The 60,063-nt window shown below is 40.0% G+C and overlaps 2 protein-coding genes across 2 annotated transcripts; both read left to right on the top strand.

Moving 5' to 3' along the window:
* Positions 1-7,469: 7,469 nt before the first annotated feature.
* Positions 7,470-22,904, top strand: IL10RB (interleukin 10 receptor subunit beta). Its single transcript, XM_063305422.1, is given in 7 exon segments — positions 7,470-7,887; positions 9,699-9,831; positions 11,258-11,412; positions 16,996-17,168; positions 19,431-19,581; positions 20,206-20,348; positions 22,378-22,904. Coding segments are annotated over 7 exon segments (1,029 nt in total). The 5' UTR covers positions 7,470-7,835; the 3' UTR covers positions 22,600-22,904.
* A 14,377-nt stretch (positions 22,905-37,281) lies between these two features.
* On the top strand, positions 37,282-59,777 carry IFNAR1 (interferon alpha and beta receptor subunit 1). Its single transcript, XM_063305421.1, has 11 exons — positions 37,282-37,417; positions 45,279-45,402; positions 45,933-46,105; positions 50,475-50,626; positions 53,200-53,338; positions 54,072-54,189; positions 54,553-54,752; positions 55,592-55,746; positions 56,720-56,870; positions 58,021-58,154; positions 58,925-59,777. The coding sequence occupies exons 1-11, from the start codon at positions 37,354-37,356 to the stop codon at positions 59,156-59,158; spliced, it is 1,644 nt and encodes a 547-aa protein (XP_063161491.1). The 5' UTR covers positions 37,282-37,353; the 3' UTR covers positions 59,159-59,777.
* Positions 59,778-60,063: the final 286 nt, after the last annotated feature.

The raw sequence follows: 60,063 nt of genomic DNA, 5'->3' as shown, positions 1-60,063 counted from the left end.
CCCCCTAGAGTCGGACACGACTGGACTTAATGTCAAGGGAAACCTTTACCTTTACCTTTTATATGATACAACAGTTTATTCCCACATAAAAAACTGAGGAGCATATGTTCTCTAACCTTGCCAAATACAGTGTTAACTCCAAAAGCACACAGTATCACTATACGGTTGGTTATTCACTTTTTAAAATACGATCTTTAGGCTAATACAAGTATTTCTGAGTAGCAATAACTTTTCCTGAAAACTGGAAAAATGATTCCAGCCTTCTGTATAGTTGAATAGATTTAATTAAAATACATGAGTCCTGCTAGACTGGTGGGTTTTGCCATCTGTCAAAACTCAGGATTTTGCCAGTAGATGATGGGCACTATGTGGGTGTGCATGATGAACTGGGAGGGGGTGGAGAGAATTGTCCCACTGGATCAGATACTGTAATCTCTCCATCTTCACCTGTTACCTGTTGGACTGTTTTCAAAAGAGTGGTGAACCAGTGTTCAGATGTGGTCAGACTACAGGCAAACACAGAGAGCTTGTGCCATGAAGCAGCAAAAAAAAAAAAAAAAAATCCAGCTTGTGCTCTCCTGTCTAACCCCCAGGCAGCTGGCTGGCAGGTAACACACAGTCTTGTGTGAAAGAACCCTATCCAAAGCAGAATGATCCTGGGGGACAGTGCCCAGGGGCTGGGTGAGAGGGGCCATATCCACACAAGGCTAAAGTGGCCAGTATGTGCTAGGTTGATCAGCCCTGAGGGTAACCTGAGCCTGCCACCCATAGAGTGTTAGATGAGGCACATCAAATTGTTCTCATGGTGAGGCTGCTGTGGTTTGTTGGTCATTTAAATGGGAAAGCATCAGGAAAGCTTGGAACAACTAGGACTATCTCAGGTATGGGAAGAGATGAGATCAAGGCAAACTTCATGAGGACGTGGCAGAGAAACAGTTGCCAGGGCATGCTCATACCATGGCTAGGTGCATGTTAGCCCTGTTGGTAGAGTGCTAGGAAAGCATTTGGCCCAGGAGAGATCAGAAAAGTCACACACCAGGCATTTCTATAAAAATAATTTTATTTACAGAAAACAAACATATTTAAAGGCTGTTTGCTGAGAGGAGAGATTTCTCTCAGCTGCATATTCTCTGCAAGCCTACAGAGAAGGGAAACTGAAAACTAAAGTCCATGCAAGTTCTTCCCTTAGGCAATGCAACCATTAACACATGAAAAGGGGACAATTAAATTCAACCTCTTCACCCGTCCAAAATGATTAGTTACCATAGTAACCTTAATCTGTAGTAGAAAACATATTAACAAACCCTACATGGTAGACCAGACTAAGAAACCAATGTCATATAGGTCAGGACTACTTTTACTGTAACAGCTGTAGTAATTGAATCTTGCAAGTCACTCACTTTATCTTTGTGTGAACCAGGGAAGGCCTGGCTGAGACATTTACTTAAATTAGTTTATTGGAATAGGCTCAAACCCCACTTACCTGACTGTTGCCTTGGTAGTGACTCTTCCTCCTGTCCTTCAAGGTCATTCCCTATTTTTTTAAAAATTATTTTCCTACCTTTATTATTTTTACAAATAACTCAGGGCAGGGAACATACCTACTACTCCTTCCTCCTCCAATTTTCCCCACAACAACAACCCTGTGAGGTGAGTTGGACTGAGGGAGAGTGACTGGCCCAACGTCACCCAGCCGGCTTTCATGCCTAAGGCGGGACTAGAACGCTCAGTTCCTTCTACAGTGCAGGCGGGAAAGGCTCAGTGACAGCTTCCTCCCTCCCTTTGAAAGGCACTTTAGGAGCAGTAATTTAGAACAGAGAAACATTTAACTTCTATTTCTTCATTTCAAATTGTCCCTGAAATGATCATGAGATTCATGATAAGGAACAGTGTTGGCACTCTATTATCTGCATTTATACTGAATGTGGAAATTGGTTCCTATGGATATCATTTTATTTAAAAATATATTTTTTAAAAATATAATGTAATTACGTAAGTTGTAAGGAACTGGAGCTACAGTTTATAAAGACATTGTGACTAGCAAACTTTTTTTTCTATACTTGTGTGGATATTCTTTGTCCTGTCATCTCCAAATTAATGCCCTCGTGATCTGTTCTAGCTGAAAATTCTAGAATCTGCAGCCCCAGCACATCAAGAGGAAGCCATCAGGTCTAGACTTTTCTTCTCTTTCATGCAGCTAATGCAGATATTTGTCATGCTGTTTTAGAGATAATTCTAAAAATTAGCTGCTTTCTCTAATACTAGGGTTCTAGATGGGCTCTCTACAGTAGCTAGTATTAGACTTATATTGAGGTATTACACTGTCTAGAGTTTTTGTTTCATATTTATTCTTTCGTTTTTAACAACTTTAAACTTCTTAGTACATGACTTTATTAATACCCTGTGATGTTTTGTGTGTGATCCCTGATGAAACGTTTTGAGAACAATTGTCTACTTCTTTTAGAGCAGACCTGCTGCCAGCAGGGCTTCCAACTTGCTGTTTCAAATAATCCTTCCTGAACAGTATACAAAATGTTTGTCCATACATTTCCAGGATATGTAATGGTAGAAAATTCCAGCCACCCTTACACAATAGATTTTTTTTTTTAAAGTATATTTCTTAAAATATAATAGCTGTACTACTTATTCATTATATTGCAACCTTTTCAAGATATACTACTAACAAAATAAGTATCTGAAGTTTAGGCACTTTCCTATAGATTTTTGTCCACTTTCCAATAGAATTTTTAACACAGAAAAATTAATTATGTACAAATGAATTAAAGGAGTAGTTGAATCAAACAGTTTAAGAACCACTGTACTATTTAAAGCAAACTTCCTTCATATACTATGGCTTGAAATTTCGCTATCAAGCTCAGTAAAGCAAATTACTGAGTGGGGTTTACGTGTCATAAAGTTCTGATTAATCTAAAAAGGTGAAAGCTCCTGAACTCCTCAGTTATGTTGAGTAGGAAGGAAGAACAGCAGTCCCTAAGCTGTTCCTCCTGAGCCCTTTATAGTATTTGTACCTCCTAACCTACCTCATTAACCTCATGTATGATGGTATCAGCAAAGGATCGTTACCTTGTCGTGGTGCTGGAGCTTGAGCACCTCAATGATGCCATGAGCCAAACCATGAAGGGCCACCCAAGACGGGAAGGTCATGACAGAGAGGTCAGACTAAATGCGATCCCTGGGGAAGGTAATGGCAATCCACCCCAGGATTCTTGCCGTGAAAACTAAATGGATCAGTACAACCAGAGATATGTCGGTATACCATCGGAAGATGAGATTCCCAGGTCAGAAGACGGTCAAAATGCTACTGGGGAGGAACAGAGGATGAGAACTAGCCCCAGACGTGATGACACAGCTAGCTCAAAGCTGAAAGGATGGCTAGCGGCCGACGGTGCTGGTGGTGAACGGCGAATTCGATGTTCTAAGGATCAACACACTGTTGGAACCTGGAATGTAAGATCTATGAGCCAGGGCAAATTGGATGTGGTTATTGGTGAGATGTCAAGATTAAAGATAGACATTTTGGGCATCAGTGAACTGAAATGGACTGGAACGGGCCACTTTACATCAAATGACCACCAGATCTACTACTGTGGACAAGACCACAGAAGAAATGGAGCAGCCTTCATAATAGTAAAGTGGCTCAAATCTCAATAAAATAGTTAAGAGCAGAGACATCACACTGACAACAAAGGTCCGCATAGTTAAAGCAATGGTGTTCCCTGTAGTAACATGGCTGCGAGAGCTGGACCATAAGGAAGGCTGAGAGAAGGAAGATAGATGCTTTGGAGCTGTGGTGTTGGAGGAAAATTCTGAGAGTGCCTTGGACTGCAAGAAGATCAAACCAGTCCATCCTCCAGGAAATAAAGCCAGACTGCTCACTTGAGGGAATGATATTAAAGGCAAAACTGAAATACTTTGGCCACCTAATGAGAAGGCAGGACACCCTGGAGAAGATGCTGATGCTAGGGAGAGTGGAGGGCAAAAGGAAGAGGGGCCGACCAAGGGCAAGGTGGATGGATGATATTCTAGAGGTGACGGACTCGTCCCTGGGGGAGCTGGGGGTGTTGACAACCGACAGGAAGCTCTGGCATGAGCTGGTCCATGAAGTCACGAAGAGTCGGAAGCGACTAAACAAATCAACAACAACATAATGGTATATCCTATTCCATCCCGGTATAAAATTAAGACTTTGTTTCAAGCAGTAAAATGTCTTGCATCAGCTACTCTTTGAGCCTTGCTATAGTGTCATGCAATATTAAGCATTAAAAGACATTGAAATGGCAAATTGCTGGTAATCTTGGATTTTCCAGCGGGGAATTTTTCATCTTAAATTTTCCACCTTTGGTAATTTATGAGCCTGGCATATTTGCATCTCATGAGGGAATTTCCAACCACACCCCTCAGCTGCTCACTTCTTGCATTTCTGACTTTCTGTTGCAATACTAGTTCTATTTCTGTCTACTTTTGAACTATCTCAAGTGAGAAAAAATGTTCAGATCTCATCTGTCCCTTCTGTTTTAAGAAAATAAAAAGATACAGAATTAAGATAAATCAAGGAACAATTAAATCAGTTTTATTTATGCTGTTATACGGGGCCTCTGCCATAATGTAAGACAACTACCCTAACAATAATCATATTCCTCATATGCATGTTTTCAGAGAAAGCTCTCTGATACCAAGCACATTTTACCTTTAGACCTGTTTCCTCATATTTAAAGCAAGCAATGTGTTACATTTGTTAGATGCAGAATTGTTTACACAGGTTAGATCAGGAAGATCCAAGTTCAAATCCCTATTCGTGTCAGGCCCAGCCCAAGAATGACAAAGAATCAGTCCAGCTCAACTTCAGTTCTTTATTTGCTAACGCCATACAGACAGAATCTTGCCTGACTAAAGCAACTCTACCTAACCTAAGGAGAAATAACCTGAGAAAACTCTAGGGTGGGGCTATTCTGAACCTTTTAGTTTTCCCACAACTGCCCCCTGGACTATGTTTCCGCTTATCTCCTTCCCCTTCTTGGAACGTGCTCCCTCCTTCCTGAGAACCAGCGGCACTGCAGAAATCCACCACATCACCTCCCCCTTCAGAGATACATTCCATAACAATTCAATTATGAACCTCAGCAAATATTCTATCAAGCATTCTCTCTCAGTTTAATATTGTGCGCAAGATGGGCGGCAAAGAAATGTAATTAATATCCTTTATACTAAAGCCACATAAACCCTTTTTTGTGTGCATGCGTGCACACCTTTGAGTAGATGTTGACTCCTGGAGTCTGCCTGGAGAAGTCCCTGCAGTTTTCTTGGCAAGACTTTGGAAGTGGTTTGCCATTTATCTTCTTCCTAGGGCTGAGTGAAAGTGACTGGCCTAAGGTCACCCAGCTGGCTTTGTGCCTAAGGCAGAACTAGAACTCTCAGTCTTCCAGTTTCTAGCCTGGTGCCTTAACCAATTAGATGCTTTCAATAAGGTGAGTTAATAACGTATTTAGTGCAAGCATACATTGAGCTGCCTAAACAATTGTCCCCTCCTGCACAACCATTTTCTCTTGCTTATTTTGTCAGAGAGCCAAAACATCTACATTTTCTTCCAATTGCTCCTCTTCTGGAGATGAGTTCATGTAACCAACCCAGCCTCAATCAGTGATAGACTCCCAGGGGAGATACCTGGTCTTAGGAGGGAGAGCAGCATCCTCAAAATATTCTCACCACTACTGTCAGTGAGGTCAATCCATTTTGTTAGCCATCCAGGACAGCCTTTGTTAGGCCAGGAAATGGTGATAGAGTAATGGCTGAGCTATGCAAAAGACTCCTAGGAAAGAAAGGCTCTAAGGTACGCTGAACATATTTTCTTGGAAAAAAATAAAGGACAAATCTGAAAAGGGGCAATTCTGAAAGAGGCTCATACGGGGAAAAAAATGTTGGGTTATAATTTTGCTCTACAAAGGAAAATTCAAGAGCAAAACCAAGAAAAGCTTTACAAAAATGCATATTCTAATAAAAAAAATCAAACGATATGTAAATTTATTTTTTAAAAGACAATTCACTTTCCATATTTTTCACATGAATGTGAAAGACTGTGCGTTAAGTGGTACCATTTGTACAGTAGAAGTTAAATGACCAATAAAGAACAAAAGTTAAGTTTTTGAAAAATAAATCTAAAAGGACAGCTTTTTGAAATAAAGGGCTGTCCTTTATAAGAAAGGATGTATGGTCACTGTACTCTACGGGCTCCCTCACCCACTGAGTTGAAATGTCCTCCACCCTCAACTTGGCAGGAGACTACGCCAGCGTGAAATTTCTTGTCCTGATTGTATCTGCCTACCCTGCCTTTTTTGCCTCTATTTCCCAGTCACTGCAAGTCACCAGGACAAGGTAATGGTAACCATTTCCAGTATAGTATCTTCTTTGTATCACTCAGCCATTACAGTGATACCAAGTTTGTTCTCATTGTTATCTTGGCAGAAAGATGGTTGGATGACTCTAGAAGATGTAATAAATTGCTAGAGGGCAAATGACCTGAAACCGGAATATCTTATTTACTTTGAGGCTGCCCCTGGACAGTGGTGGAATAATCTTGCAAGGCTGGTGCAGCTAAAGATGAGTTAAACCTGTCTCATGAGCTGGGGATGAGAGGACAGCACTGTCCTGGGGCGTGGCAGAGAAGAGAAGTTTTGTTGCAGCATGTTTGGGTTGCTGTTGCAGCAAAGGAGAAAAGGCTTTAAAAGACTACACTTTTTTTTTCAAATAGTGATTACATATGCAGATGCTTGTTCCATCTTGCTGTAATATTGAAACTAGGAACAAAAACTTAGTTAATATACTTCCTCTTTATAGAAATTGGGTTGGAATAAGGTAAATTAATACCCTTTCTCTTCATGAAGGAGTATTAGGTATGTTTGCCACCTTGAGTTATTTATAAAAATAATAAAAGGCAGGATAAAAATTAAATAATGTTTTGCTTTTTTAAAACAAGGACTTGTCTGAAAGGAAAGGCAGTGACCTCAAGGAGAGACACTGCTAAGTCAGCGGAAGAAAAAATCCAAATACAGCAACAGCGAGAAAGATTGAGCTCACTCTAGATTTGCCAGCATTAAAACGCTTTTGCACCTACACGCTTTCTTCAAGCGAAGCTGCGATTTAGTTTCTGCGGGGGGAAGGACGTCGCAAGCCACAGTCCCTTTGCCTCTTCCCTATAATTCACAAGACACACAGCCTCGCCGCTTGCAGCTCCAACCTCTTCCCCATAATTTACACTTCGCTTTATTTGCCTTCAACACGCAGGAAGACGCGGACGGAGCCAAGGAGTAACAGTCAGTTGCTAGAGGCGGCTGCTACCGAGCCAAGTTCCTTCGCATTCGCTGTGGAAAGACGCCGGTAGGTAGCACCTAGAGAGACGGCTGCTCCGGCGACGAAGGCGGAGCTTTGCTCTGCGCTGCTGGTTCGACGCGTTGCTATTCCTCTTTCTAGAGCCACCGAAAGCGGGACTTCCCGGTTTCGTTACCACGCCGGCGCGGCCGGCTCAGTTATTCAGGGACCAAGGTTCACCTGGATCTCGAGAAAAGGGAAGGAGAAAGCGCTGGGAGAAAAAGGGCGCTGAGTTTCGGGGAAGGAGGGGAACAACGCGCAGCAAGGCGAAGGGAGCCCGCGGAGGCGCCACAGGCTGACGAAACGTTGCCACGAGTGGGCTCCCCAGCGCATTCCTGAAGAATTCGCCGCGGCTGGACTCGGAGGGGTTGCGTGCGCGTGGCCTGGAGACCTCTTTATTCTGACAGCGGCGCGGCGGAACCAGTGCGGCGATTGGCGATGGTAGCCGGAGGATGGCCTCGAGAAGCTGGCAGGGTCTAATCTGCGGCTGCGTCTTCTGGTCGAGTAAGGAGGGTAAAGGCGGAGCGGAGGGGAAGTGGCTCAGGTTGGACAGCGCGCTTTCCTCGCAGCTATTGGGAGTAGGCAGAGGGACTCTGGAAGAGTTCGGTGGCCTTTCTCTGGCCGAAAGTGGCGGCAGCGTTTGCTCCTCCTCCCGTGCTTGATTGCTGTGCTTGATCGTGATAAAGGGGGAGAGGAGGGAAGAGGAGAGGATATGACCTTAGGTGGCTAAGGTGAAAGTGCTGTTGGTAAACATACCGTTTTCACCCTAATACAGTGTTTCTCAACCTTAACAACTTTAAGACCTGTGGACTTCAACTCCCAGAATTCCCCAGCCAGCATGGCTGGCTGGGGAATTCTGAGAGTTTGTTTGTTTGTTTGTTTGTTTGTTTATCAAATTTTATCACTGCCCATCTCTCCCCAAAGGAGGGACTCTGGGAGGTTTACAATAAAAATAAAATTTAAAATTCCATACAATTATAAATACAATAAATATAAATATAGATAGACAATAAAAATATAAAATGTGATAAAATACATATGGCTGAAGATTCTACACCAATCCATGAGTATAAAAGGGCCATTCTAGGGTGCTAGCCATCCCCACGAATAACTATTCCCCTTCCCGCTCCAGGCGTGCTGGCAAAACCAGGTCTTCAGCTTTTTTATGGAAGTCCAGGAGCGAGGGGGCCTGCCTCACCTCTGGGGGCAGAATTCTCCAAAGGGCGGGCTCTACTGCAGAGAAGGCCTGCCTCCTGGACCCACCAGATGGATTTATCTTAGAGACGGTGTCCACAATATGCCCTCTCTGCATGACCGGGTGGGACGGGTCAATGTGATGGGGATGAGACAGTCCCTCAGGTAGCCTGGCCCCATGCCATGTAGGGCTTTAAAGGTGATAACCAACACCTTGAATTGGACCCAGAAGCAGACTGGAACCCAATGCAGCTCACCCAGCAAAGGTGTTACGTGTGCCGATCTTGGGGAACCTAAAATTGCTTGCGCGGCTGCATTCTGGACTAGCTGTAGCTTCCAGATATTCTTCAAGGATAGCCTCATGTAGAGCGCATTGCAATAGTCTATATGGGAGATGACCAGGGCATGAGTGACCGTTCAAAGGGCCTCTCGATCCAGGAAAGGGTGTAACTGGTGCACAACATGAAGTTGAGCAGAGGCCCTCCTGGCCACAACTGCCACCTGCTCTTCAAGCTGGAGCTGTGAGTCCAGGAGGACCCCCAAGTTCTGTACCAGGTCTATCTGGGGCAGTGCGACCCCATCCAGAACTAAAGATGGTAAATTCCCAGATACTGAAGAGCTGTAGTCCACACATCTTAAACTCACCAAGATAGAGAAACACTGCTCTAATAGGTAAGTAATACATCAGTTCAGACCAGGGAGAAAAGTCTTCTGTGTGGGTGTCAGCCCTTCCAGGTAAACCAGACAGGAAGCATGACTAGATGAACTAATTCTACTTTATTGTAAGGCTACATTAACAGAATCTTGCAAGTCTGAAAATACAAATCTCCCGCCCTCCCTATTTATTACTTGAGTGATCATGGCTGGTCTTTCCTAAGTTTCTTCTTTAGACCATTACTCTCCCATGGATTTCCTTTCCTTTTATCTAATCGTTCCCTAGGCAGCATCTCTTTCCCCTGTTCTCCAAGGTCACATTAACATAAGTAATTAACTATATTTATACATTGAAAGTTGTATGTGTGTGTGTGAGTGTGTGTGTGTATACTGTATGTATATATTCCTATCAGTGAAAGAATGTCAAGATCATGCACTGAACAATATTTCTTCTTTGAATATTATAGTACATGCAATTATACAAGAGCCTCAAAATATACGATTTAATTCAGTTATGTTTGATAGTGTTCTCCAGTGGGATCCATCAAATTTTTCTGAAGGAAATGTAACTTATACAGTTCAGCATAAAACGTAAGTGTGGTAAGAATGTATAATTTTAAAAATATACATGAAAAATTGTAATTTGTACCATTGTGTTTTTTTTTATATTATTCACAAGTTCTTGTACAGCTGAAAACGTATTCTAGTTTATTCTCTCACTTAATTGATTTTCCCATCCATTTGTGTGGGAAGAAAATTTCTTTGGATAACAACTTGTAATATGAAATTTGAATTTTATCGTGCATGTATTCCAAAAGTTCTTTTACCTTTTAAAAAGAATCCAGTGAAAATATAATGGTTTACCACAAACATTAATTTTAGGATAATCCATATTCCAGAATTGGATGAATTTTACTTGGACATGCACTTTAAAGAACAAAATAACATCATGTATATGAACTAGTGAGGTGGCTCCCTTATTTTTAACATCGTCTTTTATTCTTTGTTTTAGTTGGTTTTTTAATATTTTTAATGTATTTATTGATTGTTTTTAGTTCTTTGGACGTAGATGGGTGCTTGTTTGTGAGATGGGTGGTTGTATAAACTATATACATATATATATATATATATATAATCATATCAGGTTTTCCCCAAAATTCACTGAATTTTATGGACATATGATTATTTATTTATTTATCAAATTTGTCACCGCCCATCTCCTTCCCCCAGAGGGACACTGGGCGGTTTACAACAAAAGTAGTCAATTAAAACAATAAAGATAAAAACAATACAATATATAAATTATGCTGTCCTCACGTGCAACCTGTGTCTTCCCATTGATCCTTTTACGTCTTTTTCTTAACAGATATTCTGTTAAGAAAGGATGAAACAACAGAGGAAGTATAAAATGCCTTGTAACTGAAAATGAACTGTGTATGGAACTACTCTGCCTCATCTTTTTTGATGTTACAAAATTAATTTAATATTTCTACCCAATCTATCTTAATATATTAAAAGTAGCTGGTAGTGGTAAAGCATCAAGAAAGTATAGAGTAAGAGCCAGTTTGGAGTAGTGGTTAAGACTTCAGGCTGGAAACCTTAGGCACAAAGCCAGCTGTGTGGCCTTGGGCCATTCTCTCTCTCTCAGCCCTAGGAAGGAGGCCATGGCAAACCACTTCTGAAAAATCTGCCAAGAAAACTGCAAGGACTTGTCCAGGCAGTCTCCGGATTAAAAAAGAAAGAAAGAAAGAAAGAAGGAAACACTTTTCTATGTAATGTTCTATATCACAAGTAAACTATCAAATTAAATGGTTAAAACTCAGCCCTAATTTTTATCAAAAATTCAGCCTGATTAAAGAGAACTGGACTTCTTAATAGACATGCATAGAAGTATTGATTCTAATAGGTATGAGATGCTTCAGATAATGTGTGATAAGCCTGAAAATGAATACTGTTGTTCAGCATATGAGAGAAAGCTGTTTGTTCTCATAACTGATTTTGTTTCCTTTTTTTGAAACAGGTTTAGGTCAGAATTCACTGACTTGTGCCAAAGAATATACTTCACAGAGTGCAATATTTCAAGTATATCTAAATATGCTCTTTCTCATTTAAGAATTAGAGCTGAATTTGAGAATAAACATTCTCACTGGATAAATCTTAACTTCACACCATACAAGGACAGTAAGTTATTTTTCTAGTTCCCTATTGTAATGCATCTGGCTTTGAAGTATTATACCACAGAACAATTTTTACAACTGTCATAATGAGGAGATGCTATTTTTAAAAAATATCAGGTTTGAATATCTTGTTGGAACTTCCTATTGTAGTAAGGTATAAAGATAAATGATGATAAACTTGCCACTGATAGTTTTTAATAGAAAATTGTCAGTGTTAGTAAAGATCACCCACTGTCCTAATATTGGGGCCAATGAATAGCTTTAACAAGGTTTTTGAATGAAAGGTTTATAAGCCCTGCATCCATCCTCTCCAGAAAAGGTTAAAGTAAGAAAATAATAATGTTAATATTTCACAGAAGCTGTTTCCTTACTCGCAATTTACATCAGCATATTTTTCCTGAGGAATTTGAATATCCTACTTAGTTAAACACCACTGGTCTTACTTAATTCTCAGTCCAAAATGCAACTAGTCTTCTATATCACTTCATATTCTAGATTAAACTAATTTTTCTTGTTTCAAGTAGCAGAGTTTCCCATAGAAACAAGCTGTGTAAAACTGATTTCACAGCTTCTCTTGGGGGCAACCAGGTCAAGTTACCTGGGAGGGAATTAGCAAGGCTATCATAAAAAAAATTAGGATAAAACCCTAACCCTAACCCTCTCATAAAGCAAGCATATTGTTACCTATCTGAATCTCAGCTGGGCTGCAAAAATGCTTTAAAAATCAGCTGTTCTTTCCCTTTCTAACCATAGCAACAACCTCAGTTTTCAAGAGACCACAGAAGTGAGAAGTGCTGAACAGGGGAAGGGACAAGTTGAGTAATGAGCAGGGTGTCTGCAGGGCATGGTTGAAAAAATCAAGACGCCATGGCATTGTGATCAGTGTTGCAAGCTTTGTTGTCATGGCTGTCTTCTTAACTTTTTTTAATCACACCCTGCGGATACCCCTGGTAATGGATATGCTGAATTGTTGCAATAGTCAGATCTTACATTACTGCCCCTTCCAGGCATCCCATTCAGGAAATTTCAAGGCATTTAACAAACTGTGGCAATCATGACAATGTCTATTGCAATCCTGGGAGTCAAGGTTTTTTATTTTACCACTGACTACTAAACCCGATAATACCATTTCACCAAGTTTACCATTAAAGGCAAATTTTAAAGGTGCCTTAAAATATAAATGGGAAAAGAGAGTTCCCTCCTGATTTTTTCAATAACAGTTAATGTCAAAGATCTCTCAACTCCCTGAAGTAGCTAAATATACTTACAAAAATATAGAAAACTTGGTTTCAAGAACATTGTTTACAAGAAATCCATAGAGAACTGATTACCAACCTCAAATATCAGGGATGAAATTAGTAATAGAAAGACTTCAATAAAAATATGGCAGTATACTTTTTCTGAGGCCACATTTGTGTATTGAGACAACAGCAGTAACACTGATAATACTGAGATATAAAAATGAAAACTTGCTCATCTCATCTTATGAATTTTCCAATACAATCTTGGATTTCAGTGAAATAGTGACATGGAAAAATATAAGTTCCAAATTTTAGTTGGAGATTTTAACACCCATAATGATAAATGGAGACAAGAGATGGTGAGTTTGTGGAAACCTGGGCAGAAATAAATTAAATGAACCCTAAACTCCCCAAGATGTTAACAGTATTTTGAAGGGTGGGTAAAGCTAAGAACTGCTTTAGGCACAGGTGATGCTGAGAGAACAATCAGTTTCATTTATTCTGTTTACAACAGATTACAATCAAGATGTGGTACAGTTTTGTGTATCTAAGTGAACTATAGTGCAAAAGTGAATACCTAAAGAAAATCTTAACAACAATGACTGGGACATACTTATATAGCACCTGTTGATGATTTCCTTAACATTTCTTTGCTTGCACATGGCTTTTGCCTTTTCTCACAATCACTTACCTTATCTGCTGGCATTGGAATGCTAATCTCCCTCCTTCTCTCCTGCTGGAAAGGGAGAAAGCCTAACCAACAAAAGGAAAAAAGAAAAAGACAATATTTGCTTTCTTTTTTAACCCAAACTTTCTCTCACCAGCACCTGAGCCACAAGACTGACTTGTCCAGCATTGCTTTGGTTCCTTTCTTCTCTGCTTCTTCTTCTTCTTAGATGCCTCCTCAGTCTGCTGCAGGCATCCCTTGATTGCCCTCTGTTCCACAACTGTGGTTCATCTGGGCTCCCCGCACGTCCAGTTACTGCTTCTTCTCAGTCCGCTTCTGATATGGTCACCTCCCTCACTGGTAGCGTTCCCTGCAAAACCTGAAAGAAACCCACCTTCTCTCTAGCTTTCAACCCCGTTCTCATATATTTTATCTCCCAAAGCTTACATGCCAGCTTGCTAGTGCTCCCAAGGAGTTTAGTTGGTTTTTTTACCCATTTGCCCATGTGCCTGGGGCCTTGGACTCAGCTATTAGACCTCCTGGGGAAGTGGGAGAGGAATTATCCTCGACATTTACAATGCTGCAATGTTCTCAAGCATGGCAGCTCACCCTGCCAAAGGAAATGGAGGATACAATATGGCTTTGGGCAGTAATATTGCCTCTGTAAACAACTTGATGGTTTTAGATTCAATTCTGTACTTCTGATACTGCTGTTTCTGTGTACACGTTTCTTATACCAAATGTCTCTTCTCTGGGGTTCAGCTATTAAAATGTTCAGCGGCGGGATTGCAAGGCCGGTCATAGTGTTGGCAGATATTAAACTCGAGAAAACTAACTTTGTTAAAGGTGCAAGTGCATTTACCAAGTAGCTATAGAAAAAGATATATGCCTGGACTTATACTTCACATATCACATATTATCTATGATATTTATGTCCAAATGTGCAGTAGCAACTCCTAGGTAGAAAGTATCTCTATAAGAGAAGAATGAGCAGTTATGCTGGTTAAAGAACAATGTAGAACATGGCAGGACATGACTGAGGGTTCAGGCCCAAACCACAACATCAAGAAAGCTTGGGAGTGCTGTGATAAAGTTGAAGAATGATCCAAGGAGGATGGAATAGCGCTACAATGTAACAACCAACCAAGTAATGCACCAACTGCTCCTTAATGGTAAATCTCCAGAAGTTACAGAAAAGAAAAATGGAATAGCAAGAACTTAAGATAATGAATATATTAAATATCCTTTTACCATAGAAAATGGCATGAAGAGTATCAAACCTGGCAAAGCTGTTGGCCTCAGTGATATTTGAACTAAGCAACTAAATCAGTTTAGACAGCACAGAAAAAGGCTCCTGGAACTGTTTGTTTAAAGTGTAAAGACAGAATACCAAAATATGGAGATAGAATTATGTATTGTTACATTGTTGAAAGATCCTTCAAAGTCATTGATTTCCAGCCAGTCTCCCCCAATGCCATACAAGTTCTGTAAGTGCATAATTCTAAACCAACTCACATCTATAATGTATGAATCACTCTTACAGAGAAAACTGGATTTTGAATAGGAAAGGCATGCACAGGCCAAATACTGAACTGAGTACATTGAAGGTGCCAGATCACAGCCATAGTGTTTAGCAAACTCTTGGTAGCAAAAAAAAAAAAAGTTAATAAACACATTTTGCTATGGAAGCTATTTAACCTGATACAGGATTTCAAGCAAAATGATTGTCCAGCTTGGAGGCAAATGCAGTTGATGGCATGCATATTCAGTGGAATGTCGTCTTATGAAGATGTGCTGGGACTATTCTTCTTCAATCAGTCCATCCAAACACAAGAAGCCTTGTAGAAGACAGCAAGAATACAAGTGCAAAACATAAGTGTGTTGTTGAAATAGGAAACAAATCAATCACTTGGAAGGTTCTAAATTGCCGTTACATCTAGGTTGTAGCTCAACAGAGGTCAGATGGCAATACTCTACTGGACTAGAGATTTGCAGCTGTGACAAGTGGCAGAAAAGGCAACATCTATTTTGTCCTATTTTGTAGGCGGACTGTTATACACCATAGGGCTTTGCTTTTGCTCAGAAGTACTGAAATATGCCTAGAGAGGGGACAAAAAGTGCATGCATAAAAGCCAGTTTCTTTGCTTTTGTAGTTTGATGCTGCTATTATCTTAGTATAATTTTGGATATATACTCACAGTTGCTTTACTTCCTGGTATATAAATAAATGTACATGCTACACAGAAATAAATGTGCCATAGTGAAGGAAAGATACAGTAATGTGTCTCTTCACTCTGCTGCTTGGGTTACCATCTCATGAATTAGATCTCGACCTTTGTCCCTGGTTTTGTGAACTTCTGCCCTCTCCTCTAAAATGAACACTTGGGACTGCAAGAACTGTTCTGTTGCTATGGAGCACATTGCATGTTCCATTGACCAATAATATAAAGTATTACTTTATTAAGCTGTCAAATATTGACTGTCATCAAAGATTTCAAACTTCATGTCAGATACTGTATGTTTAAATTTCAGTATTTCTTATCTAGTCAAAGACTCTTAATTATAAGTAGTAAATTGGGGAAGGCAATTATATTTGGGCACAAAGGATAAAAAGGTTTTTTTTTCCATATAAACAAATTGTTTTGGAAACTGGGCATCTGTTGCTTATTAGTAAAATGTCAGTGTTTATTTACTTTGATAGTAGGTTGCTAGAATTCTACTTTTTGCTTGCATTGCTTTCAGAATTGCTTTTGGCTATTGTGTACTTTGGCATGCTGGATTTTTTAAAAGTTTGTTTTAAACTGGGATCAAAAAACACTGTGCAGCTATTTTTATCTTTCTTTTCATTTAATCCTTTTTCTAATAATAAAAAAAGATGCAGGAAGCAGTGAAAACAAGATTATCCATATCTCCATAACCTTAGTGAATGAGGCAGAGTGGCCATATGATTAAAAAACACCTTCTGTAGAAGTCAATTTCCTTAGCAAATACTACTTAGCAACTTGCTTTTTGAGCTCCCATGTATACATCCCAAAGCAGATTTATAATTTTGTTCCACATTTTGACAGTATTTTTGCTCTTACCTTGTTTTGAGATAATAGGCATAAACCCTTTCTACGCATCTTTCTCACAGTGTTTTGAGAAGCTATGGGAGATGGTAGGTTTGCTCTGATAGCCATTTGCTGATTATTTTTCTAAAGCTACTATTAATAATTGCATTTGAGGAATGTTCTGATTGGGTGGGACCAAATCAGTCCACATCAGAGTTGCATGTGTTCACTTACTTTTTAAATGCACTTTTCTTCACATATACAGCAGAATCCAGTCACCAAGCAGGGGAACCCCAAACCTTCTGCAATGGAAAATATTAATACATGCACAGACCAGTGAACCTCAAAATTCAGGGCCATTACTTAGCATCTTTAGGAAGTGAAACAGGGATCAGTTCAAAAATGGCAGGCAGATACAGGAAGTAAGATGTAAAGGAAAGCACATTGTGTGCTTCTTCCCAGTAATATTAATTTGTTGAGTAATTGATGCTGGGTAGGTATGAAAAATATACAACTGCATTTTAAATTTTTCAATGAGTAGATAGGAAAAATTATATGTCATGAGGTATATTTAAATGGAATATAGAAGAGAGTAAAATTGAATCTTTTCTTTTCTTCAACTCATTTAGCAACCATTATACCTCCTACTGTACAAATTGTACCCACAAAACCTGGAGTCTTGAATGTGCATCTCCAAAGCCCTTCTGTTTTACTTAATGGTATCAGATATTCCTTGAAAGAATTTTATGGTTCGGTAGTTTACAAGATGAAAATTTGGATGAAAGACTACGGTAGTGAACAGGTAATGCTTGGTGACATGTGTGGAAGTGCGTTTCTTTGATGCTTAAATATACTTCTCTACATAAACAAATACAAGAAAACTCTGAAAAACTTTTTTTTTTAATAAACAGCAAAAGGGTGATTAAAATGTTGATTTTAGAAAGTTATAAATGGACTAAGGTAACTTTTTGGAATTAATTATAAAGAATCCTTCCTGTGGGAAAATGCTGTTTTTAATTTAAAAAATAATAATAAGATAAGACTTTAAAAATTGGACACTAGAGGGATCTAGAGGGAACTAAAGATTACAATTAAAGGAGAAGAACACTTAAACTCAACTTACAGAATGAAGCAAAATGTTTTTACATTAGACATATTGAAGAATATTTTTGAACAATGGACCCAGAAGTTAATTTTAATAGTGTCTGCCTCTATAGATAGATTGTGTCTAAAAGAACAAGTTCTACCTGACAAGATCAAGACTGACTTGAAAGTGAATTTTAAAATGACAGGCTAGAAGAATGGCATGGTAAAAGATGGACATATAAAAGAAACTGGATGATGTCTTAATAATTAAAAGGGATATACAAACAACAAATCAAGAGAGTGACCTGGATAATTTTCCTATACTGGATTTACAAAAGAGACTTGTTAAAGTTTTGAAGAATTCTGTGAGAAGGGACAAAGAACAAAATGAAAAGAAATCAAGTTCTGAGACATTATTTGAAAGGACTGATGAGCAAGATTGTTAGAATTAAAAGGAAAGAATATAAAGTTGGGTTTTTTGAACAAGGTTAAAATAGATATGTTGTTATCTCTGGTAACCGTTAATGGACTTTTGCTGACATCAGGGCTGAAATGATGAGGCGTTATGGATTTGTTTATAGATAAGATATAGGATATGGGAAGAAGAGATTATTTGCTGTATTTTAAAAGAAGGTGATAAGTTGCTAAAATTGTTTATACTTGTGATGAAGGTGGGAAGTCACTTCTTTATATATTTCTTTTTCTTTACTATATTATTTTTTCTTTCTTTTCTTCACCTTCTACTTTTTATTTTTATTCTTTTATTTTTTCAGTTTGTATTAGTTTTTACTGTTGTAATTATAATCTTTAATGAAATTGCTATTTTAAAAAAAGATAAAAGGTGTAAACTGATTTCCACCGCAGTCTGATAATCACATTACTGTAATTTTCAGCAAGGAAATCTATTCTCCCTATTATGCTCCATAACAATGTAAAGCAGTTCCAGTGGGAATAATCACTTGTACAAAAAAGTGTAAGGTATTTTAGAATCTCTCTCTCAAATCAGTGTTCTCCAAGCTAAGAATCTACCTTGGGTGAGTCGGTGGGAGCATGTTGTGTGTAAGTGTGTGGACCACATGCCTGTTATGAAATGCCTTTATTAACTTTGGGCTGTGGTCATTCCCATTGGAGGTAAATGGCCTCTGTGATACTTTCCCAAGTTAACTGATTTTTGAACCAAAATAGGTTCCCCTGTCTTGATCTAGTATCTTGCTTCTGTGCTTGAAAGGGGACAAGATTCTTTTCCTTTTCTATCTCAGGCTGTGACTAAAACAAAGTTCATTTGGAGCAGGGCAGAACCCATCAAGCTTCCAGGCATAGGACTGTGAATTAGGTGAAGAAAAAAAAAACTGCTAACAGACAGTTATCAATGATTGATTTTAAGGAAAGTTAAAACATTTAACTCACGGAGCAGCATAGTTGAATTACTGATGATCATGGAGAAAAATAGAAGAAACACTCTCTGAAAAAAATGCAAAAATAATTTGTCTCAGAAAACATTTTTTTAAATAATCTGCACATAAGTTAGCATCTGAAGCCATATCCCTGACTTGGCTCATTCTTTTTCCTTGCAGCAGTATTATTTATTTATTTATTAATTATTCAAATTTCTATCACCACCCATCTCCCCCTCAAAAAGGGGGACTCTGGGCAGTTGACAGTATTATGACAATTATTATGACAATATTATGGTTACACTAGCATGCTTTTTCAGTGTTTCATCATATTAACATGAGTTAACGTATTTTTGGAACAGCCTTTCTAACTTGAGTATCCTCCAGATATGAGTAGTCCAAGTTGCAGAATTTCTCAACCAACATGGCCATTTCTGAGAAAGTAGAAATTGATCCAGACATCTAGAAGATAACTGGTTTGGGAAAGACCGCTGTGAATTCGAGCAATAGAAATTTATGGAGATTGTCAATTGAAAATAAAACTTGTCAGTTTCATGTTGTGACTTTCTATTCTTTCCAATTAGGTTATCAATGAGAACGCACCACACACTTTCCATGTAATATCTGGCCTGTATCCTGGAATAACATATTGCCTTAAGGCTCAAGCATTTATTGAAAAACTGAATAAAACTGGAGAGTGGAGTAAAGTCTATTGTACCCAAACAACTAACAGTGGTAATATTTAATTAATTATATGCCAAAAAATGTGATACACATTTTTGTTTGAATAAAACTAAAGAATCTTAAAATCAAGCAGAAAAGATAAGGCAGGATTCAGATGGCCCCAACCTTGCCAGCCTTTAAGAAGGCCCTGAAGACCTTTTAGCACTGGGCCAGGATGATATAGAAGTTCATTGTAATATGAGGTCTGTGTTTTGTCCCTGGTGCAGTACATTTTATTAATTTATTGTCTTTTTTCAGACTGTGATCCTTTAACCCTTGTTAGTGCCCAGAGCCATTAATTGAGTGGGCTACCATATAAACTGAACAAATGAATAAGATTTAACCCATTGTAACTATCCTTTTTAAACTGTTAGCTATCTTGAGTACTCTATGGATAGAAATTTGAATCACAAATTGTAACAATAAATAATAAATATTTAAATCTTGAGTTTTGCAATAGGGCAAGGCAAGCATACAACGGGCTGTTGCTAACATTAAATATAATGCTGTCATAGTTATAATTATGAGATGAAATATTTTATGACTGGAAGATTATGTGCTTCTATTTAAAAGATATATCCATCATATGCTCCATAACAAATAAATAGAGCAGGTTTCTTTCTTCCTTCTTTACAGGCACAGATCCAGTAGCAATGACGGTTATCTTCCTAACAGTAGTGGCATTCATTTCTCTCTGCTGTTGTACGATTGTTTGTATTTATCAGCGGATCAAATGTTCCTTTTTCCCTTCATATTCTTTGCCACAACATTTCATACAGGTATTGCACACTTTCTCCTTGTTTGTTTGTTTGTTTGTTTATTTGATATAATTTACCAAACAGAACGTGATACACATTGAAGCAAAATGAGCCATGAATGTTGTTCTGAAGTGTCACAGCTAACAAACCTTGAATGAACAACTCTGTTTTCCATGGTCAAAGATGTGAACATAACCTAGTAAAACTCTCTGTGGTTTTGCTTAATTTAAGTCCACTTAAGCTGTGGTCCTGGGTAATTTTTATGTAGTTTAGCATAGCAGTCTTCAGGTGGTAAGGCAAAATTGTTAATATGTTTTCTACTACAGATTAAGGTTACTATGGTAACTAATCATTTTGGCCGGGTGAAGAGGTTGAATTTAATTGTCCCCTTTTCATGTGTTAATGGTTGCACTGCCTAAGGGAGGAACTTGTTTTAGTTTCAGTTTCCCTCCTGTGTAGGCTTGCAGAGAATATGCGGCTGAGAGAAATCTCTCCTCTCAGCAAACAGCCTTTAAATGTGTTTGTTTTCTGTAAATAAAATTATTTTTATAGAAATGCCTGGTGTGTGACTTTTCTGATCTCTCCTGGGCCAAATGCTTTCTAGCACTCTGCCAACAAAAATAATCCACTGATATATTGCACAGTGACTAAGCTAAGAGTGAGCAATGTTTGAGGTTCATGAGCTGTACTTCAGCTTCCTGACCTTCTAGAGCAGTGTTTCTCAAGCTTGGCAACTTTAAGATGTGTGGACTTCAACTCTCAGAATCCTACAGCCAGACATGCTTTTTAAAAATTTAGCCATGCTGGCTGGGGAATTCTGGGAGTCAAAGTCCACACATCTTAGAGTTGCCAAGCTTGAGAAACAGGGTTCTAGAGGGCTACGGAATGCATCCAGGAACACTGTGGTATCACTGGAAGGGAGGTACCTGGTTTTTTTGGCTAGCAGGAGACCTCCTAGAACAGTCTTTCTCGACCTTGACAGCTTTAAGATGTGTGGACTTCAACTCCCAAAATTTCTGGCTGGGGAATTCTGGGAGTTGAAGTCCACACATCTTAAAGTTGCCAAGGTTGAGAAACACTGTTCTAGAGGCAGCGAAAATGGCAGGTATTGATTTTTCTTTTTTGAAGTGAAAATCTTGCACTAGTTTCATGTTCCCAGGCAAGGTCTCACAAGATCTTCATTTGAGATTGTTCACAAGATTTGGGGAGGGTTATACCATATAAGATTGTGCGGGAGTTTTTGTGACCTGAAAAGATTGCTAATTCTTGCCATAATAAATGGAGAGTGTGCTTGCTTTTCCTTCCACTGAGAAGTACAGCTCAAAACAATGCAGCACAAACAGACTTCCTGGTTTCAAATGGTAACTGCTGCATGCATAACATCATCCTTTAGAGCAGCCTTTCTCAGCCGGGGTTCTGAGTCAGTGGTCACTAGGGGTTCCATGAGAGATCATGACTGAAAAGAAAATGAACGTTGTTTTTTAGCTTCACACACTGCCAATGCTAGCACTTGCAGTGGTGGGAATTTTTACGTACCACCTCTCAGCTGCTGGCTGCTACTTTGCTGCTGTTGTAAATGTAAAGCATGGATTGTATGGGTTAGAAGCGAATGGTATTGCAAAGTTTTTGGGTTTTTTGCCATTTTTATGCAGGGGTTCCTTGAGATATGAAAATTATTTCAAGTGTTCCTCCAAGGTAAAAAGGTTGAAAAAAGCTGCACTAGAGGCTCAGTGAGAGTAGAATTTAAAAGGATTGCCCTGAGTCCTTCTTCTATGGATGATTAACTGTCATTTGTTTTCCTTGCTTGGCAACATTCATGATGATGCAGTTTGAGAATTTTTGCAGGTGTGCTGACATATGGAAAAAGGGGCTTGTGTGATCTCCAATATATGATGTTTAAATATATGTGTTTCTTTTTAAATGAAATAAAAAATATTGGATTCTAACTGGCTGAAACCTCTGGGATGAGATTTTGGGGGATTTGTATATTCTGATTTAACATGTCCCTTAATAGAAGATGTTATAGATTATTCTTGTTCTTCGTCCACAGTTTTTCAGCCAACCTCCTTACAGTTCACAATTTCTTGCATCCCAGCTAGAAGGAGAAGATCATAACTATGACACAATTATTGTTCTTTCGGAGGAGTCAAAACAGTGCAACAGTGAACTGGAAAATAAAATGAGCAACATAATACAGGAGCGGCAAGGGTCTCAAGAAGACACCTTTAGGCCTAAAGAAATTTCGAATTGTACAACTTTGCTTCATGCTTAAAGCTTGGGAATAGTACACTGCACTTTGAGGAACTTACTGGAACTTACAAAATGGCACTTAACATTTTGCACATTATAAAGTCGTGAATGGTGGAGTTTTTACTTGATAAAAACTTTTATATGATTTTCTGTTCTGGAAGTTTATACTAAAGCAATTTTAGAATACAATGTAGCCATAACTAAGCAAGTTCAACTTATGAAAAGAGCATAACATTTAAAATATTGTGAACATACTTTATTCAGAATAGTTGGCTTTATTATTTTGAAGAGCATTTTGACAAAAATAAAAGTATTCTTCTAGACTCATTTGCTTTTAATTTTTTTTTTTTACTGTATTTATCTAATTTCAAGGCTGCCCAACTCCTTGACAATTCTGGGCAGCTTACAGAAGGGAGGGGAGGGGAGAGGAATCATGGTGGATGCGGAGAACAAAACACCCAACCATAAACCAGCATAATAAAAGGTCCTCTACAACTACCTTATCCCAAGGCCTGGGAGAATAATCAGGTTTCCTGAAAGTTGCAAGCTGGAAGCCTCATGAATCTCTGGATTTGTTTATATGTTTAATAAAACATACATTCAAGATCGTAGTACTTTGTAGGGTCGTATATTCTGAAGTAGGTAAAGGTATTGGTCCATGTCAGGCAAAATTGGTCCATATATATATTGTTTGACAGATTAGGAACGATTAGTGTAAAGGAAAGACACACAGGTATCTATATGCACAGCTAGAGTTATCTAAACGCTTTCTAAAACAGTTGGATTAGAATGGCAGTTTTAATAACATGATCTTACAAAATAGATCTACTATGGATCTACTTCTATTAGAAGTCCCCATGCTTCAATTTTTAATTAAATAATAATCACAACAAACAACCTTTATGTTGTGCACAAGCTTTTCCAAACTAGTAAGAGACTAATAGGAGTATTGGTTGCATCCAGTGATTGCTATTCCCTCCCAGTTTGCCTGAACTGATGTTGTCTGCTATTTCTGCTGAATGGTGAAGGACCAGCTCCAGGATTGGGCATTTCATCCTGCTGAAATTCAGACAACCCATTGTTGAGAGCCAACAGACACCCTTGGGAAATAAAAATGGTGGGTGACTACCATTCAGAGTGTGGGAAAAGTCCCTTCCGGAATAAATTTGACAAAGTCTTGAGAATCAGCAAAAGGTTTTATTAACGTTCTTGCAAGGACGGGTGCCCAGCCAAAATAGGCACACCCCTTCACACAAAGCATACAGTTTTATTCCCTACCCCTGGCTGGTGGAATCCCTCTTCCTGTTCCCCATTGGATAGGTACTTGGGAGTTCATAGCCTATCCGAAATGCCTTAGATTCTGCAGGAAGTCCCGCCTTTGTTTATATCTCCCATTCCTCACTTTTTACCTCCCCCAGTCCTCTATTTATTCTTTTCCTTATAAGGCAGCTAGCCCCCTTGGAGTAAGTAGGTCAGGGTCCACAAAGTTTGCTAGAACTGGTTTTGAGCATTGGTTAGGCAGCTGATTTCCTTTATACCTGCCCTTATGGAGATACAGTCTCCTGTTTCCCCTAAGCACATATCCCACATCCTCAATATACTGACAAGCAAGCCTAGCTACTAGAAAGCAAGCTTCAGCTGGCAAGTTACTGAAAAAGCAAGTTCTGTTCTATTGTAGGCCTTGCAAAAACAACATCGTCATCCCCCCTTTCTCACAATTCCCCCCTTTTCTTTTTAACATCCTGTTGCTTTTTGCAGCTTTACAATTCGGTCTCATCTGAATTTTCTAATTGTTGGAGTAAGTCCTCACAATTCCTGTCATATTCCTCTTTGCCACCTAGACCACTCTCACCTTCTTCCATTAACATCAGAGTTTCACTGTAAGGAGGAGGTTTTAAAGGCGTCTGTTTAGACATTGCAGTTTCTATTAGTCTTTGCATTAATCCCCTAACACAAGGGATTTCACAGCATCCCAGAGCCACCAATACTCCCAGTGAGGTGAGGAGAGATATTATTACCCCTTTCCATTTACCAGACCAAGAATCCAGCAATCCTGTAAGGGAGGTGTCTACTCCTGAATTTTCAGCCAACTCCTCAGACAGCGCGGTTAGACCTTGTCAGGCCTGAGTAACAGTTCCATCGGGGGCTGTGTTGTTTGGAATAAAGGTACAACAGCTCCCTCCTAGCATTACACAGACTCCCCCTTTCTCTGCCAACAGCATATCCAATGCCATCCTATTTTCCCAGGCTACCCTACTAGTGGCATCTAATGGTTCTGCAATACCTTTTTCAGCATCTCTGGTATAGTTTATGAACCTTCGTTGGTTATAATAGATGTAGTTGATGCAATCCACATTTTTGTTGATTGTTACCCACTAAAATAGAAAGGATTCAAATCCCGCTAAAATTTGGTTTCTAGCTTTGAATTCATCCGGCACTCCCCTAGGTACTCCTATTTCGTTTATATACACTTCATTGTCAAATGATCCTCCTGGCGCATCCCTCTTATTACTTCTGGGTTTTAAAGTACCTTTTTCAAATGCCAGGGTAAATGGAATGGCTAGTTGCACTAAGGCACAAGTACCAGCCCACAGGGAAGGAAGTGTAGATCTCACCATCCTCCCTCCACAGCACCACCATAAGTCTGCTCCGAAGGTGACTTTCTGTCTCCTTTAAAAGGAGTGCTGCTGCAGCTGCTGCTCACAAGCAAGCTGGCCAGCCTTGCGCTCGAGCTGCTTAGAGAGGTTTGCCACAGGCCGTTCCCAGTTTCCCGATTTCTGAGTTAGTAACCCATTTGCAACCCCTTTGTTTTTGGAAGCAAACAAAACAAAAGGCTTCCTCAGGTCGGGCAAACCCAAAGCTGGTGCCTCCACCAAGGCTGTTTTCAGTTGTTGGCGTTCTGCTGCTCCTTCCCCCCCTCCCCTAGAGAGGAGCTTTCTCCTCCCCCTTGAGACTTTATATTATCTCAGAAGGGGAGAGCCCCAGTCTTCTGGATGGCTGAATACACATTCTCAGGAGAGCAGTTGGCAAGGCCTCGGGCCACCTCAATTTCGCCTCCTGGGCCAATTTTGCCACTGCCCTCTTTAAGAGCCCATTAGCCTTTTCTAAATCCATGTCCACCATGAAGAGTTGTAAACCCACACAACCAGCAATTAAGATATTTAGCCTGACAAGCTATTTTCTGAGTTAAAACTATTAAGGTGTTAAATTCCTCACCCCTCCTTCAACAGTTGTTCATCAGTCCACTCGTGACTCAGGCACCAGCCTATAAGGCTAACAAATCCAAACCAGTGGATTAACCGTAGTTCCATACTACAGGTAGGCTGGATTTCAGAATTGTACCCTAATCCGTTTTCATATGAAAATATAAATTCCCTATTGTTCTAAATTGAGTACATCTTCAAAGCTTCCCTTGAACCCTGTGACTCTCTTTTCCAGGTCCAGGGACTATTATGGTCATCAAAACTACAAGGTATTAGAAAAAAAGTTCAGGCGCATGGTGCGCCCTATTTCTTGGTCTTTCTGGGGCTGCACAGTCCAGTGTCCCGCAGTATTTGGCAACACCAGTGTCTTCTTTAGGGTTTCTCCCAACTCAGTTGCCAACTCCCCTCCGTCTGGTTTAACTCGATTTCCAGACTTAAAAGGATGCGTCTGCTGTTCCAACAGTAGGGCTCTGTGTTCCTATAGATAGGGAGACAAGGACAAGACTTGCGCAGATAACTGTTTCAAATACTTGCAGACAAATTTCTTCCCTATGGCATGCATGTCTCCTACTTCTCCACTAAGAATTCCAGGATAGAGTCACCCATCTCAAATGGACTGACTCCTAGTCTTTTCTTAGGAGCAATCCAGAGACTTAGTATTGTCACTAAAAAGGCTTGTGTCCATGTTAATCCTGCCTTTGGTCCTAGCCTCTCCAAGTGTCTTTTCAGCCTATAAAGAAAGCCCTTAGAAACCCATTCTAAGAAACAGTTCACCCCAACCCCCCCTTTTGGAGGTTCCCCTGGAGTTGAACTTGGTTGGTCTTTGGGTTGTCCTTTTGGCATACCACACATCTCTCACACACACCTGTTTGGCTTTCAAAAAGATTCCAGGACAAATAAATATTCTAGACACACAATCCCATACAGCATTTGTCCCATGTGACTAGATTGGTAGGTGTAGTTTTGGATTTATCTAAGCACTACTTTGGATAAAACTAATTTTCCTGCCGTAGCAAAATACCACCCTAAGTAAGTAGGCTGGCCATCTCTTCGCCACCTGACCCAATTGCTTAAACAAGTCTTTTCCAAAACCCCAAAAATTGGGTCACGACTTTTACAGCCAAACCTCTAATTTTAATATATATATAACGACTTAAAGTCATTTTTTTCCAATAAAAACAATATTATATCCTTCAATTGCCAATATTTAATTCCCCAATAACTTCCCTAAAATCAAAACTTGTAAAACTAGAAAAAAAAGCATTGACATAAGAGTTTATCTAGTGTTTGGACTGTTTCCATAGCCAAAACTGTTAAAACAAAAAACAAAAAAAATTCAGATAGATCATACCAGTCCATGGAAGCTCTACTAAAACCATACATTGTCCAAAATTTTTCCTCTCTCTCTCTTCTGTTTTTATCATCATGTGCCATGTTGAGGAGTGATTAAAATTTAACAAATTTCATACATATAAAATTTATAAAAGCACACACACACTTTTTCTAAAACTGGAATGCCAGGGGCAGAGCAGAGTGGAGCTGTGAGAACAAAGGGGTGCCCCCCCTTTCTCTTTGCTTCTCTGAAACTGCCCAGATTCCCCCCCCCCACTTTCACAAGAGGAGTAATCAGTTCCTTCTACAGCAGCAGCTGCAGAAAGAGACATCTCTGAAACTTAAAAGATTGTCCCTGATGTGTGTAAAGGTATTGTAAAAGGAAGAATCCTAAAATGATGGGTGAGTAAAGGATCTTCTGTAAAAGCATTGCCCCTCTCTGTCACCCTTCTCTCCCTCATCTCGATCCTCAAGTCTGTAACAAGCAGACAAGGGGCAGATTGAAGGGGGAAGTTTGCGTGAGACTGGGCAAATAATGAAACACACATACACCTCAGACAATAAAAAAAAAACAAATGGGAAAGGATTGACAAAAACCTTTCAACTTTCCCATAATATGCATTCAAATTACACAAATCACAACACACACACACACACAAAATCAGAATAAATGGTGGATGCGGGCATGGCTAGAACCTGCAGCTTCCTAAGGAATAGACTCACACAGTCTCTAAACTCTCTTTTCACAACTCAGAACAGTTTCTCAACCTTACATGTACGCGCACATTCAGACAGACAAATGCTCTCAAAAAGAAAACCGCACACCAGCGCCTCAACAGGCTGTTGCCACATGCAATCCATCACAGCCCTGCAGGAACACAGAAGCTCTTCCTCCCTACCTCTCAGCGGGGAGAAAGGAATGCTTTATTAAAAGGGCGATAGCTCCCATCAAGATGAATCTAGCTGCCCCCATGCCTATTGATCCACACTCAACTGTCCTATTGTGATTCAACTCAACTCCCCTCCCCAGAGAGCCTGCATCTCTCCAGGTCCTTTCCATGGTGAGTTTTCTTCTCTAATGTCTCTTCTTTAATCAGGGTCCAGCTTGCACCTTGCCTGTCGCTGTTGTTTTCCTAGCCCTCCATTCCATGGAATACCTCCTCGATCCAATCTTTTGAGAACTCCCCCTGCCTCCCCCTCTTTGGGGCCGCAAACCTTGAGCTAAAAACAAGACTTTCATCTTTCTTTCTTTTTTCCTCTCTTCTTCCTGAGTTTGCCCTGCAAACACCCTGTTCATTTATGGGCTCTGCCAGCACCCCCCCCCCAACTTTTGTAGTTTTCTTTCAATATCCTCCCAACTTTTCCCTTTTCTGTCCTATTTCAATAACCATCCTCTGTTCCTCCAATGTCAGGAAGACTGATAACAAAGTCTGAATATCTTGCCACATTGGATTGTGGATTTGCATCAATCCAATCCACAGACTCTCAACTAAATCACAATCTTTGACACTTCATCCAACCTTCGATTCACATACAGTTGCCAATCCTCAGCTCTCTCACAAACAAGACATACACGGTTATAAAATTCAAACATAATTATAAACATGGCAACTGTTTTTGGTTGCTTTCCCATCAACAAAACAAACTTGGGGCCAATGTGCACCTATGGCAGCCCAAGATATTTTCCAAAGAGACAATAAAAATCAAAACACACACACAAACAAACAAAATACATGTGCATGCACAAACAAAATACATATGCATGCAAGCCTAGCTACTAGAAAGCAAGCTTCAGTTGGCAAGTTACTGAAAAAGCAAGTTCTGTTCTATTGTAGGCCTTGCAAAAACAACATCGCTATCCCCCCTTTCTCACAAGAGTTCTTTGAAGCCACCTAGAAAATACATATTGTATGACAAAGTATTACAGAGAACAACCTGCAGACTACAGGAGGTGATGATAAATGAAAAGATTTTTACCCGTGTTGCATGCATGTTTTATTTATGCATGCTTCCATACTTGCTTACTTCTGTTTTAGAACTCAAACTCCACCTTTACATTGTGCTTCTTGGCAAGTTTTGTTTCCTTGCATCATTAGTTCTGAGAAAGAAGTACTTCGTGACTGGCTACATCCAACATAACAACCATTTTGTAAATGGACAACATTTTCATGGCAATCAGAACACCAACAATAGTTTCAGAATGCTAAGCATGCCCATTGATAAAAAATATTGTGGACTCTTGGATTACATGTAGTCCCCATCTTATGATGACAATTGGGACCTGACTTCCCATTACTAAGCAACGCGGTTGTAAAGTGCGATGTTATGTGACCGCATCGCTTAGCAATCGCAGTTCCAGCAGTCCTGGTTGCCACTGTTAAATGAGGACTGCACAGGCTGTTAAGCAAGGGCCTCATGTGACCACGACTTCCAACTTCCTGCTGGCTTCCCCATTGACTTTGCTTGTGGGAAACTGGCAGGGAACGTCAGAAATCACAATCATGTGACCACAGCTTGCTGCATTGTCATAATATCGAGCTCAGTGCTGAGCCCCAGATTGCAATCACAAGACTGTGGGGACACTGCGACAGCCGGAACTAGAAAGAGTTTTCATAAATACCATTACTTCAGCACCACTGTAACTTTGAACAGTTGCTGAACAAATTGTCATAAACCAAGGACTATCTGTATTTAACTTACATAGATGGAAATTTGCAAGTACAGCTCCCACCTGCTTAACATGATGTTGAGTTACATTACCCAGGTATTGAGTTGAAATGAAAATCCCAAGACCTCCCTTAGCAGTGCCTCCTCTCTGATTTGAGGCAGCCATATTAACAGACAATTTTAATATCAAATTTATCAAGAATCCTGGTCTCTTGCAGCCAAGAATCCTGGTCTCTTGCAGCAAATACAAAGTCTTATACAAAATTGTGGAAGTCCCAGTCCATAGATTTTTTAATAACCTTGCAGTCTTCTAAGAAAGTATTTTCAGGGGGCCTTCCTGAAATAATTGTCAGTGCATTTTTTTTTGGTGAGGGGGTACAGTATTGAATAGAGATTATTAACACTCTAATGTTTAGATAACTTAAACTTTTAAAGATAAAAATGTAAAAATATCAATTTTAACTAAGATTTCTAAAATGTCAATGTTGATAAACATAAGGTTTTTAAATTTTACATCCAAAGCTAAATGCGGCATTAATAAACAACTATAAATTACATCAAAATATTTGTTACACAATATTTATTTATTTATTTATTTATTTATTTAAAACATTTATATAGTTGCCCACCTTAAAACAACTCCGGGTGGCTTACCACCAATAAAATAAGCGTAAAATAATATAAAACTATATAAAACCAAAAGCAATAAAACTAAAGACAGAAAATCCTGGTGCCACAGCAACACTTCCCTGATGCGTCCACATTCTCATCCCACCCTGGCCTCGCCCTATCCCAGCGCCTGGGGAGAGCCAGGTTAAAGTGCTCTCTGGAAGGACAGAAGGGCAGGGGCCTGTGGGATCTCAGGGGAGAGGATGTTCCCAGGGGCTGCAATGGGCCCCCGCCCTTCTGTCCTTCCAGAGAGCACTTTAACCTGGCTAGATAGATAATTTGTCTATCTTGGAGATAATTGATAGAGTTTTGTACCATCTGTAAAACATAAAACTGAAGTTCTTAGGGATTTGTCCATGTTCTTGCTATATTTATATGGGAGGCAAGGAGAGCCAGGTTAAAGTGCTCTCTGGAAGGACAGAAGGGCGGGGGCCTGTGGGATCTCAGGGGAGAGGGTGTTCCCAGGGGCTGCAATGGAAAAGGCACATTTCCAAGGACCCCCAAGATGGCAATGTTTAAGGGAAGGGACCTGGAGCATGCCCAGCCTATCCACTCTGGTGGGACAGTTTCTAATAATAAAGGTTTCTATCTTAAGCTTAATACTTGTCATTTATTATTGTTTGTGCATATTAAAGAAAAAAGTAAAAAACAGACAAAACAAACAACAACAAAATTTTTAAAAAGGCTATTTGGTTTCTAACTTCCCCCTTTTTATGCCTCTACCAATTTGCAGTGTTTATAAGCATTTAGGCCTCCTTAATCCTAAGAAGACTATAAGTGATTATATTTCCCATGCTGCAGAATATATTGTATATATGGGAACCATTCTTGCTTGAATTTGGTTAAACTTTGTTGTGAATATATGCTGTTAATTTTGCCAACACCGCATATTCTCCAAGCTTAAATTTCCAATCAGATATTGGAATGTATATTTCTTCCAATGTTGGGCAAAATTTATTCTTACTGCCACGAGCATGTATTTCAGTACATTATGATATTTCTTGTTGATGTATTTTGGGATTATACCTAATTTAAAAAGTTGTGATTTCATTTTGAATTTAATTTCAAAAATTTTCTACACTGTATGTATGTACATACTGGTAGTATGTATATAATTCCAGTATTTTGAGGGGAGGGGTTGCATGTCTACCACACGTGGTAAGATGTTCCTTCTGTTTCATGGCACTTCCAACATTTATTACTGTATAATTTGTCTATCTTGGAGATAATTGATAGAGTTTTGTACCATCTGTAAAACATAAAACTGAAGTTCTTAGGGATTTGTCCATGTTCTTGCTATATTTATATGGGACGCAAGGAGGCCTCTTCCCTTCTAACTGGTATGCACAATAAATTGTCCTCTGAAGGGGCAGTATTGGCATTTACTGTTGTGGATTCAATTAGGGATGGTCCATCCTTTATAAATGCCCTTGAGTTAAAAATTGGCACCAGGGTGGGTGGGTGAATGAGGTAGGCAAGTAACAGTCCCCCTCCTTAATGATACCTGATTCTTCTTCCCATTAGACATCATATAGGCTGATGGACCAGAGTTCTCCAGAGGATTCCAATGAGGGCATTGAGTCAGAGAGAGAAATTGCAATGGACTCCTTGCTGTCCCACTGATTGGGAATTCTGTTGCTCCAATTGTCTAAAGACAGCAGTTGTCATTCTTACAGCATTGGCTTGAACTTCCTATAAATTTTAAAAGATACATGCATAGCCTGTAGCTCCCCAATATTCTTTGCTATATCCAAATTCCCCTTCCTATTTGGGGAGTTCCTGGAGGAATTATCCCTTCTTAGCCTAGTGGATATTGAACGGAGATTGGCATCCTCTGCACCACTCTTGGTTTCCTACTTAAGGATGAAGGTACTGTGCTGTCCTGTTTTTGAGGTCCTTTCCTGTAGCCTAGGATGTAAATGTTTCTCACCGGTTGACAGAGAAGCCTGAGAATACCCTTTAGCATATATTTGATACCTAGCCAACTTATTTTGTATCTGGAGGAGTTTTCTTGGGATATGAAACTGATGAAAAGTTAACTACTAATCTTTTATAAAAATTAGCATTTGGAAGCCAAATGATAGTATGAATATTTAAGAGTTCCTTTCTACAATGTAACAGCTTAGGGAAGTTATTCCAATGAATCCAGTTATAGTGGAGGTTGCCTATAAAGAGGGCAATTTGATTAATTTGTATCTTCCTTCTGTCACAAGGATTAGATCACTTCCTTTTCTCTGTTTGTTTCCCAAGCCAGGATTGTAATAAAACACACTAGACAATCAGCAGAGTGTCAAAATATGTTTATTCACCCAAAGCGGTCAAGTTAGCTTTAGATGGGCTGCCATGCCAGGGCTTCGTTTCCATCCTCTTTTATAAGTCTTTTAGTTTAAAGATTTAGCCAATCATTATCAAAAGAACGAAATGCATCAGCTTATTACAATACTTTCTCCCCTATCAGCATGAACATCTTCCTTTCATATTCTGTTAAAACAGATGTTTCCTTATCTTAAAGTTATGGCAAACTTCCTTATTTATTTATTTGTTTGTTTATCGAATTTAATTACCACCCATCTCCCCCAAGAGAGGAACTCTGGGCGGTTTACAATAAAATCAAACTACAATTGTAAACATTAAAATCTCATAAAACCAGACACATTACAATTATTATAAAATGCAATAAATAAATATAAAATCCAAGAGGGTAAAAAATTCCAAGCTGGTGGGAGGGACTCTAGGGTGCAAGTCACCCCAAGAATGGTTGCCCACTTTCCCGCCCCAGGCGAGATGGCAGAACCAAGTCTTCAGGGCCTTCCGGAAGGTCAGGAGTGAAGGGGCCTGCCTCACCACCAGGGGCAAGATGTTCCAAAGGGCAGGGGCCACTGCAGAGAAGGCCCGTTTCCTGGACCCCGCCAGATGAAATTCTCTTACAGATGGGGTCCATAACATGCCCTCTCTGGATGATCGGGTGGGGCGGGCCAATGTAATGGGAATGAGATGGTCCCTCAGGTAACCTGGCCCCATGCCATGTAGGGCTTTAAAGGTGATAACCAACACCTTGAATTGGACCAGGAAGCAAACTGGCACCCAGTGCTGCTCGTGCAGCAACAGTGTTATATGTGCCAATCTAGGGGCACCAAAAATGGCCTGCGTGGCTGCATTCTGGACCAGCTGAAGCTTCTGGATACTCTTCAAGGGTAGCCCCATGTAGAGTGCATTGCAATAGTCTATATGGGAGATGACCAGGGCATGAGTGACTGTTCAGAGGGCTTCTCGTTCCAGGAATGAGCATAACTGGCGCACAACCTGAAATTGCACAAAGGCCCTCCTGGCCACGACTGCCACCTGCTCTTCAAGCAGGAGTTGTGAGTCCAGGAGAACCCCCAGATTATGCACTGACTCTTTCTGGGGCAGTGCAACCCCATCCAGAACTAAAGATGACAATTTCCCGGAAGATGAGGTGCCACCAGTCCACAGCCACTCTGTCTTACCAGGGTTCAGTTGAAGTGTGTTGTTCCCCATCCAGACCCCCACAGCCCCCAGGCACTGAGAAAGGGCAGTAACTGCATCACTTACCTCACCTGGGATGGAGATGTATAATTGGGTATCATCGGCATACTGATGATACCTCATCCCATGGTGACAGATGATCTCACCCACTGGTTTCATGTAGATGTTAAATAAGAGAGGAGAGAGAACCAAACCCTGCAGCACCCCACAATAGAGGGGTCGAGGGTCAGATCCCTCCTCTCCTATCACCACCAATTGGTATTGGCCCTGGAGGAAGGAGGTAAACCAGCACAGAACTACACCGCCAACCCCCAACTCCCTGAGCCGTCCCAAAAGGATACCATGGTCGATGGTACTGAAAGCCACTGAGAGGTCAAGGAGAGCAAGAATGGATGCACTGCCTCCATCCCGCTCCCGCCAGAGATCATCCATAAGTGTGACCAATGCAGTTTCTGTCCCATATCCTGGCCTGAAACCTGACTGAAAGGGGTCCAGATAATCCGTTTCATCCAGAATCCTCTAGAGTTGCAATGCCACCAGCTTCTCAGCCACCTTCCCCAAAAAGGGGAGGTGGGAGACTGGACGAAAATTGTCCAGCACAGTTGGGTCCAGTGATGGCTTCTTGAGGAGGGGTGCACCAGTGCCTCTTTCAAGGCAGCCGGGAACACCCCCTCACTCAAGGATGTATTTACCATCACTTGGACCCAACCACACATCACCTCCCAAGCTGCCTTCACCAGCCAGGAGGGGCATGGATCTAAATGACAGATGGTGGCATTCACAATCCAGAGGATCCTGTCCACTTCCTCAGGTCCAACAGGATCAAACTGCTCCCAGATAACAAGGCTGAAACGTTCCCTTGGCATCTCCTCAGACCCTGCTTCACGCATGGAGTCCAACTTGGAACGGGTCTGAGTGATTTTATCCTGCAGATGCTCAGAAAACTCTTCCACATGGCCCTGTAGGTGGGTCAATTTATGGTTAAGCAGATGTCTCTTTATCTATAGCTAAACAATAGGCATTTTATCTTGCCTATACATGTGTTTTTCTATACATAAGATATATATCTTCCTTGTTGGAATTACCAGGGGCAACTCAGCATTGTCTCATAAGCATAAGGGGGTCTTTCTAGTAAATGCATCTCTATTGTGCTTGTGGGATGTCACATAGGTCACCTGATTTCCACTTCCTCCTTCTTCTTGGGTTTGGGGATTAACAATCTCCATTAGCTCTTGGGCACATCTGCAAGCAGGAGGTGCTGCAGAATGCAGCTCTCGTCCCTTTAATCTCACTTGCACGCGGACACTTCTATTCCACATAGAAATATGTCTACAAAGAACCAGTGAGGAATAAGTGCTTTCTATTATGAAGCTGACTGAATTGAGATCTACTGAATAAATGTAAGCTACCTTTTTTTCCTCTTCATCTAACTACTGTGTGAAGACTGAATTCTTTTCTGAATGTAATTAAGCTTAATGTGCAAGTTTCTTTTTGGTTCACGCATCTACGCTGCAAGATTGTTATTAGCTGCTTGGAGTTCTTTTATTAACTTTTAAAAACTCCATCATTCCTTTGCTACATGATATGTTCACTTGTTCACACTTACTGGAACCAGCTACTATCTTTCCTTATTGTAAACATACAAAAAATATCTCAACACTTCTGTAGGGGGGAGCACCCTTCAGTGAGGCAATTTTATTACTAAGAAGTTGGTTGCTGAATTATCAACTCTGTTTACTTTACTTGGGTTTCATTTGTCCCATTGGTTTCTAACAGTCTACCTCTCAGTTCCTCCCCCAAATAGCCCATATTCTTTGAGAAATATATTGTCAAATCCTCAATGTTTTGATTTAAAGAGGAAAATTTCTCAAAGAGGCCTGATAAAGTTTTAGGCATCAGAAATGTTTGCTTAGTAAGAACTTCTAGTACAATTGGATTATCTGCTGTTATAGCATTATTGGTAGAGCTACTGCAGTTTTGGATCTCAGCTATTCAAGTCGATTCTGAATCTCTGGAATAGCTGGCTAGGGAATTCTGGGAGTTGAAGTCCACACATCTTCAAGCTGCCAAGGTTGAGAAACACTGATCTGGAGTGTCATGTGCCTCACATTGGCAGGTTCTTAGCCTGTAAGTCTTTTTTTTCCAATCTAATTGTTTACCAGCTTTAGCTCCCAGCTGCCCAGGTGCAGATAGCCACCAAATGGAAGTATTTTTATTTGCTGTGAACAGGATTATTTAAGAAGGGGAATTAGTGGATTTCCTCCCAACTTTATTTTTGCTCCCTTCCCACCAAACATCTCCAGCTGGTAGAAACATCCACTGGTTAGTCTTCTTAACAGAGATGGGGGTGAACAGCAGGAGAATTTTGACACATTGGTAGAGCAGCAGGCTTATACTATTTGTCAAAAGTTGGTGCAGGCTTTACAGAAGCTCCAGGCAGCAAGAGGTGGCAAGAGAGGAAGAACTTCTTCAGCCACCCTTCTCATGAGTAAATGAGTAGTATGAGTTGGGCTGATTTAATTAGGACTTGGCTTAGAATTTAGCGTTTAGAACTATTGTCTGTTCCTAATGGTTTGGGGGAAGTTGAATTTATAGAAGCGTATTGCTGAAAGTGTCTGAATTTTTAACTATTCAAATATTCAAACTATTTCATTGTTTGAGACATGCTGCTGTTACTCCAGATGGCCCATTCTATTTTGACACCTGCCCTAATAAAAGAGGATCTAAGTTTATTCCCAGCTTCTCACATCTCAGAAAGAGTAAAAGGTTTATACTCTCATTTCTGTAATTGTTTTGTTTGTTTTCAAACATCTTCCTCAACTGAAGTTAAACTATTGTGGGCTTGTCATGAAGCTGTTGCTGAGATGTTTCTCAGACCTTTAACTTAACAAACACTTAGAGGCTGAGAGATAGTACCAGCAGACTGCCCTGCAGTTCATTGCAGTGCATTTCTTAGATCCGCATTGTTGAAAGCGGCAGTGAGACAAAGAAAGATAGATACACAAAGATGAGTTCAGCATTATTATAACATATAAGACCGTGGCTGAGTAGCTATTTTGGATTTCCAGGCTGAATTGTTATGCTGTCAAAGCCCAACCTAACGCTCAGCTGAATGTTCTTTTACGTTCATGCAAATGAGCAAAGCTTTTATTTAATCTCCCGCGATATAAAAGGAGATTGCAAATCAAAACACAGAAAAAGCGTGCTCCTCTGCACTGTCTATCTCTGTGAAAAGAAAGGGTGCCTTGCGAGGACCCTGGAGGCGTCCTAGTGCTTGCAGCCTGTCCGGTCATGTGACTGGCTGGTTTGGGCATGGCCGCAGGAAGAGTGGCAGCTTTGTCGGCGCTGCTCGGTGGCTGTTCCTGTCGCTTTGGAACGGCTCTTGGGTGGGGCGAGGCATGGAAAGGGCGCGCGTGTGGCTTGTAGTGGCAGCCGCGCTGGGAATGGGGTCGAAGAGCATGGGTAAGTTCGTTCATCTTTCTCCTCTCTGGTCTGCCTTTGATGCCGGCTTGGAAAGAGGTGGGACTTGTGCCCCTTTGGCTGTAATGTTGAGAGTCAAAGGTGGGCAGTGGCACCGATGAATGTATCTTATTCTGGACTCGCACGTGAGCTCCGAGCAGAGGAAGAATTCGCGAGGAAAAGTCTGTAGTGCTTCCGCTTTATGGAAGGTAACAGTCTCATCTCGTGAAATAAGAGGAGGGACATCCCGGAACGACAGCGATCATTTCCTTGTTCGACCTCTGAGAAACTGAGCGTGTTGACAGGCCAGGGTCCGGAGGAACCGGGCTCCAGTGCGCTTCGGAGATTGTCCTTTGAAAAAGGCTGAAGGCCATGAAAAAATGGCCTTTGCCCCCCCCCCCCATCTCACTGTGGTGAAGAGAAAACACGAGCCTCCTCATGAGTAAGCTGCAGCAGCAGAGTGTCAGCGCCTGCTGAGCCTAAAGGCTGCTCTGAAGAAGGGGCAGGTGCTAGGGGAGAGGGTTGGAGAAGAAGGCTGAGGGAGCCCGCAGATCCCAGAGGAGGCTGCAGAGTAAGCAGATTACTGTTATTAGGCCAGTAACTCCACCACCCTTCTGTGCTGCCTGGCTGGGACTGACCTTATTGCCCAGGCAGAGGAGGGGGCTGGTTCTTCATATTGGAAGGCCTCGCTTGAAGGGAAGGGGCTACCCAACTACTCAAGAGTTGCCTATATGCTGGGGCATGGGAGGCTGGAAGCCTCACTGAGACTGTTGGAACAAGAACAGAAGAACAAGCCTCAAAGTCTGTTGCCAGATTGGTTTATCTCCTTGGTTAGACGTTTCATCTTGGACATTATTTTGAATTCTAGTTGGGACTGCTGAGACTCCAAGTCTGTTTTTGTTTTCAACCACTGCCCTTAAAAGTTCAAGAGACTGGGAAGAATAAGCTTCAGCGGGTTCTCTACATCTTGGAGAGTCCAGTGTTGGCTTTCTTTTACTTGCTTCCCACCTCTATGTCTCCAAGGATCTCTGCCACACTCACCAACTTTCAAGGTGACAGCCATTTCCTAAATTCTGGTGCCCAGCTGATTTCAAAAGTTAGAGTGACCGAGACTTTTTTAAAATGGCAGATTTTCCTCACCATACAGTTTCATCATATCCTATAGTGGAAAAATTCCTATAATAACGTGATTTCAGTGTTCTTTAGCCTCTGTTATGATCTTGATATCCCAGGGACAGCATGGTTAAAAGTGAATTTTCTTCAAAATACTCATCTGATTTGGCTCCTGGGTGCTGTGGCAAGAAAATCTTTTCCTCTCCTGTCACCAGTTGCTCTCCATGGGCAGTTTTTCCCTCCTTTTGTTTTTTGTAGTTTCACCAGTGGAACAGTAAGAGGCTGGGCTTTTCTTTCTCTTCTCCAAATTCATTGACAAAGCGATGGAACTGTGAAACATGGACTGCGACTTGGATCTGTGTAAAAATGTATACGTTTTATTGGGTAAAGTACTAAGGAGTACACAGTGCCTGAATGCAAAAAATAGCATAATGTATGGAATAAACAAATTAGTCAAAATTGTTATTTCAAAGAGCAGAGTTTTTTATTAGAAAACTGTTAAGTCAAACTAGTTCAATCAAAAGTTGATTTGACAAATAGGTACTATAATATGATTCAAGAATCTGCATATTTAACTTCATTTTCTACAAACATTTTGATCATGCTACTGTTACATTTCATATTCCTTGTGTTAGTCATCAATTGGCATTAATGAGAATAATAGAATCAAGAATATAATGCAAATGTGTATATTCTGGGTGGCATTCAGAGACCATCCTATTTCCAAGGTGTAAATGCATTGAGCTGGATATTAATATTTTGTTCCTGTGGCTTTTATCTATTGTTTGTAACTCTGTGTATTGGTTGCAAAAATTGCTCAGAGTCCCCCGGCTTGGAGTGGCATATAAAGCACAGATAGAGACAGACAAATAAGAGAGCCTTGTCCTTATTGCTTCCTCTGTAGTTTGCCTCCACTGCTTTCAACGATGGCTCAGATTTCCTGTCACGTGCAGCCAAAACCAGGCCATCTTCAACAGGTCATAGCTTAGTGGGTTATAGATACAAAGCAGTTATCAGTGGTTTTAGAATTTATTATTATGGTTGGTGGCACAGTCAGCCAGGTGTTAGACTGGATTTGGCATTTTTATCTACCTATCAGGTCCTTCCCAAGAACCTGGGGTAGGCAGATGTTGTTCGGTGTTAAAGGTATCGTCACAGGATGTAAGCTGTTCCAAGTAAAGCTGCCTTTTGCAATTGACTGATGGTGATTTTGTCAATGCTAATGGTGTTCAAGTGGTGCTCCAGATGTTCAGAATTGCACCCAAGGTGCCTATTACTATTGATACCATCTTTGCTTTCTTTTGCCACAGTCATTCTACTTCTGTTTGCAGGTCTTTGTATTTTGTGATTTTCTCCAGTTCTTTCTCTTCTATTCTGCTTTCTCCAGGTATTGCAGTGTCCACTATACAGACTTATTTGTCTTTCTTATCAACAGTTGTTAAGTCTGGGGTATTGTGTGGCAGATGCTTGTCTGTCTGAATTCTAAAGTCCCAGAGCACTTTAGCTTTTTCATTTTCTATTATTTTGTCTATTTTGTGGTCCCACCAGTTCTTGCTTGCAGGAAGTGGTATTTCTTGCAGATACTCCAATGCACCATTGCTGTTACTTTGTCATGCTGTTGTTTATAATCAGTCTGTGTGTAATGATTGCCTATTCAAAATCACTATCAGACTCACACAAGGCTTTCATGGATATCTGATTTAATAACGAATAGTATGCAGGATCACAAGCAAAGCTGAGAATAATAAAAGCATGGGATTTCTCCCAGTAAAAAAACCAGGCAGTGTCCAGTCCCTCCCCCCAGAGTCAGTACAATTCCATTCCCTGCAGGTACCCCTAACGGTTTCTGATGGTCTGCAGGAAATGTCCTTGACCAGGCAAGATAACCCAAACATGCATTCTTCACTCCTTGCATCACAGCCTGGTACAAGGGAACAGGAGCAGCCCCCTCCGGTACAGCAACCCATGTCAGCACCAACATGGCATGGGAACATGTTATGATGTTTTCCAGGAACATTGGAACAGGGACCATGACATTCTGCCCCCCTGAAAAAACACTATAAAAATTAAAAAAGGTTAATGGTAGGAATACAAATTAAGCATGCAGTTTATCAGGATAGGCAAGATGAAAGCAGTTGATTAAATCAGGAGCGTTAACATGATGGGCACGCACCAATTCAGGATGAGGGAAATGCTTCCAGCGGACGAGTTATTGCAGGGAGCCTTGAAGTTTTCTAGAATCCACAGTGTCTTTCAACTCAAAATGCTGGTGACCAACAATCATGATAGGAGGTGGTGGGGGTGGAGATGGGTGCCTGAGCTGCGAGGTACGGAAAGGTTTCAGCAAGCTGCAATGAAAAACGGGATGGAGGCGTTTTAAGTTATGGGGAAGTTGAAGCTTTACAGTTACTGGACTAATTATGTCCACGATAGGAAAGGGGCCAATAAATTTGGGTGCCAACTTTCTAGACCGCTGGGAGGATCTGATGTATTTAGTGGATAAATCTTATCTCCAATTTTAAAGTCTTCAGCTGGAGACCAGTGCAGGTCAGCCTGCTTTTTATAGGCAGCCTGGGCGTCTGCCAATGCTTGCTGGATAACAGGCCATGAGTTCGAAATTTGGGTTGCCCAGTCAGCAGCCGAGCCAAGTTGGGAAGGAGGCTGTGGTAATTTGGGGATAGGAACAAAGTCTTGCCCATTCACAACCTGGAAAGGGGTTTTGCCAGTACTTTGATAAACAGCATTATTGTATGCCACCTCTGCAAAGGGGAGTAAGTCCACCCAATCATCCTGATAGTAATTAATGTAAGCTCGGAGGAATTGTTCCACAGTGGCATTCAGAATCTCAGTAGAACCGTCTGTCTGTGGATGCAAAACAGTTGACAAACCCTGTTTGGTGCCCAGCAATTTTAAAAATGATTTCCAAAATTGAGAAGTAAACTGGTCTCTGTGGTCAGAAATTATGTGGGAGGGGTTACCGTGTAAATGGTAGATGTGAGGTAGAGTTTAGCCAATTGCAGGGCCGTTGGCCAAGAAGCACAGGGAATGAAATGGGCTTGCTTTGAGAAAAAGTCCTTGACTACCCAAATGACTGTTTTCTTTTGGCTGGGAGGCAAATCCACGATAAAGTCCATAGAAATCTGCTCCCAGGGTCTGGAGGGGTCAGCCACCTTTTGTAACAGTCCCTGTGGCTTGCCTTCCTTGTGTTTAGACATGGGACAAACAGGACAAGTGGCCACATATTCTTTTACATCACTGTGAAGTGTGGAACACCAGAACTGCCACCAAACAAGATGCAAGGTTTTTACAAATCCAAAATGCCCAGCAGTTTTGTCATCATGAGATCATTGTAAAATTTTCAAATTTAAAACCTCAGGCACATAAAGTCTATTTTCCACCCAGCATAGGCCCTCAGCAAAAGATACTTTGTCTCTATGGGCTTGCAACCAAGTATCAGATTTCAAAGCGCAAGTGAACTCAGCATGTAATTGACTAGGTATTTTTGCTTTCTGCCTTGGAGGCATTGCCTGTGGTAAGCAAGACTGGCTTCAGGTTACTGCAGCCAAGCCTAGCTGGGGTTTTGTTAAAACTGTGTCAATAATGTCAGATTGCTGGCTGTCATTTTGGGGCAAATGGGAAAGAGCATCAGCCAGAAAGTTTTTCTTCCCCTGGAAGTACTTTAACTGGAAATTGATATGGCAGAAAAATTGAGCCCAGTGGATTTGCTTAGGGCTGAGTCTTCGGGGCTTGTGGAGAGCCTCCAAATTTCTGTGGACTGTCCACACTTCAAAATGAAATTTTGCACCCTCTAACAAGTGGCGCCAAGTTTCTGGAGCTGCCTTGACAGCGAACGCTTCCTTTTCCCGAACATGCCACCGGTGTTCTGCATCGGAAAATTTCTTAGACAAATAAGCACAGGGCCGCAATCTGTTTTGTGGCTCCCTTTGTAACAGGATAGCCCCAGTAGAAGTGTCAGAAGCATCCACCTGCACTACAAAGGGGCGATCGGGGTCTGGATGCTGTAATACAGGCTCAGCAGTATATAATGATTTGAGTCTATCAAATGCTGCTTGGCAGCTGTCAGTCCAGTGCAGCACAGCCCCTGGATTTTTAACTTTCCGGGTTTCGCCTTGGCCTTTTGTTTTTAATAAATCAGTTAGAGGCAGCGCAATCTCCGCAAATCCTGGGATGAATTATCGATAGAAATTGGTGAACCCCAAGAAACTTTGTAATTGTCTCCTGGTACCAGGTCATTCCCAAGCCAAAATTGCCTGTATCTTGACCAGATCCATCTCAATTCCCTATACCGAGACTCTATAGCCAAGGTAATCAAGCTGTGTTTTATGGAATTCACATTTAGACAGTTATGCATAGAGCTTCACCTCCCGAAGCTTGCTGAGCTCTTGCCTCAATAGGCGTTCATGCTCTTCCTCCATTTCAGTGTAAATGAGGACATCATCCAAATAAACTAACACCCCTTTGAACAGATGGTCATGTAGCACCTCATTGATTAATCGCATGAACACTCCAGGCACCCCCGAGAGTCCAAAGGGAAGAACCTTATATTGGAATGACCCCAGTGGGCAATTGAAAGCAGTTTTCCACTCATCCCCTGCCTTTATGCGAATTCAAAAGTATGCCTCTCACAGATCTAACTTGGAAAATATCTTCCCCTTGGACAGGTGAGCCAGCATGTCCTTCATCAAGGGGAGGGGGTATTTGTTTATGATGGCAATGGCGTTTAAACCCTGGTAGTCCATGCAAAGTCTCAATGTGCCATCTTTTTTCTCACAAAACAATACCAGTGCCCCCACCGGGGGGAATTGGCAGGCTCAATGAAGCTGTGTGCCAAGTTCTTGTCATTCTTCTTGCAGCAGCTAATTAGGTGGTCTATTGTTTCTTCAGCTTCTTTGCAGAGATGGCATTTGCTGTCTGTTGTTGTCTTCTTAATTCTAGCTTTATATGCATTTGTTCTTAAGGCTTGGTCTTGTGTAGCCAGAATTAGTCCCTCTGTCTCTTGCTTCAACTTTTCTGCTCTTAGCCATTGCCAGGTCTTCTTGTTATCTGCTTTGCTTGCTAGTTTTTTTTATGTACTGGCCATGTAATACTTTACCTTGTCATGTCTGTTTCTATTCTTCATTTGGTTTTTCTTATAGGCCAGTTTGGTCTCTTCATTATTCAGTAAGCCTTCATGGTATACTAGCTTCAGTGCCTCTTCCTCACTGTCCTTCAGATATTCTTCCAATGCTCTATTTTCTTCTTCAACTCTCTGGTGTACTTGCAACATTCCACGTCCACCTATGCTTCTTGGTAAATAGAGTCTGTCAGTGTTGCTGTGTGGATGAAGGGCATGATTCATTGTCATTATTTTTTTGGTCTTCCTATCCAGGGCTTCTGTTCAGCTTGATTCTAGTCCACTATTCCAGCTGTATATCTAATGACTGGAATTGCCCAGGTGTTAAATCACCTTGATGATACTTCTGCCACTGCATTTGGACTTTAAGATTTTCTTCACTCTTCTGATATATTCACTATTAACCTTCTTCTTGACTTCAGTGTGGTTGATGTTGTCAGACTGAAGGATGCCCAAGTATTTGTAGTGATCTCCATCCAGACTCTTGATATTATTTCCATAGGGCATCTTGATTCCTTCAGTTTTCACTATTTTTTCCCTGTTGGTAAGGATGGCTCATCATCATCATCATTATATCACATCTGAGGAAAAGCGATTTTCTATCTTTTCTGTAGTTTTTTTTTCAAGCTTTAGAAACCCACCTCCCTATAGTGCCAATTCCTCCTATTCTGTAATTTACTGGTGAAAAAGGTGAAAGGTCCCCTGTGCAAGCACAGAGTCATGTCTGACCCTTTGGGAGGACACCGCTTTCATGACATTTTATTGGCAGACTATAGCAGGGTGGTTTGCCATTGCCTTCCCCAGTCGTCACCTTCCCCAGCAAGCTGGGTGCTCATTTTACTGACTTCGGAAGGATGGAAGGCTGAGTCGACCTGAGCTGGCTACCCAAGAATCCAGCTTCCACTGGGATCGAACTTGGGTCATAATTTACTGTAATTTACTACCTCTCTTTTAATGTATGTTGTGTCTCATAGGTGGTCCTTAACATACTCTGCTTCTGCTTGTTGTTTTGGGATGAGGGTTACTTGTCAAGTTCTGTTTCAAAATGTATGACATGTTCTTCACAATGTGAGCATCATGAATTAGAGTTGGATCTTCTGTAGACTGTGGTTTCAGAACGGACTTAAATCTGGTTTTCTATTCTGTCACAAGATGCTTTAAATCAAAAACATCCCACTTGCTGACATTTGAAAGAAAAGGGGGACTAAATAACTATATTTACTAAATAATATCAGTCCATGTTTCCACTGGAAACCTCTCAGGGAGCCTTAAAGTAAACCAAAATAATAACATGTCAGCTGAATAACAAGTTGACTACCCAGCAGAAAGTTTTAAAAAGTATGCACTCGTATGCTACTACTTCTCACCTGAAGTTCTTTTGAACCTAAAACTTTGCTGGGTCCTTAGCCCAGGTACTGCCTTGAAGACCTACTTTTAAGTATGCAAATCAACTTTAACCAGTTTTCCAGCCACTGCTGTCTATACTGAATTTTTTAAAAATCCAATTCCATATTTAACACACTTCTTTCCTAAAGTGTAGCAGAAAATATTAAAATGTACATGACATAACACTGTCTATATTAGAGCATAAAATGTTCTTTTCTAAAATATTCACAGGTTTAACCTGTCTGGAACACCCACAAAATGTTACCATCCATGTTATTAATGCAAATATCACCTTGAAATGGGACTGGGATAATCCATGTGGTCTCAATGTAATATTTTCAGTACAATACAAAAGGTAAGAATACATTTTATTGTGTTTTGTAACATTTTTGAAACATTGTTGGCAATCTTGTTTCAATATATATATATCTTTCCTCCAATATAAATATAAATATTTCTTTACTCCAATATAAGTATTAGTACCAGTATGTCTTTGTACCCTATCGGTGTTTATTTTCTACAATGAAAATGTTTGAAGATTCAGTTTGAATGGAATTCTATTTTGGTTAAAATAAGGCAGATGCATGGAACATGTAGTATATAACTTTTTTGTTACTTTAAGGCAGGAATAATAGTAAGGAACAGCACTGTGCATGTTGATGTCTCCTTGAAGCTTACAAGGCAGGCTCATCGGTTTTTTAAAGAAAGTATATATTTTATTTATGGGTCAAGCTAGAGTGCTGCAAAGGATGGGGGTTATTTCCATAATGCTTCTGGGACCAACATAGGTGCCATACCATTATTTTCTTTTTTAATGAATGACTGCTTCCCAGCATTTTATTTGAAAATGTGTCCTTTTTCTTTTCTTTTTTTAAATTATTCCAGAAACTCTGAAATCTGGGCAGTTATTCCTCACTGCCAGAATATAACTGTCACAGAATGTGATCTCTCGTCAACAATTCAAGATTATTTGGAGTCATACAATGTGACTGTAAGAGTGAACACTCTGAAAAACCACTCTCCCCATGCCTCTTTAGAATTTATTCCTTATATAGAAGGTACGAATATTTGCCTTGTTTACTCTCATTAGATGCAATTATAGAAAATGAAGTTGATAATTAAACATACATATTTGCTTGCTTGTCTCAACAGGCAGCAGTATCTCAGAGATTTTGCCTGAGTTTAGAAGCTGAGCAGAGTCAGGCCTGATTAGCACTTGGAGAAGAAGAGGGTGGACATGACCCCCCTCCCCATGGCAGAGTGCCAGTAAGAAAATAGATTTTATTGTGTGAAAGTTCAAAGCATTCTGGAAAATTCCTATGGTTTTGTTCTGTAGTGTTCTTGATAAAAGAATTTTCTAATACACGTTGGGCTTTCACATAGCAAAATAGGTTTTGTTACTGGCATTTGAGACATTCCTTTTCCCCTTGTTTCTGGTTAGTACTCTGGTTAGAACCCAGAGAAAATTTTTAAAAATGCAGAAGAAGGCAATAGCAAACCTCTTCTGCACTGTTGCCAAGAAAACCTAATGGATGTTTCCATGGAGTTACCAGGCGTTGAACCGAGCTTAAAAGCATCTATACCACTACCTTTATATTGCTGCGTAATGACCACACTTCAAGTTGCCATACCATGGCTTTCTATTTGAGTTACCAGAGGATTTTCCAATTATTAGAGAAGCTCATCCTTGTTAACATTTTCTTCCTATTCCACCATTATGCAGTTGAACTTCAGAATTTTTAAGAGGTATATTGGGAAGACAGAGGAGGGAAGATGGGCGATTACACATTTATGTTTGGCAGCTCGTCGTTATCTCCCATTCATCTGTTTGTCAGACAGCTTAGTTTTGGGGAGGATAGATAGTAAATCCTTTCTCCTACCCATTTCTTCTTATTACTGGTGGTAACCCTTCCCTGCTTGCACACTTGCTACCCCTTATAGCTGGAAAACTAAACATTCTGTCTCTTTCCAACATACCGTTGGAAATTACACTGCAAACTTTGGGCCATTGTATCAGAAATTCACAGTACAGTTAGGAGGATTTCCAGAATCATTGTGGATTACATTTGTTTTAACATTCATTGTGAAGTAATTCAATGCTAATTGTGAATAAAGTTCAGTTACACATGGTTAAAACAATCCATGGCTTAGCATGATGTGCGAACATGGTATTATGATCAGTAGTTCTGCCTGATCTTTCCAGTGACAGGCCTCCACTGAAGTCTGCAGTGGTGGAATGATAAAAGACATCCCCCACAGAGGTGAAGTGGAGCTCTTGCCCAATCAAAAGTGGCTGATCCCAAATTACTTCAAAGCCTTCATGGCTGAATAGAATTTGAACCCTAGGCAAGGAAGCACTGTGTATCCTGTCTTTCTTCCTCCAGACTTCTTTCTCATTCAGGGTCTGCACTAATTGAGGAGGCCTGGGCAACCTATTTTCTCTTAGGCCCTTCTTGGTCATTGGGTTCTAAAGTCTTTATTGTTGCCTTCCAAACAATGAATATAACCTGCTTTTTAATTTCTTCTCAACTATTCCATGGCATTATGAGGGAATTTATGGAGAACCAGGTCAAGCTGCCTGATATGCCGGGGTAGAAAAGAGATAAAGAGGGACTCAGTGGTAATCCCTGGCTGTTGCCAAGGATGCTTGATACTTTTACTGACCTTGGTCCTATCCTACCTTCTTTAGCTACTATTGAGCACTATGAATCATTCTATCTGCAATAAAATGGAGGAGCAGGTGAGCAAGAAGAACAGTGCAAGAACAGGGAATAAGGTATGGCAGTTGTGTCTGCTCTCATCTCAGACCATTTAAAAATATAGGTACTGCCTCTAAGCAAAGGTCTCACAACTTTTTTGGTTAGAGAAATTCAATAAATAAATATTTATTTAGTTGTCATTTATTTGTTTTTAATTGTTGTTGTCATCATGATTCACTCTGCTGAATCAGAGGCACTACCTATGGTTGGGTTCGCACATTGCATCATGCCATTATTTTTTTAACCATGATTTGTGGACTAATTCATAATGATGAACTTCACCCATGGCACTGCACTATGCCACAAGCAAACCACTTTATCTTACTTTACTTTATTTTTATTCTATTTTATTTTAATGCATTTATTCTGTTTTATTTTAATGCTTCTTATGAGAAACTTTACAGAGCAAGAAAACTCCTAAAATTAATAAACCTACCCCTAAAATAACCCAAGTACAGTATCAGAATTCTGCAAAAAAGGAAATATACAAAAACGTGTGTCTACCAAATTAGAATCTTCAGTCACAACATACTCTCCTCTTGTGCTTGGTGGCATAACTTGGTCTTAATTGCCCTCTTGAAATCAGGATAGGAAAGAGTAGACAGGATCTCTGTGGGGAGGGAATTACAGAGTATGGGAGACATAATCAAAATGTCAGCTTCTGTTAGTTGGAGTTCTCACATAGACAGGCTCTGAAGAGTGTGGACCATATTCAACCTGATTAGACAGGCAGATAAATATGGGAGAAGGCAATCCCATACATAACCTAGTCCAGAGCCATATAGGGCCTTAAAGGTAATAACCAGCACCTTGAATCACACCTGCAAGCCAGCCAATAATCAGTGCAGCTCCTGAAGTAAGTGGTCACCGGAGGGTATTGTAATGGTATGTGGGAATGATTGGGAGACAGGGCAAAGAGACACAGCCAAGGGAACAGTCAGATAAAAGGCAACTTAGTCCACAGCAGGAATGTGGGTGGGGCAAGAGGCTCAGAACAGACCTCTGTAGTTTCTTGGGTTGGAAAGGAGATGGAGGCGGGGGTGGGGGGGAGGAGAGATGTACTTTCAGGCTTGCAAGATGTTAATGTATTGTTAATGTAGCATTACAATAAAGTAGAATTAGCTATCTGGCTGTGTTTCCTGTCTAGCCTGCTTCGTAAGGCTGACAGGTATTGAGATACACCCACCATTGCCTGGACTGCCATTTTGTACCAGCTGTAATTTTCAAACACTTTTCAAGGGCAGACCCATTTGGAGCTCACTGCAGTAATCCAAGTAGGAGGTGACTAAGGTATAAGTGACTGTGAGGAGGGCCTCCTGATCCAGGAAAGGCCACATTTGGTACACAAGATCAAACTGTACAAAAGCCCTCCTGGCAACAGCTGCCATCTGCTGATCAAGTAGGTGCTATGAGTCCAGAACCCCAAATCTTGAGTTAGTTCTAGATGGGGGAGTACAACTCTATTCAGAGTAAAATATGGTATTTCCCTGGAATTGTTTGGTCCATAAACTTAAAGCCATTCAATCTTGAGGGATTCAGACCCTGAAAGCATCCAGGCCCTGGGCATGCATTTCTACCACATCACCTATTTGACCTGGGACCAAGAAGTAGAGCTGGCTATATTATCATATTGATGATGCCAGACCATATGCCAGTGGGTGATTCCTCCCAGCAGTTTTATGCAGTTGTTAAAAAGAAGTGGAGAAAGTAGAAAGCCTTGAGACACCCCAAAAGTAAATGTCTCCAGGGAGATCTCTCCTCCCCCACTGACCAGAACCATCACCACCCCAGGAAGGAGGAGAACCATTGTAAAAAGTTCCCCCCACTCCAGGCCTGCAGAGATAGCCCAGTGATACTGAAATGATATTGAAAGCCACTGAGAGGTCAGGGAGGATTCCCCAAGGTCAGGATTGCACTCCCCCAATCCTAGTTTCTCCAAAGGTCATCCACAAATACAACCAGTGATTAAGCACCCTAGTTGCTCTCTTACTCCAGTGGTGACCTGGATCGCAACTGAACTGCCCACCAGGTTCTAAGGACCCCCCCTCCCGAGTAGTCTCTGAAAACCCATTGGATCCATTAGATGGCTATCTAGAGTTTACATATAATAGCTGCTTTCCCACTACTCCATAGCAAACTGAGAGTTATCTGTCCATGACAAGGGCCTAAGTTTGATGCTCCCACTGTCAGATCATGTCGCATCTGCCCCAAGAAAAAATTATACCTAGCATGTGACATCTTATCCACATTGGGTCTTCAGTAGGTTGGGTCAAGACCATGGTTGTCATGGCGATCATGAATTCCTGGGCTGTTCTACACCCTTTGACAGGGAAAGCAAATTGTAGGCTCCCAACACCACCAGTTTGAGGAATTCTGCCACTCTAGCAGTTGGGTTGAGCAGGGTTACTGCCATCTAGGGGGTGGGGAGGTGGGGGGTGGGATGGGACACCAGCAGCAAGCCCAACTGCCCCTTTGGGCCTAACCACACAAACAAGGTCTCACATCTGATTATCTGGGAAGTAGCGCATCTTGATGCCAGCAGAGTCTCATGGATGACAATAGCTACCTGACCCTATTCTCTTCTGTCCTAGGCCTGCGATTTAGCACAATGTGTAAATACTTCAGAGTGAGTACTATTAAACTTTTCTGCTGATATTTTCATCTACAGCTCAAGTGGGTCCTCCAGGAGTTTGGTTTGAATCAATATATGGAGACATAAAAATCAATATTTTACATCCTGAGGCAGACCAGCAAAAAATGTGGAAGCAAGACAAGTTAAAATACAAGCTAACTATCTGGAAAAATGCAACCCATCCTAAGGTCACATGTTTGTTTTTCATTTGATTAAAATTTGCTGAGATATTGTTGATATATAAATCTGGTACATTATGACTGAAATGTATGTGAAATGGTTTTGTATATTTTCTTTCAGAAATACAAATTCTCTAAAGCTGTACTTAACTGTTCACTCAGAAGTTCCCTCAAATTCTGTAGCATTTTCTTTTAGTATACCAATGTGGGATTTCAATAGAGGTTCACTGTGCTTGACAACTTTCTCAAGTTACCTGTGAGAATTAAGTCTGAAATAGCTTAAATGTTCAAGCATGTATATTCCCTCCTTGATTCTTTTCTACCAAAATCTGCCAGTTGGTGGCATAGAGTCTGCAGCAATGCAGGAGCTCATGGCCTCCATGGTAACCATCGATGTCCCAAATCATTGATGGCCTGACACATACCAGGGGTTGCACATTAGATGTCCCCCCTCCCCCCCCCGGGCAGTTGTGACATGATCTGGTAGCGGACATTAACATCAGTCTGTTGCCATGATCAGATCACTCCACAGTCTTCCAGAGTGCTGGTGCATCCTCCCCTGTGGGGAGATAGGGCCTGCCCAGACAACTGATGGACCCAGTGGGGTTCCAGAGGGAGCATGGGGTTTTCCCAGAAGAGCTAGTGGGTTATTTGACCAAGGCCCTAGTTGCCATCTGGAATGGGCGGGTGACATCACCCTAATGTGGCTTCTTTCTGGGTGCCAATCCTGAGGCACACCTTCGTTTACTGAGAAGTTCTGGGACATGAAGTGGCAGAAGAAACTCCTGGAGCGATATTGGAGGAGGATGTGGAGTGAGTCTAACTGAACATGGATATGAGTCCATATTAGGGATTACCTTGTGGCATTAAGGGTGGCAGAACATCAATATTTCTCCACACTTATTTGATCTGTGGATAGCTGCCCAGTGGCCTTGTTTAGGGTGACCCAGTCCATACTGGGCAGGGACAGGCCACAAAACAATCTGCAGGGCTGCTGGAAGGAATATTCTGGCTGTCTGGCACATAAAGTCACTCATATTCACTATGACTTGGATTCCAACTGGGCAGGGCCAGCCAGATGCCTGGGGTTCGGTTATGTGGTACGATCTGGGATGAGTTTGAACCAATGACTCTGCTTGGATCTGAAGGCCCTCATAACTGATCATTGTCTAATAGTGGAAATATTTGAGTTTTCATTACTTTTTATACACATTTATACCATTCTTGCTACATTAAAAAAATGATTGGCTGTGTTTATCTGTAGTCAAAGGTTCTCCCCAATTTGTATTTTTATTGAGAAGCAGAAAGAGGTTGGAAGGGAAGAGGGAAAGTTAATTCTTTGCTGTTTTTCTGCTCAGAATTGCCCAGCCTCCTCTCCCTATGCTGCTGCTTTCTCCACAAGGGAAAAGTACAAATATGTACACCTCCTTTGCCCTGCAGTGGTAGGTGGCATTTTGATGTGAAAAGCAGTAAACACCCCTTCTGCATTGGGGTAGCTGCTCTGTTACCAACTATATGGGAACTCTACTTGGGAGGGAATGTCATTGTCCTCCTGACTGATGGATAAGCCAGACACCATAATCTAGTTCCATTAGTAATTTGCATATATACAGATTAATTTAGGAACACAAGAGTTTGTGTTAGTAAGAAGGGGTCATGGATATAGCAGGTACAGCATGTATAGTTATACTTTGATATTATCATTTTAAAAGAAATTTGATCTTATACACAGTGAGCTGTATTTATATTGTAGATAAAATGAGACCTTTTTATTTTGTAAATTACAGAGACTGAAGACCAAAAATTGTGTTTTCTTATATGCCAAGCACCACAGCTGACACTGAGTAATTGAGCATATTTTATTCAGCTTTGTTTGTTGTATTGTTAACAGCTAATTCAGTTTCAATACATTTCCTGACATATGATAATAAATTACACTACTAGAAGAGAGGATTACACTTTCCCATGAATATAACTGCCAGAAGTACTTTGTTTTAGTCTTGCCATCTGAAGAACATACTATCATTACCATAGAAATGTTTGTTAGGGACATTGTTTGTATGTATTTAGGGAGGGAGGAAGCTATTTTCTGAATTTGATTGTACTTCTAGACTGATGTTTTTCAAGCTTGGCAGCTTTAAGATGTGTGGACTTCAACTCTCAGAATTTCCCAGCCAGCAAGCTGAAGTCCACATATCTTAAAACTGCCAAGTTTGAAAAACACTGGTCTAGATTCACATGAATTATGCAAGGAAAAAATCTTGACTATCTGAAAAAGTCCACTAGCTGCATAAGAACTTGGGCTCATAAATACAGAACATGGACATGAAATCTCATTTTACAGGTTAAGTGCAAGTATTTGACCAAACTTTTAAAATAAAAGTTAGATGATAAATGTTAATTTAATAGCCAATGCACTCTGATTTGAACAAATAAAAATACAGCATTTTAAATAGTACATGTAAGTACAATAATGTATAATCTTATTTTAACTGTTTCTGCAGCAGCATAACAAGAGTTGTCAATAGTAGTTACTACAATAATAGTAATAACAATAACAATAAATTCAATTGTCTCTATAGGAAAAAGAACAATATATTTTTCCAGGTGAAATCATTTATGGTCTTGAACCAGAAACTACTTATTGTTTGAAAGTTAAAGCATATGTGGATTATCACATTTCTCTTTACAGTCCCGTGCACTGTATACAGACTTCTAAAGGTATGTATTTCCTATGTATTCATTTAAAGCATGGAAATCCTTTCCATCCTGTTTTTTTAAAAATCTACTGAAACTGGTTATGGCATTTTATCTACTTATCATTTTATCTCTTATGGCTTTCTTGTTTTTCTGCAAGATTGTAGAAATCTGATGGGAACAGGAATTGGTTGGTATATTAGAGTTATGAACCTTGCATGTTATGTCCTGCCTTTATATTTGTGTAAATTAAGCCTGTATTACAGAAATGCCATCAGCCTTTCATGGAAATGGAACCTTAGATGAATGTTGTCACCCCTGAAAATTCTTATCTGTTGAGCATGTAATATTGCTCTCTTCTAGAAGTTTGGGGCTACAACTCCAGCTAATATTCCCAGTTTTGTTGTGAATAATGTGGGAATCACAACTGACACACAGGGCTCCAGTTAGAGAAAGGCTACTGTAAGCATATAGAAGCAGTTACCTGTTCTTCCTCCTTCAGGTAGCAGTGAAGGCCATTTCCATAAGGAAAAAAAAAGGAGTGGAGGCTAAATAGCTGTATTTAGGCATCAAGAAAAAAAACTGTTGTATTGAAGAACCTGCATTTAATATGGTTTATCTATCACTGATCGTTCTGTAATGTAACAGGCCAACACAACTGTTGTTTCCTGTTTGATTGGATTAGAGACTTGTATTTGACTCTTCATTCTTGCTATTTTTCCTGAAACTACTTGGAAGAATTTTTTTCTCTTCACAGCTTGGATTGATCTGCCTCGTCCTGAAAATCTTCAGATTCATAGCTTGAATATGAAACATCTCTTGTACTGGGATAATCTATATGATGGAAATGTGAGCTTCATAGTACAGTTCCTTCAGTAAGAATCTTCTAAACTTCTTATTTTCACATTGCATCTAATTTTTACTATTTTGATTATTTTGAAGCTTAGCATATGTGTGCGTGCTGATATGTTTGGGTTTGAAGATCAGTAGGGGTGTCTGCATGTACACATGCTGCTGATTGCCGTAAGAAGAAGGATGGCAATAAAGTGACTTCATGGTGAGGCAGAGGGGTTCTTAATTGGTAATAGAGATTATCTACATATTGGAGGTTTAACACACTTATTTTACTGCTTATTTCTCATCCAAAACCAGAAAATTGAACTACTTTTTGGGTTGAGCTGGGATATAATGTTGTGCTGATAAATGTGTTGCATTCAATTAATCTTCTGTTCCTATAGTGGATACAAAGTGCACCATTCTCCTGATGTTTCAAAGGAGTGGAAAAATATATCTGGATGTGAAAACACCCTAACTGCATTTTGTGATCTCTCATCTTCCATTGGCTCCACTGGAATTTACTATCTCCGTGTGCAGGCAATGCATAGTCATAACAAGTCACCTTGGTCTAAAATGCTAGAATTTGAACCTATAGAACAAAGTAAGTTTCACTTCCTTACCATCCATTCTGTTGTTGCTTTTGAATAATGCACAAATACTTCGTATTGTTCATCACAATTTCTGTACTGCAGCTTGTAATCAAAGAGACAATTTCTTTCTCTCTCTCTGTGTATGTGTATATATATATACACATACACACACACACTCTCCCTGAAAGCTTACTGTAAAGCACAAAACATTTTAAAAAACATCAAACCCTGCTATGGTGTAAACAAATGTAAACTCTTCTTAACTGGTGTGCCATGAGGGCAGCCTGTGGCCTTAAATACCCTATTTGTGCCCCTCCCAGTAAGCACGGTAAGTGTGGATGACATTTTCTGACTTCTTAAGAGAAAAAAATGGTTGGATGTTTAGGGAGCTTACAGAGCCTGAAGGTGCCCATTTAATCCCTTAAAAACTCTTACAATATGATTGGACCATAATTCCCTATTTGGAGAGCAAAATCCATATGGCCCCTTACACACTCTGTCCAACGACTCAATTAGACACAAAGACCAAGCAGGGAAAAGAGACTGAGTGAATATCCACCCCACCCCCAGACTGAAAATGCTTACTCATTTGCCTGTAACATCACAGATCTCACTGAAATGAATGGAAATTTCGTAGCAGTATTCATTATGAATCTTTAAGTGTACTCAAAAGGATATAAATAGAATTATGCAGCTTTCCTACAGACCGAGCTCACAATGCGTTTGCCTGTCAAAAGTGTAATTTTTTAAAATTATCTGTTTTGAAATAAAAATTTTACTCTAGTTTTAGACATTTTGGTTCCAACATTAAGCATGTTAAATGTTTAATTAATATAAAATTATTTTAAAGATAAGATGGGCCCACCAAATGTCTCAATCAGTGCCGGTGAGAATTCAGTCAATGTTTTCATCGCTTCTCCTGGAGAATCTGAAAACAATGCAATGAGTGAAATATATGATTTGACTTACCATGTTCGGTACTGGATAGCTTCTTCACCAATCAAGGTAACATTTTTATTTTTCAAAAGCAAACACAGATTTGTACCAAAGCCTTTTATTGTTACCTCAAACCTTCTATAAACCTATGAGATGTCTGATAATTTTGCTGCTGTGGCAGTCCAACTGGACCACTTGGAAGATGAAGAAATTTTCAACATACTACACTAAAAGGCTTGGCGCAACACAAATTCTACCTTCCGCTTGATTATTTCAACATTGAGCCCAATACAAAACAATTATTGTGTGTGTGTACTCGTGTGTGTGTACGTATGCCCTCATTCATTGAGATTTTATAGTGCACTTCTGCAGAACTTCCTGTCATTGGAATGATTCTCTTCAAAATAATTTATGGGTTTTGTTTTTCCAAATGGTTACACGTTCAAGTTGCAGGTTTTTAAGGACATGCCAACAGTGCAGTGAATGCACCCGTACGTTCTCCACTGTGACATTTCCACTACAGAACTGGATAATCACACAACAGTAGTTTTCAGCCTAGCACACACAAGCATGAAAAACAATGTAGCTGCTTTAAAGAGTGCTGCATTTGTTCTTCTGTATTTTCTGAAGCATACTTTTCAAATCATTTTCAAATTATGTACAAGTATAGCTCTGCCTAATATATCTTCTTAAAAATGAATCCTTAAATAATACAGTATAATTTTGTCTTTTCAATCCAGTATGTCCAAGTGGAAACTGTAACTTTGTCACCTGTGCTATATATCGCTTTTTTTCAGAAGCATTAAAACACAAATGTGTCATCCCAAGTACTGGTAACTAGGAAATAGTGTCCAGTGACAGTCCATCGGTTGTCACCAGCATATTCCTATTCCTTGGAAAGTATTTCTTGGATTGACTGAGCCATATTTCTGCAATTACGTATTTCTTCCAAAGATAAAATCTTTTTCCCAGAATTTATTTTGATTTAGTTATTGGTCTGGTTCATCTGTGTATATATTCTCTCTTTCATCTTTTTTTGAAGGAAAAAAAGGAACTCAAACATAAACCACCACGGTTTATAATCTCAAATCTGATCTCCTCAACAGTATACTGCTTGGAAGTGCAAGCATTTTCTAAAATATATAACATAAGTAGTGCATTTAGCAATGTAACTTGCATTAGAACAGCCAAAGGTATGTTAACATTTGATTTGGAATATCTTATATCTCTGTCCATAAATTATTTTTAATATTTATATTTTGTCTTTTAGGTATATTAGAGTTTAAAAATGTTAATGAAAGTTATTTTCACAATCTTTAAAAGGAATGCCACTTCAAAATATTCAGAGAGTTGAAAGCAGATTTGTTAATAGTATAACTGTGATTCTTTGGAATGATTTTGAGAAGGACTCAAATTTCTCAAAAGGATTTCATAATATGAAAGATTCAATAAGAAGCTATTTTTAATCTTACATTAAACACATATTCTATTAGAATGCATAACATCATTTTATTTAGAACTCTTATTAAAACAAAATTGAGTCTCAAGGCCTTTATATAGTTAGTAGATGTCCTTATTTTCACAGAAAGATAACTTGTAAACCTCAATAATTCTTCAGTTTCAAATATATACTGTAGAGTTACTGAAAATAAAAATTGTTGTTTTATAACTTTATTACCTTTATATTTATTTATATCACCCTTGTTTTCTGAAAGCTGAAGGCATCATTGGACACTTCCTTAGTTTTTGTCCACATGGCAAGATCTATATGAGGTAGAGAGAGTAGTCCAAGAGAACTCTGAAGCAAAATGGGGGTTGAATATGGGACTCCTTAGCCCAAAGCCAACATTCAATCACTGCCTCCCTGTAAATTAACCTAGAAAGGGCCAGGAAGGTTAGGGGGTCATGGACCAGAAGCCTTTTTTTAAAATAGCCCATTATTTTGAAACACTTCACACTTAGAGGTATGCCTGGCCCCTTTGTTATTGACATTACAGAAGACATTGAAAAAAAAATTTAATGTATGTTTTGCAGATTATTTTATATTGTGTTGGGAGGATGGAAGTTACAATATTTTACTGTATGGCTTGTTTTTGTGTTTTCATATATTGGCGAAAGTCTGGTAGTATGAGTGGTATAAAAAAGCTGTGAATGAAAAAAGTACACTGAGGGAAAAGAGGGGGGAAAACACTTGTGCCTATCAGTGTATATGTATGCAAACATATAATTCTGTCCGGGGTGATAGAAGCCATCAAGGCTATATACATGAGAAGAGATCTACTTCACTTTCTAATGCAACCCAGTTTCACTCTGTTTGGCTTGATTCTTTTTTCTGTTTTGTAGGAAAACTTTCATATGAAGTAATTACTGTGATTGTCATGTTTTCTATACTATGCTTTATCTGTGCTGTGTGTTATGCTGGGAAAAATATCAAATACGCATTTTTCCCTAAATGCAATCCTCCAATGATAATTGAGGTATTTATGCACAATTTAATTTATTATTTATAGTAGTAAAATAATTGTGGGAAAAAGGGCTAGAAATATCACCCATGTTCATGTGGAAATTTTTACAATTCTGTTGGAGGGGGGCACATTCAGCTCTCTCGGGATGCTGTTCTGTAGGGCAGGTGCTATGGCAGAGAAATTTGATTCATTTTGGGTTATAATTGGCTACTTGTTAGTATCCCCATTCTTATTTCACATGCTCCAAATAGCCAGATTAAATATTGCACTGAAATGGCAGCTGTGAACCTAGATGCCTTCTCTCCTTGACATACAGTAGAAGCTATTCTGGAGCTGTAGCAGTCTACATTTCATCTCTCTTCACTTTATTGATTGTTCACATTGCTGCTTATTCCATACTGTTGACTAATTGAAGACAGCAAAATGTATAGCTTCATGAATTCAAGTCACAGGGTTTTAGACTCTGTTTAGTTCTTTCTTTCCCACTCATGTTCAACAATTGATTTTGGCGTTAATTTTTGTGCAATTATTTAGATCTTAAAGTATATTCTAGTAATTAGGCTGGTCTGGCTAATGCTCAAGAGTTAATAATCTTTCTCAATATTTTAGGCAGCATTCTTAAACATCAGTGAATTTGCTTAATTCTATCTCTATATAACTTTTAATAGTGGCTTGTATAGTAAATAGCTTCAGCAAAAATGTATGATACTGTAATAGGGATTATTAAACTATTTAAAAACTTGTTAATATTTTTCTTATTTCTTTATTCTGCCCCACTGTAGAGCTTTGGAGAAAATGATTTGAACAGGTTATGTTTGCTAATTGCAGAAGAGCAAACAGACAAATGTATCGTCATAAATTCCAGTGCTGCTCCAGGTGAAGTTAACCTGGATGACTTCAGATTTGAAAAAGTGTTGGAACAGATTAATCAAGACTCGGGAAACTATTTTATTGATGACATTTTCATCTCTGGAGATAAGGAATCCCATCAAACCTCAGAACTAAAAACTGTGTAACTGCAAAATAATGAGCTAAAACAAGATAAGGAAAGCATCATGAGGAAAACTTGCTCATTACAGAAACAACTTTTGTTACCATTAGTCTACAAAGAACAAAGACCTGGTGCCTAAAAGTGGGCTACAAGCTCCCTCCGCTGACAGCAATGTTGAGTGTTGTGGCCTGCTGTTGGAAGAACTACTACAAGTAAAGAGCAAATCTAATTTGTTTCCTCTTCTTAAAATGTTATGGGGAAAAAATTACTTCATTTTGATTTTAACTGGTGCTAAAATCACATTCCTCTGTGTGTGTGTAAATACAAAAAATCACACCAGGGCAGTTTCATTCTTACAGCATTAACTGCAATGGATTCTAAGGGACCACTAATAGGTTAAGCCAGTCTATAGGGGTTTCCAAAAGTACTAAAGGAAAAGCCTGCTTATATTTTTAAAAGGAAGAAAGAATGTTTGCATGTACCAAATACGTATCTGTGACAATTATGCTTTCCTTGTGCAGTTTGATCACAATGCCACTGGTACTTTCCATGTGTCGTCATCCATTGTTAATATAGTCTTAAGCAAGACACAAAGCAGTTCATCAGGATAAATTTATAACAAGTATTAGCAGCAGATTTATTTTAAAATAGTTAAAGTTAAATAGGGTGGGAAACAACCCTCTGGTGAACAGAGTTGTTGTAGGCAACTTCTGCAAAGGGCAGAAGTTCGACCCAATTGTCCTGATGGTAGTTGGTGTAGGAGTGGAGAAATTGCTCCAGGGTGGAGTTAAGAATCTCAGTAGATCCATCCGTCTCCGGATGCGATGCCGTTGACAACACCTGTTTGGTGCCAATGAGCTTCAAAAAAGCCCGCCAAAACTGGGAGGTGAACTGTGTCCCACAGTCGGTCACCAAACAGGAGGGGCAGCC

The sequence above is a fragment of the Candoia aspera genome, chromosome 5, assembly GCF_035149785.1.
Source record: "Candoia aspera isolate rCanAsp1 chromosome 5, rCanAsp1.hap2, whole genome shotgun sequence".
Taxonomy (NCBI): domain Eukaryota; kingdom Metazoa; phylum Chordata; class Lepidosauria; order Squamata; family Boidae; genus Candoia; species Candoia aspera.
The sequence above is the reverse complement of the archived record's forward strand: the minus strand, read 5'-3'. Positions and strand labels throughout refer to the sequence as shown.

Coding starts and splice junctions, on each gene's coding strand:
- IFNAR1 (XM_063305421.1), top strand. CDS start 37,354: ATGGAAAGGGCGCGCGTGTGGCTTGTAGTGGCAGCCGCGCTGGGAATG. Junction 50,627..53,199: donor AAAATGCAACCCATCCTAAG/GTCACATGTTTG, acceptor TTGTCTCTATAG/GAAAAAGAACAATATATTTT. Junction 54,190..54,552: donor TTCATAGTACAGTTCCTTCA/GTAAGAATCTTC, acceptor CTGTTCCTATAG/TGGATACAAAGTGCACCATT.